Raw genomic sequence first — 72,089 nt, forward strand, 5'->3', positions numbered from 1 at the left:
TAGCCCTCTCCAAAAACTCGAAATAACCTTGAAATTGAGCTCAGGTGCATCCTGTTTCCATTGATCATCCTTGAGATGTTTCTACAACTGTGGTAAATTCAATTGATTGGGCATGATTTGGAAAGGCACACACCTGTCTATATAAGGTCCCACAGTTGACAGTGCATGTCAGAGCAGAAACCAAGCCATGAGGTCGAAGGAAATGTCCATAGAGCTCAGAGACAGGATTGTGTCGAGGCACAGATCTGGGAAAGGGTCCCGAAAAATATTTGCAGTATTGAAGGTCCCCAAGAACACGGTGGGCTCCATCATTCTTAAATGGAAGAAGTTTGGAACCACCAAGACTCTCTCTAGAGCTGGATGTTTGCCAAAAGGCACCTAAAAGGATGCAGACCATGAGAAACAAGATTTTCTGGTGTGATGAAACCAAGATTGAACTCTTTGGCCTGAATGCCAAGCATCACATCTGGAGGAAACCTGGCAGCATCCCTACGGTGAAGCATGGTGGTGGCAGCATCATGCTGTGGGGATTTCTTTAGCAGTAGGGACTGGGAGACTAGTCAGGATAGAAGGAAAGATGAACGGTGCAAAGTGCAGAGAGATCTTTGATGAAAACCTGCTCCAGAGAGATCAGGACCTCTGACTGAGGCGAAGGTTTACCTTTGAATAGGACAACAACTCTAAGCACAAAGCCAAGACAACACAGGTGTGGCTTCGGGGAAAGTGTCTGAATGTCCTTGAGTGGCCCAGCCAGAGCCCAGACTTGAACCCGATCAATCATCTCTGGAGAGTCCTGAAAATAGCTGTGCAGCAATGCTCCCCATCCAACCTGACAGAGCTTGAGAGGATCTGCAGAGAAGAATGGGAGAAATTCCCCAAATATAGGTGTACCAAGCTTATAGCGTCATACCCAAGAAGACTCAAGGCTGTAATTGCTACAAAAGTACTGAGTAAAGGGTCTGAATACTTATGTGAATGTGATATTTCCGTTTTGTATTTGTAATAAGTTTGCAAACATTTCTAAAAACCTGTTTTGATTTTCTCATTATGGGGTACTGTGTGCAGATTGATGAGGGAAAAAAAACAATTTAATACATTTTAGAATAAGGCAGTAACGGAACAAAATGTCCAGCGGTCTGAATACTTTTCAAATGCACTGTATGTCATTCCTTCATGGTGATGTTTGTGATTGAAATCCTCCATCTTCTCTGGTCTTCCTGGTGCTCTGGGCCACTTGTCTCTCGTCCCTGGGAGCTTTTTAAACTGTTTCAATGCAAAACATTGCTGGGGCTTTTAAAACAAAAGCCTAGAGAAACTGACAGATTCCAGCTGAGCAGTGCTTTGGATTTATGGGATAAATCATATTGGTGTTACAGACAGTTGATGTTGTGAAGCTTTGTGTTCTTCACTTGAATGTTTGAGTGTGATCTGCCTTTAATTCAAACCACAAAAATAACATCATAAAATCTACACTGCAGGGATAGTGTTACTTCAAAGTGCAAAAGTCTACGTTCTGGTTGGTTCCCCTTCCTGTTCTCTATTAAAAGCTGATGGTATTGACGCCTCTTGTCAAACAATGTCTGTTTCTTTTTCAACTTCCCTGAGTATGAAGAGAGTAGTGAATAGTGCTGTAACCATCACACCATTCAAGGGCCTCAATGCCACTGTTATGATAGGCGTGTACAAAAATGCATTTGTTCATTCAATTAAACTAGAGTACAGGCCCATCACAGGAAGTATTCACTATTGTAACACATCATAGAAGCACAATACATCCGTCACACTTCCCTGATTGGCTGCTTGCCCAAACAAAAGAGGTTGGCACACTGGTTTGAGGCGTGTGACGGATCACTTTTAAGGTCAGAAGTGTGTGTGTGTGTGTGTGTGTGTGTGTGTGTGTGTGTGTGTGTGTGTGTGTGTGCATGCACATGCGCATGCGCATGTCGTGGGTACTAGAGCATTGCACATACCATAGAGTCATAGAGACTTTGTGGGTGCAGCATGCTGGTTTCGGTAACTGGCTCTTCATCGTTTATGTTGATAAGGCAGCTGTAGTTCTTGATTAACATGCACTGTGGTTTCTGCTGGTGAATCATATGTTCCATTAATTATCTTTAGAGCCAGAAAAACATCCAGGTCACTAATAGATATATGAGTGTCTGGTTGATGACATTTGACTGATTTCTACAGATTCCCTTATCAGGAATGAATATGAATATTTGGTTTCTGGGCCCGTATTCACAAAGCATCTCAGAGTAGGAGTGCTGATCTAGGATCAGGTCTCCCCTGTCAATATAATCCTATTAATTGTCATCTAAAATGCAAAACTGATGCTAGATCAGCACAATGATTCTTCATTCTACAGATCTCACAAATCTCGATAGCATAAATCTAGATCAGTTTGTATTCCCGATGGCCTTCACCTAAAGTAAGTATACATGTATTATTCAATGTGCCTTTGCACTCCAAAATCATATTGGCACCTTACCTTACCACTTCAAGAAGGTATTATACTGTTGTGATGTTATCGAACCATCATGAACATAACTTATTCTGATGCAGGGACCATAAACCCAGATATGTAACAAAGGAGTCTCTATATGTTATATATCACTAACCATATCACTGAGAACATTCCTCGCATCATGAGGGAAGCCTTTCCCATCGGCCAAAACAATGCTTATCTGATTGTCTTATACAAGCTATTTTTGTGAATACCGATTTAAATTGGTGGTGTCAATGAGTCCTAGCCACATCACCCCATATAATTAAGGTGGGAAAGATAAGTTAGTATGCCAACATGAACCTCATGAACCATGTCATAGAAGGATGGATTTTTTTATTCCAACCAGATCCACATACCATAGATTAAAATTCCAATCAAATACCTCATTACAAGTACATAAGCACGTTTTGACTATTGGCCTATTGAAAATAAATGTGTTTTGTTGTGTTTTTATTTATTTTTAAATAGTAATTAGATACTTGTCCATTTCATGAAGGTGTGGTGGAGGTTATAGACCAAGAAAAATGGTGACAAACTATCTGAAGTTTTATTCATCCCTCTCTTTCATTTCCTTTGCCCCCAACTGTCTCGTTATAAAAAAGGTCAGCACACACAGTTAAAATATACAGTGTATAATTTTATAGGTTTTTCACCAACAGGGCTTCTGGTGCAGGCGTCTGGGACCAGTCTGGGACGGGGGCTCGAGACGACAATGCGCAGCGCGCACGTACAGATCAGTTTCAGTCTTTGTCAGTTCTGAATGGGGGCGGAGGAAGTAAACCCATTAGAATCCTATAAAAAGAAAGTATCCGAGATCATAAAATATCAGGCTGCCGCACTAAGCATTCACTTACTGCCAGAGAGACAGACTGGAAGTCGCTTGTCAAGTTTCACCCTGACCTTGTGAGCGTCAGCGTTTTTTTATTCATTGAAGCTCATCATTTTGATTTGATTTTTAGATTGAGCTATTGGTGTTGTTATAAAAGTGGCATTTCTGTCGATGGCAATAACCCGTTTCCTTTTCTGATTCGTTGAAAAGAGAACACTTACCGTTATTGACTTTATTCGCAAGCGGTCAATTTAACACATGGACACAGTGTAACAGAGCGCGCGTTTCTGTGATACCTTTATGCGTAATTGGCTAGGCCCGGGTCGCCCGCTTTATCCTATTCGAATCAGTTATTATTTTTTTGGCAACATTTCTAAACAATTGTTTCCCAAGGATGCTCGTCCTGACTCGGAATAGATTCTGGTGTGTTTTCGTGCTGCTTGTCGCGGCCTTGAGGATGGGAGAGTCGCAGAGAGCAGAGCGCTCCAAGCCAAACTCCATCAAAGCGGCTCTGTTGGGAGAGCCCACGCCGGCCACGAACCGTTCAGCCACCCTCCAACCCGGGATCACCAAGAAAGGCAACATCCTTGCGCAGGTAATCTCATCGTTCTCTTTTGATTTACACACACATTACTGTAGTTATGATTTGATTGTAACAACTTTTGGCGAGGACATTGGTAATAATTGACTGTTTTCATGTTTTGAATCATCGTATTGGTATAAGTATTTTAGATTTCTCCGTTTTGCATTTAAATGGCTGGTTACAACTGTTCCAATACATGCGTTGTTGCTTTACGCAAGCCCCCAAACATTGCGTGTGGTGCCGAACTGAAGCCCCCAAACATTGCGCGTGGTGCCCAACTGAAGCCCCCAAACATTGCGCGTGGTGCCCAACTGAAGCCCCCAAACATTGCGCGTGGTGCCCAACTGAAGCCCCCAAACATTGCGCGTGGTGCCGAACTGAAGCCCCCAAACATTGCGTGTGGTGCCCAACTGCCCATGGACGTTTTTTTGACGAGAACTAAAATAGCGGTATCAGCCCCAATATCATTAAAACTTCTCTCATGTGTGAATCGTTATTGGAAATTACAGGGATTGGACCCCTCATAAACCTTAATTGCATCTCAGACCTTGACGCCACTGTCGGGTCCAACATGCTTCCAAGGCAAATCATTAACATGATCAGTAGAAATGTGAGAGAAAGTAAGTTAACACCGGGGATTATTTTCTGTCTGGATCTTAATGTCATTAAACCGCTCCAGACGCTTTCTGTAATTATTAGACTGAACTGTGGGCTGAGAGTGAAGGATACTCTTACCGACCACTTAATATGCACTCCAAGTGTTATCAGTTCCTGCTGTTTCAACACAGTGTGGAATTAGCCTGGCTGTCTGTATAAGCAGCCAGGCTAAAGTAAAAGCCTCGGGGTAAAGAGCTACACAGTGGTGGAAAAAGTAACCAATTGTCATACTTGACTAAAAGTCAGGATACCTTAATAGAAAATGATTAAAGTAAAAGTGAATGTCACCCAGTAAAATAGTACTTGAGCAAAAGTCTAAAAGTATTTCAATTGAAATATAATTAAGTATCAAAAGTAAATGTAATTGCAAAAATATACTTAAGTAAAAGTATAAATCATTTCAAATTCATTATATTAAGCAAACCAGACGGTGCCACTTAAATGTTTTTAAAGTATGGATAACAAGGGGCACATCCCAATACCTCAACATAATTTACAAACGAAGCATATGTGTTTAGTGAGTCCGCCAGACCAGCAGCAGTAGGGATGACCAGGGATGTTCTCTTGATAAGGCCGTGAATTGGATCAGTTTCCTGTCCTGCTAAGCATTCAAAATGTAACGAGTACTTTTTGGTGTCAGAGAAAAGGTATGGAGTACAAAGTACATTGTTTTCTTTAGGAATGTAGTGGAGTAAAAGTTGTCAAAAATATAAATAGTAAAGTACAGATATCCCCCAAAATACTTAAATAGTACTTTAAAGTATTTTTCTTAAGTACTTTATACCACTGGAGCTACGCTATAGTTTGGTTCATGTGTGAATTATAAAAAAGCATTCTACCTAATTAGTTCTCCAATTGTTTTATTGAAACTGGATCTCAGGTGCCATAGAGTATGTTTAGGTATATAATGTGCTCATACTGTATGTTTAGGTATATAATGTGCTCATACTGTATGTTTAGGTATATAATGTGCTCATACTGTATGTTTAGGTATATAATGTGTTCATACTGTATGTTTAGGTATATAATGTGTTCATACTGTATGTTTAGGTATATAATGTGCTCATACTGTATGTTTAGGTATATAATGTGCTCATACTGTATGTTTAGGTATATAATGTGTTCATACTGTATGTTTAGGTATATAATGTGTTCATACTGTATGTTTAGGTATATAATGTGTTCATATTTTGTAGGTGAAGTTAAATAAATAGGATACATATATAAATAGATACATATATCCCTCCCTCCCTCCCTCCCTCCCTCCCTCCCTCCCTCCCTCCCTCCCTCCCTCCCTCCCTCCCTCCCTCCCTCCCTCCCTCCCTCCCTCCCTCCCTCCCTCCCTCCCTCCCCCTCCCTCCCTCCCTCCCTCCCTCCCTCCCTCCCCTCCCTCCCTCTGTACCCCACCTGCTGTCTCGACCTCTGAATGCTCGGGTATGAAAAGCCAACTGACATTTGCTCCTGAGGTGCTGACCTGTTGCACCCTCTACAACCACTGTGATTATTATTTGACCCTGCTGGTCATCTTTGAACATTTGAAAATCTTGAAGAACAATCTGGCCTTAATGGCCATGTACTCTTATAATCTCCACTTGGCACAGCCTGAAGAGGTGTGGTTCCTCTCTTGGTTTCTTCCAAGGTTCTGGCATTTCTAGGGAGTTTTTCTTAAAGTAAATTAATATGAAAGTTGATCAAATTAGTTTAGATCTTTTTCTTTTCTTTTTTTCCCTTTGTTATCAAATGTAAAAGGCAACACTGTTTGTGTGATTTCTGGCATCTTCTTGAACAGTAGATGGCGCCACATTTCTGTTTTCCCCTGCTATACATTTAAGCCAGCGTTTCACATAAAAAAATAAAAATAATTGATTCTCAGTTGATTCTCTTTGTCTTTTACAATCAAAGTGTTTATACCAGTGTAACTACTGGTTGGCTACAGTTTAGCTTTGGCTTGGACTAGTGTCTGCTGTAGGCTTATATAGGTCTCCAGAATGTCACTTGTAATGATACCAGTGAATGAAGTGGATATGCCTGTCTGTAGCGTGTGTGTGAGTGTGTGTGTGTGTGTGTGTGTGTGTGTATGGGGGGAGAGGGGGGGGGCACTGTAGTGTGGGAGCTACTGCTGAGAGCACTGTTCTGAGATCCTACCACTCAGACAGTGAGGATTAAAGGGAATAGCTTCAGTCTCTTCTGCGTAGTGGGAACCGTTCCAGCCACCAGAGCTGTGCCAGACCTCTGTTTAAATGTCTGCTTACAACTTTGCCATTGCAATAAACTGGAGTGGTTTGGATAGAATGGACCACTGGGGATGAGTGTGTGTATGTGTGGAGACCACCACCGTTCTGTTATAAGAGTGAAATGCCACGGCACATTTCGATGGCTAATGGTTTCAATGGGAGGTGGTGTGTCTCCCCGTCTCTCCTGTCTGCTAGAATGGTTTCCAGCCTCGTTACAGCCAGCACTCAACAACAGCCAGACATGAATCACGGGCCACAGGCAAAATCTATTGACCTGCTGTGTGGCATCTGAAGTGGTTGTTTATGATGTAAATCAAAGATAACGAACCTTGAAGTCTTCACAGGCTTTTAATTGGCAACGTGTGGCATCGATTTGTGATGGTTTATAGGAGCTTTTGTTATAGTGTGGATGATACTGAGCAGTCGACCATGCAAATAGTGGGTCATGGTGATTGCTTAGATTGCGACTGAAGGTCCTCACTAGCTTTTTATGTTAGATTATATACTCATAATGACCAATTTACTCTATAGAGAATGGCCTGACTCTGAAATGAACCTGCCTTGATTTTTTGATTTGCACCAACCGGTGATCCGGTGATCAGGTTGCCTGCTGGTCAGAGACATGGGGTGGGTCAGAGACATGGGGTGGGTCAGAGACATGGGGTAGGTCAGAGACATGGGGTGGGTCAGAGACATGGGGTGGGTCAGAGACATGGGGTAGGTCAGAGACATGGGGTGGGTCAGAGACATGGGGTGGGTCAGAGACATGGGGTGGGTCAGAGACATGGGGTGGGTCAGAGACATGGGGTGGGTCAGAGACATGGGGTGGGTCAGACATGGGGTGGGTCAGAGACATGGGGGTGGGGGTCAGAGACATGGGGTGGGTCAGTCAGAGACATGGGGTGGGTCAGAGACATGGGGGGTCAGGTCAGAGACATGGGGTGGGTCAGAGACATGGGGTAGGTCAGAGACATGCGGTGGGTCAGAGACATGGGGTGGGTCAGAGACATGGGGTGGGTCAGAGACATGGGGCGGGTCAGAGACATGGGGTGGGTCAGAGACATGGGGCATGGGGTCAGAGACATGGGGTGGGTCAGAGACATGGGGTGGGTTACAGACATGGGGTGGGGGATGGGTCAGAGACAGTTACAGACATGGGGTGGGTCAGAGACATGGGGGGTGAGCCAGAAAAATGGGGTGGGTCAGAGACATGGGGTGGGTCAGAGACATGGGGTGGGTCAGAGACATGGGGGTGGGCCAGAGACATGGGGTGGGCCAGAGACATGGGGTGGGTCAGAGACATGGGGTGGGTCAGAGACATGCGGTGGGTCAGAGACATGGGGTGGGTTAGAGACATGGGGTGGGTCAGAGACATGGGGCGGGTCAGAGACATGGGGCGGGTCAGAGACATGGGGTGGGTTACAGACATGGGGTGGGTCAGAGACATTTTTATTTTATTTATTTTACCTTTATTTAACCAGGTAGGCAAGTTGAGAACAAGTTCTCATTTACAATTGCGACCTGGCCAAGATAAAGCAAAGCAGTTCGACAGATACAACGACACAGAGTTACACATGGAGTAAAACAAACATACAGTCAATAATACAGTATAAACAAGTCTATATACAATGTGAGCAAATGAGGTGAGAAGGGAGGTAAAGGCAAAAAAGGCCATGTTGGCAAAGTAAATACAATATAGCAAGTAAAACACTGGAGTGGGTCAGAGACATGCGGTGGGTCAGAGACATGGGGTGGGTCAGAGATATGGGGCGGGTCAGAGACATGGGGCGGGTCAGAGACATGAGGCGGGTCAGAGACATGGGGTGGGTCAGAGACATGCGGTGGGTTACAGACATGGGGTGGGTCAGAGACATGGGGTGGGTTACAGACATGGGGTGGGTCAGAGACATGGGGTGGGCCAGAAAATGGGGTGGGTCAGAGACATGGGGTGGGTCAGAGACATGGGGTGGGTCAGAGACATGGGGTGGGTCAGAGACATGGGGTGGGTCAGAGACATGGGGTGGGTCAGAGACATGGGGCGGGTCAGAGACATGGGGCGGGTCAGAGACATGGGGCGGGTCAGAGACATGCGGTGGGTCAGAGACATGGGGCGGGTCAGAGACATGGGGCGGGTCAGAGACATGGGGCGGGTCAGAGACATGCGGTGGGTCAGAGACATGGGGTGGGTCAGAGACATGGGGTGGGTCAGAGACATGGGGTGGGTCACAGACATGGGGTGGGTCAGAGACATGGGGTGGGTCAGAGACATGGGGTGGGTCAGAGACATGGGGTGGGTCAGAGACATGGGGTGGGTCAGAGACATGGGGTGGGTCAGAGACATGGGGTGGGAGACATGGGGTGGGTCAGAGACATGGGGTGGGTCAGAGACATGGGGTGGGTCAGAGACATGGGGTGGGTCAGAGACATGGGGTGGGTCAGAGACATGGGGTGGGTCAGAGACATGGGGGGGTCAGAGACATGGGGTGGGTCAGAGACATGGGGGGGTGGGTCAGAGACATGGGGTGGGTCAGAGACATGGGGTGGGTCAGAGACATGGGGTGGGTCAGAGACATGGGGTGGGTCAGAGACATGGGGTGGGTCAGAGACATGGGGTGGGTCAGAGACATGGGGTGGGTCAGAGACATGGGGTGGGTCAGAGACATGGGGTGGGTCAGAGACATGGGGTGGGTCAGAGACATGGGGTGGGTCAGAGACATGGGGTGGGTCAGAGACATGGGGTGGGTCAGAGACATGGGGTGGGTCAGAGACATGGGGTGGGTCAGAGACATGGGGTGGGTCAGAGACATGGGGTGGGTCAGAGACATGGGGTGGGTCACAGACATGGGGTGGGTCAGAGACATGGGGTGGGTCAGAGACATGGGGTGGGTCAGAGACATGGGGTGGGTCAGAGACATGGGGTGGGTCAGAGACATGGGGTGGGTCAGAGACATGGGGTGGGTCAGAGACATGGGGTGGGTCAGAGACATGGGGTGGGTCAGAGACATGGGGTGGGTCAGAGACATGGGGTGGGTCAGAGACATGGGGTGGGTCAGAGACATGGGGTGGGTCAGAGACATGGGGTGGGTCAGAGACATGCGGTGGGTCAGAGACATGGGACGGGTCAGAGACATGGGGTGGGTCAGAGACATGCGGTGGGTCAGAAACATGGGGTGGGTCAGAGACATGCGGTGGGTCAGAGAACATGGGGTGGGTCAGAGACATGCGGTGGGTCAGAAACATGGGGTGGGTCAGAGACATGCGGTGGGTCAGAGACATGGGGTGGGTCAGAGACATGGGGTGGGTTACAGACATGGGGTGGGTCAGAGACATGGGGTGGGTCAGAGACATGGGGTGGGTCAGAGACATGCGGTGGGTCAGAGACATGGGGTGGGTCAGAGACATGCAGTGGGTCAGAGACATGGGGTGGGTCAGAGCCATGCGGTGGGTCAGAGACATGGGGTGGGTCAGAGACATGGGGTGGGTCAGAGACATGGGGTGGGTTACAGACATGCGGTGGGTCAGAGACATGGGGTGGGTCAGAGACATGGGGTGGGTCAGAGACATGGGGTGGGTTACAGACATGCGGTGGGTCAGAGACATGGGGTGGGTCAGAGACATGGGGTGGGTCAGAGACATGGGTGGGTTAGAGACATGGGGTGGGTCAGAGACATGGGGTGGGTCAGAGACATGGGGTGGGTTAGAGACATGGGGTGGGTCAGAGACATGTCGGTGGGTCAGAGACATGGGGTGGGTCAGAGACATGGGGTGGGTCAGAGACATGGGGTGGGTCAGAGACATGGGGTGGGTCAGAGACATGGGGTGGGTCAGAGACATGGGGTGGGTCAGAGACATGGGGTGGGTCAGAGCTGCGTGGGGGGCATCAGTGGAAAGCGGTGGTGTGAAACCTCAAATATTATAACCAATCTCTTCTGGCTGAACCTTGTCTTTCTCTACCCTGTAGATTAATGAAGACGTTGGCGTAATGTTGAGGTTGCTATAATTCGTGAGGAAGCGTTGGCAGAACATTACACCTTCCTCCATAGAGGCAGTGGATCAGGACATGAGTGATCGTCCGCTTGGAACACTTCTAAACTTCACAGTTTGAGAGACTATCGCCATAATTCACCATCACATCCATTTAGTCCCTTTCCCACATTTCTCCCTCAGATTCCTCCAACAGCAGACCTCCTCAAAAGAAGGGTGTTCATTGTTATACAGCATTATTCAGGCTGTTGAAATGTATTCCTTCTGGTCCTCCAATCCTCCGACATGAAAGGATATGAGAAAGATTGCAACATAAGCTCTCAATAAATCACCCCCACTGGCTCACTTTCAAAAGTCACAAATTAGAGACGGGGAGTCGGGGAGGGGAGCACGGCGGCCACCCAGAGAAGCCTGCAGGAAACCGGGTGTAATTTGATGTTTAAATTGTCAGATTAGTAAAGTTGGGCTCTATCCAACATGTCAAAGCTATTGGTGGATCTATATAGGAAGTACCATGACAGACTCATTTGTTTTTGTTTCCCTCGGCTGTTGACAAAGTTTTGCACTGACTTTGCCGCTCTCCGCTCTAGCTGACTATAAATGTCACATGAATCACTTTGCGCTCCAACCTCAATGTCAGGTTGTGACTGTCCCAAGTGATTTAATCATTACAATTAAGACAAGCTGCATGAGTGTGTGGCTCCACCCCCTTTTCCCCCCTCACATTGACATGACTTGAGTGAAACCAAACCGAAGTAACACAAAGTAAAAGGCCCTCTTGACTGGGAGATGTTCAGACCCGATGCTCCTGGGTGGCCCCTGGTTCCCAGTAAGTTAGAGAACCGGTACAGATGGATGGTATGGGCAGGGAACGTTCACCACCCTAACCTCTGAACCCACAAGGGGAAGTGGAGGCATGCGTACAGTAACAGTGGTTGGCTGTTCCTACCAGTGCCTGGACATCCATACAGTTTTAAGTAGTCTTAAAACTGTGTTTAATTCAACACAGAGATTATTTTAACAAGCCAGGACCGAATCGCTTAGGCTCCCCCAGTAAAAGTTGAGCGCTAGGTCCCCTCTCTCCCCACCTCTCACCCCGCCAGTACCCCTCCCTACCCCCTCCAGGGTTAAGTAACTGTTTAGTGATCTTAACGATCTGAGAGGGGGAAACAAAGCAGGCCGAGGTGTGAGTGCTTGTTAGCGCTAGGTAGCCGCCGTCAAGGCTCCGTCTCCTCCGTCTCAGGGGTCCAGCGGGTCTCCTGGCTGTCTCTCACCCCTCCAGTCAGGGGGGCCCAGTGGGTCTCCTGGCTGTCTCTCACCCCTCCAGTCAGCAGGCCCTGGGGGGCGAGTGTGGGCCCCAGATGGGCCATAATAGGTATCAGGGGCCCTAGCAGGCCAGCAGAGTATCCTGAGGGGAATTCATTTCACTTACCTCTGTACTTAGACCTGTTAATGAGAGTCAGGAGACACAGAACCCTTCTCTATCCACAGGCTAACACCTCACTGAGCTACACCCAGCTCTGACTGGGGTTTCCGGCTCAGTCATGTGCCCTTCTTTTGATCGCTGGTGTAGGGCCAATATGGTTCTGAGTGTATTTAAAGAGTTAGGACATTGAGGTTTCTGCATTATGATACGTTTCCATGACACTTTAACATTCTACGCTGAGTGTACAAAACATTAAGAACACCTGCTCTTTTTTCCCTTATTAAATCTACTTCAACCAGTGTAGACGAAGGGGAGGAGACAGGTTCATGAAGGATTGTTAAGCATTGAGACAATTGAGGCATGGATTGTGAATGTGTGCCGTTAATGGGAAGACTAAAGATTGAAGTGCCTTTGAACGGGGTATGGTACAGTAGTAGGTGCCAGGCGCGCCAGTTTCAGTCAAAAACAGTGACACAGCTGGGTTTTTAATGTAGAACAGTTTCCAGTGTGCGTCAAGACTGGTCCACCACACAAAGGACATCCATCCAACTTGACACAACTTTGGGAAGCATTGGAGTCAACATGGGCCAGCATCCCTGTGGAACAGCTTTGGACACCTTGTAGAGTCCATGCCCTGACGAATTGAGGCAGCTCTGAGGGCAGGTGTTCCTAAAGTTTTGTATAGTCAGTGTACGGCAGCCATGTTATCTCTCCATTAACATTACATGGGGAATATTTAAACACATTGATGTAACTGAATGTCTGGAATTAGAACAATATAGAAAATGTTCCAAGTTGACCCACAACTCTCTAAATTCAGCACATGGCTCTGGTGTAGCCTATAGGGAGACTCTGTCACCAGAGTCACAGACCGATACAATCCAGGATGTAACCCATCAAAGACCTGTGTTTTCAGTGACGAAAGAGCCAAAGTTGTATTGTTAAGGTTCTTACGATGCGTATGTGTTTTATGCCCCTGTCCCTTTGTTATCTGATACTGTGAGACCGTCTCTCCTTAGAGGGACGAGGACGTTTGTTTACTTGGTGACATAGTTTATTAGACTCAGTGAGGCTCAGTGCTGCTGACCATGATTACCAATCACACTTTCAGGTTTCCATGCTTGATTATCCAAGGTCAAGTTCAATTGCCCTCGAAGTTCTCGTAAGTGTGTGTGTGTGTGTGTGTGTGTGTGTGTGTGTGTATTACTGTTATAACGCCATTCTTTTAATCTTCTTAAGTGAATAGTGAGCAGAGCTCGCCTTTCTAACCAGACGTTTGATGTTTGAACGGTTTGAATATACATTTAGACAGTTGGCTAAGTGACAGAATCTTATGTCACAGTTGCCCTGAAGTACAGTAGCTGCCTCATCTGCCGTGACTAGACTTGAGGTAAATAACACTCCACTAACGTTGTGTTGCGGTCTTATGAACATGTGTTACACTCCTATCATTTTATGATATCAGTCCTTAGGAATGACTGATGCTGGGTAAATACAGGCAAATACAGAGTAAAGGACAGGTTCAAAGACTCATGTATCCTGGAGTAAAACTGGTGTATGCTGGAGATTACTCCCTCCCTCCCTCCCTCCCTCCCTCCCTCCCTTTACCTTCAAAGCCCAAGCCACTTATAACACCACGAGAGCAGCACGAGACAGGACTGGGGAGTCAGGGGCCTTCCCTCATCGCTCTGCGTCTGTCTCCCTCTTTATGGTCTAGCCTGCATGAGAGGTACACAGCCCACTTCCTCTAACAGGGATAGCCTCTTGCTTTCATGTGATATGGTGCGTCTAGGGGAAATAGGGGACCGGGAGTGGCGGCGGCAGCAAAAAAAAGTGGCCAATAAAGTGAGCTAGTGGAGTCGTGATCAAATGAGACGCATCCAAACGAAACCGCCGCCTCCCCTCAGAGGACCGTGGCGTCAATGAGGTGTTTTGAAACATGGCAAGATAAAGTGAGATTATCGGTCATTGGATTTCAAAGGGCTCCTGTGAAATGATGGAGGCTTGATGGAAGAGGTGAGGGAGGAAGGGGAGGATGGTGAGGGGAGGGAGGGAAGGGAGGAGGCCCTTCCTACAGTAGAGTACAGTACAGCTCCACTGTAGTCAATCCTAGACTGCTTAGCCAGGAACCACCTGCTAAAAATCTGAGAGACTGTATAGGGTACTGTAGGGCCAAGATATTTCTCTTCACATTTCAAGATTAAAGGCTGTTTGTCAACATCAGAACAGAGCTACACACTTTCCTGTGGTGTTGATCTCATTGGTCAATGCTTCAGAGCATTGTGGGGTTAACCAAGTCTTATTTCTTCTTCTCTTAGGGCTAGTTAATTGTTCATGGGCAGCAGAGTTGCCAACGACCGGATGCATCCAGTTTTCAGGGATACAACCTAGCTTCCTTTTCCGCTGAAGACCGGATGTGGGAACTTCGCTCAGGCGTTTTCTTTTATGCCTGCTACATTAGGTTATGGGCAGCCACAGGCCTAAACTGATACCACTGAACTTGAGAACATGAACATGATCTGAAACTCTTGGCTATGATGATGTCATTGTGGACATAGGCTAGCATGTCAAATACCCTGTTAGATCTACATTACATTCGCCTCGCTTCCCTGCAGGAGAAATTGGGCACAAGCCCAGTTCAGAAACATGAAGCTCAGGTCAACCTTTTATGTTTGGAAGGACTTGTTTTTCCAAGACTTATCAAGACATTATTATTATTATTATTATTATTGCTTAATGGTTTCAGTTCCAAGAAGGTATTATTGTTTAATGGTTATTAATCCGAATTAATACCTTCTTGGAAATGTCTTTATAAGTCTTGGAAAAGCAAGTCCTTCCAAACATAAAAGGTTGACCTGAGCTTCAATAACAACTGTGGCACCATTTAGGATCTCACCGTGCTGCAACTTATTCTTTTTCTGTTTGCTCTTATTTTCATTGTATTACAGGACGGACGTTTATTAGTTCCTACATGTGTTTTCAATGTGACAAACTCGACATTGCTCACACAAGGTCCAAATACCTCTAAGCCTGTTCAGTTTATTTAAGCACATGGATATTAAATAACATCTGATCTGAAGATATTGAGATATTCGGTTTTTGAGAGCTCGCTCCAACATGTGGTGTACATTTTGATCTAGCAACAAGGCCTGTTATGGTGATGTGACCCTTCTGAATCCTAATCCATGTTCATTATTGTGACTGTAATGATTTTATGTTCTAGTATTCACATGTTTATTATTCAATGCTTTGCAATGGTGGTCAGTTCTGATGCAGATCTGTCAGTTCAGCACCAGCCCGACGTAGAGCAGCCCAAACAAGTTTCTATTACGTCAATCGAACATTGGACGGAGAAAACCTAAATAGGCTGTTTGTGGCAATGTCTGTTCTCATTGTTGTGCATTTTTGGGGTTGGTATTGTGTAGCTCGTACAAAGTGGACACTAATGCATGTTGGCGGGTGGCTGGTGGCTAGCGGCTAGTGTCTGGTGGCTGGTGGCATGTTGCCTGGTGGCTGGTGGCATGTTGCCTGGTGACTGTTGCCTGGTGACTGGTGACTGGTGGCTGGTGGTATGTTGCCTGGTGGCATGTTGCCTGGTGACTGGTGGCTGGTGGCATGTTGCCTGGTGACTGGTGGCTGGTGGCATGTTGCCTGGTGACTGGTGGCTGGTGGCATGTTGCCTGGTGGCTGGTGCCTGGTGACTGGTGGCTGGTGGTATGTTGCCTGGTGGCATGTTGCCTGGTGACTGGTGGCTGGTGGCATGTTGCCTGGTGACTGGTGGCTGGTGGCATGTTGCCTGGTGACTGGTGGCTGGTGGCATGTTGCCTGGTGACTGGTGGCTGGTGGCATGTTGCCTGGTGACTGGTGGCTGGTGGCATGTTGCCTGGTGGCTGGTGGCATGTTGCCTGGTGCCTGGTGGCATGTTGCCTTGTGACTGGTGGCTGGTGGCATGTTGCCTGGTGCCTGGTGGCATGTTGCCTGGTGACTGGTGGCTGGTGGCATGTTGCCTGGTGACTGGTGGCTGGTGGCATGTTGCCTGGTGACTGGTGGCTGGTGGCATGTTGCCTGGTGGCTGGTGGCATGTTGCCTGGTGACTGTTGCCTGGTGACTGGTGACTGGTGGCTGGTGGTATGTTGCCTGGTGGCATGTTGCCTGGTGACTGGTGGCTGGCTGGTGGCATGTTGCCTGGTGACTGGTGGCTGGTGGCATGTTGCCTGGTGACTGGTGGCTGGTGGCATGTTGCCTGGTGACTGGTGGCTGGTGCCTGGTGACTGGTGGCTGGTGGTATGTTGCCTGGTGGCATGTTGCCTGGTGGCTGGTGGCATGTTGCCTGGTGACTGGTGGCTGGTGGCATGTTGCCTGGTGGCATGTTGCCTGGTGCCTGGTGGCTGGTGGCATGTGCCTGGTGGCTGGTGGCATGTTGCCTGGTGGCTGGTGGCATGTTGCCTGGTGGCTGGTGGCATGTTGCCTGGTGACTGTTGCCTGGTGACTGGTGGCTGGTGACTGGTGGCTGGTGGTATGTTGCCTGGTGGCATGTTGCCTGGTGACTGGTGGCTGGTGGCATGTTGCCTGGTGACTGGTGACTGTTGCCTGGTGGCTAGTGACTGTTGCCTGGTGGCTGATGTTGGAGTGGCCCGACCTCAGCAAAAGACTGAAACAGCCTCATCGACCGACTCTGGACCTTGTCCAAGGAGGAGTTGCTTGTGTACAGTACAGTGTCCCCTCTCACTCGACATGTTCAAAACACTCTCACAGCACTATATCATCTGACTATCATATTATTTCATTTGAACTCGTTTGCCCTCATACTCGTGCGACGCTGGGGGACACCAGACGGTACGCCATGTGTAAAATAAAATAACAATCCTGTGGTTGTGTGTATTGCTGCATGCACTTGTTGTGGAAAAAGTGAGCCGGGTCCTTTCATTATGGCCGCCGTGTGGACTGCGGTTGAATGGTTGCTATGTTTATGGACACACTGCGGTTCTACCTCGGTCATCTCGGCTCACCTAAATCAATGTGTTCTGCAGACCCGGTTGGTGGCTGAGGACGGAAGGAAATCACATTGAATTGTTACCATGTTGGCATAGCTTCACCAGACTACGGCCTATGTCTCAGGCACTGTCTGAAATGGCATCCTATTGCCTAAATAGTCCACTTCTGACCAGGTGCCATTTTAGACGTACCCTCAGTGATCTGAGAGAATCAATCTGGGGAATTATGAGATGGAAAAGTAAGAAAAGAACCACGGATGCCAAATACTTGCTTTTCAAATCCCCAGGTACCCAATTAGAACAACGGTTGGTCGCAAAACGGACTCCATAGCCAAGTGGTTCTATTATCCAACGACTGCTTCATCGAACTATTTAGGCTTCTAAAAGCCATCTTGAGATAGAGTGAACCTTGACTTGTGTTTTTCTTGGGTGGGGATACAGTAATGGCTCCATTGTTTAGAGTATCTGAAGATATTCCTGGCCGTAGGCTGGCACGTAGAAGCTGAGCGAGAGGCAGCAGTCCCCCTTCTCTCTCTCTCTCTCTCTCTCTCTAGTCTACGGACTGTTTTCCACCATTGGAAAAAGGTCTGGTTCTTCAGAAGGAATTCATACAGAACACACTCTGCTAATCTGCTTACTGTCCTGAGCAATTTCTGTTGGACTTTTTAAAGCCGTCACATAAAAATGCCATGGGAGACGGGGAAATTAGTGACGGTTAGGAGAAGTAGTGGAGTCTAGGAATGGGGTTTATATGACTGTAAGTGGAACCAAAACCGTTTTCCGTCATGTCTGGTAACCATTACCGACAAAACATTATGTTTTTTATGATGCAATTATAAAAACCGGCAACGTTATGGGTGACAGGTTTGTTGCTAGTTAGCCTGAGTTGAACCGCAGTGTCACTGTTCCCTAACTAATGACTGTACGTAACCTTATTAGTGACCTTAGTCCAATACCTAATGACCTTGTCCAGAGGTTTCAGACCGCTTAGATGTTTGACTAACAGTCACATGCAGGGACCAGGGTTCGAGTCCCCGTCGGGGCCGCCACGCTAATAAACCCCAATATTATGAGTTGATTTATTATTTTTCAGTTCCCAGCCCATATGGGCTAACAAGACACTAATTGATACATACATGTGATCATTATCCATGACTCTGAATGTTTCTGTTTCGACATCTACAGGTGTACCCATGCAGCAGCGATAAGGAGTGCACTGTAGGAAGCTACTGCCACAGCCCTCAGCAAGCACCCTCCCGCTGTCTCACATGCCGACGGAGGAAGAAGCGTTGCCATAGAGACGCCATGTGCTGCCCCAGCAACCGCTGCAGCAACTGTACGTTGTGTTGACAGACCTCTCTTGCTTTTAAAGTCAGCATTTCTGAAGTCGGTGTGAAGTGAACACTTGTCAGCACACTACGTCTCTGTCATATTACAAGAACATTCCTAACAGACAGACTGGATGGGTGTCGGGCGACAGAGAGGGACGTCCATCTAGTCCAGAGGACATTTAAATGGGGAGGCAGGTAGCCTAGTGGTTAGAGCGTTGGGCCAGAAACCCGAAAGGCTGCTAGAGCTGACAAAGTAGAAATCTGTCATTCTGCCCCTGAACAAGGCACTGTTTCTAGGCCGTCATTGTAAATAAGAATTTGTTCTTAACTGACTTGCCTAGTTAAATAAAGGTTAAATAAAAAATGCCGGAGCAATTACATTTAAACCATATTGAACACATGCTTTCTACCCATAGGTCAGCACTGAATGCTCCTCTCTCTCTCCGCTCTGTGTCCTCTGAGAGATGAACTGCAATAGACATGAATGATAACCACATGTGCTAGTCACTGGGTAGCTGTGATCCCTAATAACACAAGTTAAACAACTGTCGTTGACCAACCTGAACAGAAATTCATATAGAAGACGGAATATATGACACTGTATCTATCAAACCCTGGCTTGTCTTTAGCTGTAATGATATCAATCAATCATTATTATGTGGTGGTTATTATTATGTGGATTAACTCACCTCTAACCTCTCTCTCTCCACTGGCCATATCCATGTAGATATCTGTGTCCCTATCTCGGAGAGCATCCTCTCACCTCACATCTCAGCCTTGGACGACCACAACAAGCTCCCCACCAAGGACAGCACTGTCGACTGGAAGAAGAGTGGGAAAGCAGCGCAGGCCAAACACTCTGTTAAAGGTAGCCATTTCACCTACTTGTTATACAGCTGTAAACAAACCAGGGTTTAAAAAGTATTTGAAATCTGCTTAAAATGCGTTGAGTGTTGGATTGAGATTGCCTGGAGAGATGGGTGGGGTTTGTACTTTTGAAACTACTCCATTGGTTCCATTGCACCAGGCAAGCTTAGTCAAGCACAGCTATAGTATTTGAAAGATCTTCGATACCGGTTGAACCCAGGTCTGAAGACCACCTCTCGGCCTGGCCTGGGAGAAGATATACAGTCATATGAAGGGATCTCTGTTTCCTTTTCCGATTTCGCAATCGCATTATCTCTCACTGATCCTGGTCCACGGTGCTGAATCTCTGTTGTCCCTGTTCTCTGTTACTTGTCTGCAGTCACACGGAGTTAAAGAGACGCCAGTCCGCAAACGACCGCTATAATTACCCGCTAGCTCGTATATCAGCTGCGAACCTCAGAGACCACGGCTCAGCATGGGGGCCTGGCTGAGAGAAACCAAACCACAGTGGCCCCTTGCTGTTCCCCACGACACCTACATAAACCAGGCATACAAACACTCTCGCTGACAGCACCACGCTGTCTCATATACATTTGTGAAACCACAGAATGTAGAGTTGGCGAGGTTCGTAGTGGTATTAATAACTGGAGTTATTATTGAGTCCCCTTTTGGCATTCGTTTTATCCTGACTCAACAAGTGAATAGGCCTACACTTCGTATAAGCAGTGTTGTTGTCAATAAAGTTCTACCTCTAATGAGACACCTTAATGGCAGTGCAATAAATGCCCTCTGGAGAAATGAATAGCCGCAATGCTAAAATTCCAGGATAAAAAGGGTGCCGTATTTGAGGTGATTTTGAGTAAACGCTAGGCCTATTCACTTTTTCATTTGCGTCTGACTCTCGTCTTGCTTCGCCTCTGCAACTCAATTGCAGTGAATTTGGAGGGAGAATCGAGAGATCAACACAACATATTAAACATTCCATTCAGGCAGAGCACTGAATGGGAACTTCATGTTGTTGATTGGAACTTCATTTGGAAACAAACCCCTTACAAGAAACGGAGGTTTTGCCAGAGTTACAGGACGGCTGGTTTGTGTCGAGAAAGCCCCTCTGGCACAGGGGAATCTGGGTTGTTTCACAGAAAACTTGCATGACTAAATAACATGGATCATAAATATTTGTCGTACTAATTACATCCTTTGAAAGACTATATAAACCTGCAAAATAAACCTCCTGCCAAGAACATCAAGTTCTACCCGAAGTTGGTTAATTTAGTTGATAAATCTAAGGACATTTCCAGTCCACTACTATACTAACCCTGTAATGTCATTTGGATTGAGATGAAAAGAAAGCCAGAGGTATGTTTGAGCTCTTTCCTATGGAAGTCAAAACAAAGATAATGGGCATTTCCTGTGGTTTAGTAGTAGGGTGATTTTCCCTGTAGAGTGTACTGTACATTTCACATGTAAGAGCATGATAACTCTCTACATATTGATGAATGGCCATGAATTGTCCATGCTCTAAACCAGGGTTTTCCAAACCTGGTTCTGCCACCACCTCTTGGTGCACGTTTTGGTTTTTGCCCCAGCACATCACAGCTCATTCAAATCATCAAAGCTTGATGATGAGTTGGTTATTTGAATCAGCTGTGTAGTGCTAGGGTTTGGAAAACTCTGCTCCAAACCACACATAGATTCAATGTTTTACATGACATAGTCTAGAACAGGGATGGGCAACGTTGATGGTGGTGGGTGCCACAAAAAAAATCTGAATTCATCATGAGGGGCCGTAGTTGCTCCACCCATCAATGAGGGCCCCCTGGGCTCTAATTTGACCTTGATATATAGCTGGCCACTGAGTCCGAGGGCCTTCCCCGCAGACCACCAATTGCCCATCCCTGGCCTAAATAAGGAATGGTAATAGAATCCACAGTAGATTATATAGTATTCTATACTAGTACATGCAGTAAAGGGTCAGAGTATATCAAAACATGCTGAAAAGTAAGAAAAGGTCTATGTTTTGCATGTGCACCCTACATCTTCCCTCATACTAGTCCATGTTAAGACTCCTGTCTCTCCCTCCCTTGACCAGGACACGAGGGCGACCCGTGCCTGCGCTCGTCGGACTGCTCCGTGGGCTACTGCTGCGCTCGCCACTTCTGGACCAAGATCTGCAAGCCGGTGCTGCGGCAGGGCGAGGTGTGCACCAAGCAGAGGAAGAAGGGCTCCCACGGCCTGGAGATATTCCAGCGCTGCGACTGTGCCAAGGGCCTCTCCTGCAAGGTCTGGAAGGACGCCACCTCCTCCTCCAAGTCCAGGCTTCACATGTGCCAGAGGATCTGAAGGGTGAGGCAGGGCTGTCCGCCGAGGCCTTTTTCTTTGTCTTCCTCCGACCTGCTTTCGGGGGAGGAGAACCAGGAGATGACATGAGATGAGAGACTGGGAAAGAGAGATTGAGAGAGAAAATGGAAGATGCTAAGGGCTGGTTGATACCCAGCAAACTAAAGCAAAGAAGGAGGTTCTTCTGAGAGCATTTGGCACCGTTCCATGTATGATCCTTCCTGTTTGGTTGTGTTCCCGCTCAGAACATTCTCACAGAGTTCTGAGACTGTTGCATTCATCGTTAAGTTGTTCAGCGGGTTCTCAAGGACTTTATGCAAACTAACTTCTTTATGTCGAAGGCTCTTCACAAAGTTGGATTATGTGTTTTATGTACAAGTTCCTTACAATGTTGCATATATTTTCACATCACGAAAAGAAAAGACATATCTTTATTACAGCCATCATTAACCAATGGCATAGAAACAGCATCCTCTTCCTATCTATCCTTATGAAGGCAAGACTGCTGTGATGCACCCTTGGTTTACTAGTTATGTTTGTTTTTGGCACATATTTCATGTATGATATTTTCACACTAAGGGAATGACAGAACCCCAGCTAACCGATACAAGCGCTATTGTAATCTCACTATTCTGATTAAATTTAGAGCGTTTACTCCAATAGCGTAACCAATGTGGGAATCTCCAAACGAATTAGTCGCCTACAGTAACAATGACTCTCAAACCAACATGTGGGCTCAACCATGCTCGTAAAGAACAAAAAGCATATATGTTTTGTGTAGATTATGAACATAGATATACAGGTTACTGCCCAAATAAAGGAAACACCAACATAAAGTGTTTCAATGGGTCGTTGAGCCAGAACAGCTTCAGTGCACCTCAGCATAGATTTGACAAGTGTCTGGAACTCTATTGGAGGGATGTGACTCCATTCTTCCACAAGAAATTCCATCATTTGGTGTTTTGTTGATGGTGGTGGAAAATGCTGTCTCAGGCACCGCTCCGGAATCTCGCATTCGTGTTCATTTGGGTTGAGAACTAGCCTGGATTTGTCTCAGTTGAGTCTAAGTGTAGACGTATGCCATCGTAAGGCTATTAAGAGCCTGGAATCCAAACATGTTTAGTTTTCTAGATTTTGATATAATCCAGGCTAGAATCCAAACGTATTCAGTTTGATTGCAGGCTAGAATCCAAAGAGATTCAGTTTGATTGGTTCAACCACAGGACTGGAGGGTCAGTGGTGTAGAACTGATACCAGACCCCAAAGTGCCTCTCGTCCCCAAATGACATCCATATGACTGGAGCTGAGACCACAACCAGGAATTCAATCAGGACATATTGAACACATGGTTTTATCTGTTACTACTACTTATAAATTCTGAAAATATTACCGCAATTGCAAATATGCCCAATAACCTTTTGGTCTTTCCCCCCACATTTGCGATCTGTATTCAATTGATAATGATAATATAATTCACTATACAATACCTATGAAATGTGACCTGCACCTTCTAGAATGTTTTAATCGGTATTATTTCTCATGAGTCTGGGAAAATGCTTACTTTTCACACGTCTTACTGGATGTACAGTGTACCGACCTGCTCATTGTTTTTCATATTAGATGATTTTCAATGTTAAACTTAACCAGTTGTTCACTACAGTACATAGTCAATGCAATAATATGTACCTCCATTTTGTTTTACATTTCTTTTTCAGGCACCATTTCCACCAGTTTTCTAACGTCAATAAGCTCTTATATTGTATATAATGTGGAAACGATTGAAATTGTATTTAAGAATCAATGTATATCATGTACAGATAATAATAAACATTAGAAAGATATTAAGGTAACACCAAAAAGGACGAGGTGAGATGATTAAAAGGGGACATTGCAGCAAGGTTAGTTCAAGTCTGCCGCGGAGGCACTGGTGGTCCTGGGTGGGCTTGGGCCCAATCAGATTGTGCGGTGTTTATAGGCTCTCTACTTGTCAGTGTTCCAAACGGGACATTATTGGTATTTTTACCTAAAGATGCAAACACAATCAGATAGACTTCATAGCAAGCAGTGCACTGGAATGACGTTCATATGAACTGGAATGACATTCACTTTCATGGGATGGGGTGGCCAAAAATAAGTAACTGAAAGCCACACACCCAATAAGCCACGAATATGACCGCATTGAGGCAAATGTCACTGTCCTACTGTTTTCAGCAGATATTTTCTGTGCATTTACAGTGGTGGATGAATAAATAAAGAATGTATTTTGTATTACAAACGACTTGTTACTTGACTATTATCAATAGTTGATACCAGAACACTCTGAACACTGTTTAGTAGGCCTACAAAAAGGTGCTATCTAGAACCTAAAAGGGTTCTTTGGCTGCCCTCGTATGAGAACCCTTTGAAGAACCCTTTTTGGTTTCAGGTAGAATGCTTTTGGTTCCAGGTAGAACTCTTTTGGGTTCCATGTAGAACCCTTTCCACAGAGGGTTCTACATGGAACCCAAAATGGTTTTACCTGGAACCAAAAAGGGTTCTCCTATGGGGACAGCCGAATAAGATTTTTTGAACCCTTATTTCTAAGAGTGTATAGACTACTGCAGTTTCCTAAACCTCCATCTTGTTCCTTATTTGATACAATACAAGCACACCTGATTCAAATGTCCAACTAATCACCAGGCCTTTCATTAGTGGTCCGCTGTAACTCATTTGGTAGAGCATGGCACTTGCAATAGTGGGTTTGATTCCCAGGACCATCCATACATGTCAAATACAGTATATGCAAGCATGACTATAAGTCTCTGGATAAAAACTGCCTGCTTATGGCATATATTATTATTAGTTCATCCTATCACCAGGCTCTTCATTAGTTGAACTGGCTGGGTGTAATCGAGGAGAGGTTTGGGAAACAGTTTGCTACAGTTTACTCCGGTCATTTCAGTAGATGTTCATATCTTCAGAGTCCAACAATAAAGAACTTAGATGGACTAGGTAAGAGGACACTGCCTTCTGGCCACTGATAATTCTCCACTCATGCTTACGAGACAGTGGAAACCTTCCTATGGGTCTCTCATTGGACAAGGCTCAAGCTGTGGCGGCCAAAGACAAGACAATTTTCTTGAAATATTGGCTAAATGAAATGGTATGTTTGTGAGGCTGAAAATAAGAGGCATTTTGCCTCCAGTTTCCTTTCTACAGTTAATAGTCGACGATCTATCATAATCAATTGTCCAATGCAGAATATAAAGCCATGCTGAGTTATTGTGTGTTTGACATGCAAGGAGTAATGCTATGTTCATGTGTTTGTCGGTGGGAAATTGGCGAAACAACTATGAGTTATGGTGCATCTGGCACGTTATCAAGGGAGTGAATGCACAAATACTAACTTCCTCTCTCATTTGGAGACTATAAATATGACAAAACACCAACAAGTCAAGTAGGTCTTCCATTTCTCACTCATTTGCAACAACCATGAAGCTGTGGCCTAAATGTGCTCATTGAGAGTGGCATGATTGGCATTGTCGACTGTCAAATCTTAGGTTTGTCTTTGAAATGAACCAAAACAAACAAACAAAGGAATCTTTCAGTAGGATCATTACTCTTACTTACCACTTCACAAGGCCTGGAAGGCTGGAACAAACCAAACAATCCCTCATTGATTTACTCAAAGCCCCTCCAAAGATCACTATAAAAACCATCAAGTTTGTTCTCAATGGTTGTATATGACTTTATTGAGTCCTGTTTTTGTCTGCAGCCAAATCATTGAGATTTATCGTCCACATTCAGATTTTTTTCCTATCAAAGTCTGGGATTGCACAGCCACATTGAGCAGTCAAAGACCAACATTTGCATTGATAGTGTACAGTGGGCTTATATTCTTGGAGATGTTTCTACTTTTTTAACATGACACACACTGTGTAGAACCTAAATTGAATGTATACTGTAAAGTAGCTATACAGCAGCCTGTATCACTTATTGTCTGTGGCATTCCACACTCGGAAAATACATTTTTCTACATATATATTTTTTTCCTCAGTTATTAAACTATTTTACAGACTAAAATGATACTTTTCGGAAAGTGACCTTTTGTTGGAAATGTGTTTGACAGATGTTCAATAACCTTGAAAAACCATCAATACGTTGCTGAAAATGTTTGAGCTTGTTTTTCACTATTTCCAGGCCAAAGTGAGATCTGTTCTTTTTCAATTCGGCAGATCAACATATGGTGTAATATGACCGGGCATATTCCAATGGAAATGTCAGTACTGATATTGGTATTCAAATGGATTATTACTATACACTATGGGCACTTTTAAAATGAGGCCCTGTCGGCAATGGAGGCCTGGGGGTGTAGACGAGTAGTACAGAAAATCCTCAATTAGTCGGGTAATTTTAGTTAACCTTTTATCACCATCTTTGGAGAGTCTTGCTAACTTGGAGAATCTGCAAATGTTCATGAACATTTTAATTGGGTTATGATGAATCAGTTGTACAACGTCAATCTCAATCACACTCCACACTACCGTTTCCCACCTGGAGAAAAGGAACAGCTATGTGAGGATGCTGTTCATTGACTAAAGCTCAGCGTTCAACACCATAGTGCCCACAAAGCTCATCACTAAGGGACTAAACACCTCCCTCTGCAACTGGATCCTGGACTTCCTGATGGGCCGCCCCCAGGTGGTAAGGGTAGGCAACTACACATCCAACACGCTGATCCTTCGACACTGGGGCCCCTCAGGGGTGGGTGTTTAGTCCTCTCCTGTACTCCCTGTTCACTCATGACTGCGTGGCCAAGCACGACTCCAACACCATCATTAAGTTTGCTGACAACACAACAGTGGTAGACTTGATCACAGACTACGATGAGACAGCCTACAGGGACAAGTTCAGGTACCTGGCAGTGTAGTGCCAGGACAACAACCTCTCCCTCAATGTGAGCAAGACAAAGGAGATGATCGTGGACTACAGGAAAAGGAGGGCCGAACTGGCCCCCATTAACATTGATGGGGCTGTAGTGGAGCAGGTCGAGAGTTTCAAGTTCCTTGGTGTCCACATCACCAACAAACTATCATGGTCCAAACACACCAAGACAGTCGTGAAGAGGGTACGACAACGCCTTTTCCCCCTCAGGAGACTGAAAAGATTTGGCATGGGTCCCCAGATCCACAAAAAGTTCTACAGCTGCATCATCGAGAGCATCCTGACCCGTTGCATCACCGCCTGGTATGGCAACTGCTCGGCATCTGACCGTAAGGCACTACAGAATGTAGTGCGTACAGCCCAGTACATCACTGAGGCCAAGCTTCCTGCCATCCAGGACCTGTATACTAGGCGGTGTCGGTGGAAGGCCCAGAAAATTGTCAAAGACTCCAGTTATCCAAGTCATAGACTGTTCTCTCTGCTACCGCCAAGCTTCTACCCCCAAGCTACAAGACTGCTGAACAATTAATCAAATGGCCACCCAAACTATTTAAATTGACCCCCCCCAGCCCTTGTTTTTACACTGCTGCTACTCGCCGTTTATTATCAATGCATAGTCACATTACTCCTACCTACATGTACAAATTACCTCAACTAACCTGTACCCCCACACATTGACTCGGTACCGGTACCCCTGTATACAGCCTCGTTAATGTTATGTCATTTTATTGTGTTACTTTTTACTTCAGTTTATTTAGTAAATATTTTCTTAACTCTATTTCTTAAACTGCGTTGTTGGTTAGGAGCTTGCATTTCATGGTAAGGTCTACACTTGTATTTTGCGTATGTGACAAATAAAATGAGATTTGACTTGACTTGATTTTATTTAACCTTTATTTAACTAGGCAAGTCAGTTAAGAACAAATTCTTATTTACAATGACGGCCTACCAAAAGGCAAAAGGCCTCCTGTGGGGACGGGGCCCGGGATTAAAAATGAAAAATAAACACAATATAAATATAGGACAAAACACACATCACAACAAGAGAGACAACACTACATACAGAGAGACCTAAGACAACAACATAGCAAGGCAGCAACACATGACAACACAGCATGGTAGCAACACAACATAACAACAACATGGTAGCAACACAACATGATAGCAACACAAAACATGGTATAAACATTATTGGGCACAGACAACAGCACAAAGGGCAAGAAGGTAGAGACAACAATAAATCACACAAAGCAGCCTCAACTATCAGACACAGTGTCCATGATTGGGTCTTTGAATGAAGAGATTGAGATAAAACGGTCCAGTTTTAGTTTGAGTATGTTCCCAACTTAAATGTCTTAAGAGCAGCAAATCAGTTGAACCTCTAGCCGCTGAAGGCATGCTGCTTGGTAATGAAGCAATGTTTCTCCAAAGTTTCTCTAGATGCCATGGACCTTGAAACTATAAACACCTCTCTTTGCAAAAATAAATATATAATCATTTGTTGCCACATTCCATGGAAACTGCACTTTATGAAAAGATTTATATCATTTTCAATATCCAGGCCAGCGCTGGTATGCTATGACCGTTTCATTCTAAGTGGACTAGAATAGTTATACCGTGAAGAGGCAATTAGTAAAGCACACTAAGTACTATTTTCAATCATTTACACTTTTACTTTTATGGATATTTTACAGCCGCCTCGTTTCAGGTGCTGAGATATGCAATAAATCATTTTCTCACTTCTCGTGACAGTACAAAGAGACAATCTGCCATAATTACAGAATAGCGAGCCCTTAACTCCACGGCGGTTAACAAAGTTATGCTTTCGCTCCGTTAACTGACTGTCCAGACGTTATTTAGTTATTCCACATGTGTTTCTGATATAAAATAATGACCCTACCCTACCTATGTTGGGAGAGAGTTCTGTAGGCTAGTCTGAAATATTGGCTGTTCCTTGTAGTGGTTGTCATCTACTCAGACTCAATACTACTCACTCAGGTAGATACAGGGAAGAGGACCATTAGATTGTATGGAGACTTTTGGGCGCCTTGGAAAAGAAGGGTTGGATACTGAGTAGAGCGTTTCTTTAGAGATAGGCCACCCGAACAGTGTGATACTCATATAGACACAGGGAAGATGAGACCAGGAGCACCATGAGAGTGTGAAGACTTCAGGTCTCCCTGGAAAGAGCAGTCGGATACTGAATGCTAATATCCAACTTTTGCTTAGTGGTAGGGCCACCCACAGACTCCACGGTGCCCACCAAGATTAACGAGGCAGCGTCAAGTCTCTGGGTACACAGGTTCCAAAATGTATCAGCAAGAGGAACAAACGAGTCGTCCCCGTAGAAAGTTCTAGTGCTGCCATTGTAGGTTCCAGAAGACTGAAACGCTTGATGATTAATAGAAGGCTTTTATTTGGCACTCGTATTGGCATCCAAGGCCTAGACAGGACGACTTTAGCACTTAGGACTGGTAAGAAATCTGTCTCTTCACAGACAACTGATGAGGGTAATGGGAGAGAAGCAGACTAATGACATACTACAGAATGATTCGTATCCTAGTATTGTCGTCTTTTTTGGGGCCTGTGTTGGATGTCTGTATTGGTAAGAGTAATGGATGTATGACAGGCTTCTTCTAAAGAGTAAGTCATGTGATAAAAAATGTTTTCGGTGCATTTCAAGAATTACAGTACGCTTTATGTGTTCGTCTGACCACGGGGGTTGGTGTCAGGGTTCATACACCTTACATCACTGTACCGACCGCTGACACAGTCACTTCTGTGCTCGCCTGTATAGAAAAGCGTATTGTTAGCTGAAACAAAGATGTGTCAGTGTCTCTCGGTGACTCTCTCCACTTGTTCATTTGGAGTCTTCCAGTCATAACTTGTCAGCAGTAACCACAAGGAATATGTGGTCGGACACTCACAAACACCAAGCCCCTTTTCACAGTGTCTTCTCTCTAAGGTCTTTGTTTTTGTTCATAGAAAATCAAGTCATTTTCCAGGTGGGGAAAAAAGTAATTTGGCCATAAAGTCTTTTTAGAAAAGCCTGATAGACTCATTGTTATAGCAAAAGTGCAGACAATTAATTCTATTCATGTCGAAAGTTATTATTTTCCGTTGCTAAATTGCTAAATCTTTCGCTCAACACCAGCTAAGTGGCAGCCTGTTCATTGGGCATGGCAGTCATTACGATTGGCTGAGACTGAAGGCTTTATCATCCTAAAGCTCACATTTTCCATTACCTCTTGTTGCAGCATACTTTTTACATAATCCATTTTTTTCTCTTGCAAATTGTCAAATCATTTCAATCAGCCTAAAATGACGCTTTGCCCCTGAGTCCAGGAAAAGAGACGTTCTTGCTTCAGCGGTGATCCAAACAGACTGGCTGCCGAGCCTCACTGCCAACTTTCAATTCCTGGCTGGACCCCTGCCTGGTCCAACCACTGCTCTCTGTCTATTCTCAACTTCTCAGTCCCTTTGCCCCGGCGATGATTAAGCAGTTGTATTAGTGCCTAATGGAAATACCTAGAGCCATGCAACAAGTATGTAGTAGCTACATAATAACTCATCTAGAAGACCATGCTCAAGCGCAGACATCACGGGCCTTGGGCTCTGTGATGTGAAGGATCACCCATGAATCCTGTGTGTAGTAACTGTCGGCCAGTCTGATCTACTGTAACATCGGCTTCAGAGAAGAATTGGAAGTATGGCAAAGGGAGACTAGATATAAATGGTGTATAGTTCAGTGCTTTTGTGAGGAGAATCTGGATCTCATGTAAAATGATGCTGAGGCCTTCCTCTGTGTTTGAGTTCCTTATCTCTCGTCGTAGTTGTTTTAGAGTATGGCCCTGTATCCTCCCTACATAGACTAGTATCCTCATTGGGTCCATATGGTCTATATATTTCCTAACTGTCAATAAAAGCCAAGGTTTCCTGATTTAGGCTACCTGCCCACCCACCCATTCTATGGTATAGAAATTCCTGTTTCCAGCCAACCGAATTTCTACAACCACTGATGAAATGTGACCGACTTTATCTATTTGAAGACATTTTAAAGGACAAGCTCTTTTCTTTCATGTTATTCAATTGTTACCATGCACATGCAACAAGATAGCTCAGATGTGCAAGTGCCCGTTAGAATTTTAAAGGACAAGCACTAAAAACACGAATATGAATACAAGGCGCTGTGTCGACACAAAGTCCAGACAGACTCGTTGTAAACGTGACGTAGCCACGTCTGACCGTCCGGCGTATCTTTCAAATCAAAGGTTTCTGGCCTATACGCGGGTTGTTATGCAACGTTATTTATCGTATAGAGAACGCAGAAGAAGGCTCCCCCGGTCTGCAATCATGTCCTAAGTGTATTTTACTGGGTTTTACCTGGAAGACGGATGTGCCTGCTGGAAAGCACTGGAGCTTCATTATAGACGGATGAGAGCAACAGCGAAACACTCATGCCTTGGCAGAACAGATCCTACCCAGGTTGTTACATGGACCCCTACTTTGATCTCTGAGAGATTTGTTATATTTTATTCCTTCATCAGCCCAGTGGAAATCATCTGATGTATAGATTGGGAAGGGCGCGCTGAGTAGCGATAAACTGCAGGAGCAGTTTATGAAAATGAAAATGAACGCTGTTATCGTTTGACTGGTTGAAATAATGGAGTGAGGATGCATGATGGATGATGGAGTTTTATTGCTGTGGCGCCAAAGCACTCACTCTCTCTTTTTCCTTTCTGTTTATCCTGGCGGCCATCTTTGTTTTTCTGCCTCCATGAGAACCAAATTTCCACCATACTGCACAGGTCAAGGTGTGACCGACTAGTGCATGCCAGCAGGCCTATCTAGGCCCGTTACAAAGAGATCTCCTGCATGTCACAAGACTGTTAGCCCTCTGAGCCGAAGCCTGGGCATTAGCTCTGGGTCTTCAGGTCTCGGGCAAGGGTAATCATAAGAGTGTGGTTCACAGAATCACCTCTGTTACAAAGGCCTCTCCTTTGGTTGGGAGGAAAGGCCCATCAATATAGTGCTTGAGGATCGGGCCATCTGCCTGCTGTATTGTACTAGCAGACCTATTAGCAGTGTGACAACAGACTGGAGAATCAAACCCCGGTCTTCAGAGACATGTTCCCCAAAGTTGTTGGTTTCATCACCGTTTCAGTAGACCTAACAGTTGTTTTAGGGCCAGATAACTTACCGTGCCACTCACAGACAGGTGTAAATTAAACACCCCCACCTCAGACACCACACATTCACAGTTTAAACAGAGCCGGGTCTTCAACCCTTAGGCCTTTGGCCTGCAAACGCTATTCTTTGAAAAAATATGATTCGTGGGATGGGTAGGGTCAACCAAAGAACGCTTTATGTTCCCAGGTAGCATCTTATTCCTACCCTTTGCGCTCTCCCTCGGTCTCAGTAGCATCCTGCTAAGCTAACAGATGGTGTTAACCTTTCTCATCCTGTAAAGGGGGTTTTAGCTGGTTCATCCAGACATCCAGTAGCTGTGTTAACACCTCATACCATTGTCAGTAAGATTGATGGGACTCTTGTTATCACATTTCAGATCCTTTATAGACCAGGACCAGGAAGAAGAGATGGATTTCTCGGGACACCTGTATAAATACAGATGATCGAGTTTCTTGCCCATTTATATTGTCCATGTCAGAATCTCTCCATTCTAATTCCATTTACACCTGTTGGGTTTTCATTTCTCTGTCTCTCGTTCGTTCTCTATCGGTCTCTCTCTCTCTCTTTCTACCTCTCTCTTCCTTTCACGATTCTCACTCCTTTGAACATGGCCCATCTGTTTTTTGGTCCGCCTTAGTCGGCCCTTTGCTGGGTGCCAAGCGCTGCGCAGTCGGGAATTTGAGTAAATCTTAACTGATTAGCCATCTCTAATAGACACAGTGATTTTCATTTCAGAAAAAGAGAGCAGAGAGTGCAGCCAAAAGAATGTGTGCGTGAGCTAGAGAATTACTACGGTGTTGTTGTGCTGCCGGTCACATGTCCGCTCCCATAACAAATAGTTTGACACTTTTTGTGAGCCAACGTCATGAAGTCTTGTGGTGAAGGAGTCGTCTCAGACCTTTGATTTATGTGAAGTGGAATGCTTGTCTATCCGAATTGGAATTGACCCCATCCCTAAAGTCAAACAGTATGTGAAGGTACCCCCACAACTGGACACATACATGCTCTTGTAACGTCCTATAAAACGTGTCTACAACTCTGATGTTGTATATTCTGAGAAGGTGATAATCACCCTTTTGGGTATGTGCCAAAGCATGCTCAAGATTTCTCAGAAGGTTTTTTTCTGACGTAGATGGAATGTTCCGTGAACTAACTGAAAACTGAACACTCAAACATTACTGGTAACATTACAAAAACGTTCGCTCTCCCTAGAATTGTTAGCTGGGAGCAGGGGTGAGGGGTGGACAAATAAGCGGCACACGTTGGAAGCCCAGCATGTGAATGCGTTTAGGCAGGAATGCAGGATATGCCATCAAAGATTCACGACCGTGCTTTGATCAGTGTCTGCCCCTGAGTTACTGGCTTGGATCGAAGATTTGTGTGTGGGTTTATTGGTGAGAGTAAATTGAGGACAGCGGACTCCTAGTTCAAAACTGTTAGGGGTTTCACACTGCTATACCTCCTTCATGCCCAGGTATGTCAGAACAGGTTATGGAGTCCTTTTAATGGCGTGGCTGTGTGTGGGTGGGTGTGTGTTGGTGTGTGTGCGTGCGTGCGTGCGTGGGTGAACGTTTTATCAGAGTAGACAGCATTTGGTTGTGCTCACCCTTATGAAAAAATATTGCAGTACACTGCAGTATAACTGTAGTTAGAGTGCATTATAACTGCAGTACACTGCAGTATAAGTACACTGCAGTATAACTGTTAGAGTATAGCAGTGCAGTATAAGTAGTTAGAGTGCATTATAAGTAGTACACTGCAGTATAACAGTACACTGCAGTATAACTGTAGTTAGAGTGCAGTATAACAGCAGTACACTGCAGTATAACTGTAGTTAGAGTGCAGTATAACTGCAGTACACTGCAGTACAGTGCAGTATAACTGTGCAGTATAGAGTGCAGTATAACAGCAGTACACTGCAGTATAACTGTAGTTAGAGTGCAGTATATAAGTTAGAGTGCAGTACACTGCAGTATAACTGTAGTTAGAGTGCATTATAACGGTAGTACACTGCAGTATAACTGTAGTTAGAGTGCAGTATAACGGCAGTACACTGCAGTATAACTGTAGTTAGAGTGCAGTATAACGGCAGTACACTGCAGTATAACTGTAGTTAGAGTGCATTATAACTGCAGTACACTGCAGTATAACTGTAGTTAGAGTACAGTATAACGGCAGTACACTGCAGTATAACTGTAGTTAGAGTGCAGTATAACGGCAGTACACTGCAGTATAACTGTAGTTAGAGTGCAGTATAACGGCAGTACACTGCAGTATAACTGTAGTTAGAGTGCAGTATAACGGCAGTACACTGCAGTATGCAGTACACTGCAGTATAACTGTAGTTAGAGTGCAGTATAACGGCAGTACACTGCAGTATAACTGTAGTTAGAGTTAGCAGTGCAGTATAACTGTAGTTAGAGTGCAGTATAACGGCAGTACACTGCAGTATAACTGCAGTATAACTGTAGTTAGAGTGCAGTATAACAGTATAGCAGTACACTGCAGTATAACTGTAGTTAGAGTGCAGTATAGCAGTACACTGCAGTATAACTGTAGTTAGAGTGCTGCAGTACACTGCAGTATAACTGTAGTTAGAGTGCAGTATAACTGCAGTACACTGCAGTATAACTGTAGTTAGAGTGCAGTATAACAGCAGTACACTGCAGTATAACTGTAGTTAGAGTGCATTATAACTGCAGTACACTGCAGTATAACTGTAGTTAGAGTGCATTATAACTGCAGTACACTGCAGTATAACTGTAGTTAGAGTGCAGTATAACGGCAGTACACTGCAGTATAACTGTAGTTAGAGTGCAGTATAACGGCAGTACACTGCAGTATAACTGTAGTTAGAGTGCATTATAACTGCAGTACACTGCAGTATAACTGTAGTTAGAGTGCATTATAACTGCAGTACACTGCAGTATAACTGTAGTTAGAGTGCATTATAACTGCAGTACACTGCAGTATAACTGTAGTTAGAGTGCATTATAACTGCAGTATGCTGCAAAAACGGTGCCCAAAATAACAGTTTTTTTACTTCCTTAATTTTGCAGTGTAAATGCAGGTAGAGTGCAGTTATCCTGCAATTACTGCATCCAAAATACCACAGTCGCCTGCAGTCACTAAACTTTTACGGCAGTTTCAATTGCAATCTTTTTTTGTAAGGGGAGCAGCAACTGTTCCATGCTACCGTAAGTCACCGTGCTGGCTCTGATATCACGTCTATATGTCCGGATCTATAGAAATACTTCAGCTAAATATGTAGATGTGGATGATGCATGTGTCACCTAGCTTGGTCCCAGACCTGTTTGTGCTGTGAACTGTTGTGTCATGCCAGACATGTTTGACCATAGGAGTTGGCAAGACATTACAAACTGATGCGGGACCAGGATATCACCTACTAGCAGACTTCATTCGACTGGCCCCACAGACTGACCCCTGTCTGACTCACAGGAGCTGGTGGTGAGGTGTGAAACAGGCCTCGTCTCATAATGAACTGCGTACGAGGCCAAGTAGTGTTGTTCCTCCATAATATCCCAACATTAAGTTCATCTGTATTTCGTCTTGGCTCATGACGTTGATACAAAGAGACAAAACCACGCTGTATTGCTCCCCTTCAACTTGTTTGCTGGTGGTGGTTCCAATTCTCCTAAACCCGGGTTTCCATTTTGTTTACATCTTCTACATGTTTCGGGGACCGAAATGTGTCTGCCAGTAAACAAACCACTGCCCGTGTTTGTGTCACGCACCCTTAGAAGTCGAGAGGAGTGACGATTTTGGACGTTCGGGGCTCAAACAAGCGGTTTGTGCGGCGGATGTTTTGGCGTCCATCTTGTTCTCACATTCTCACACAGAGCAGCATCTTCCCAAATGTGTTTCATTAGGGACCTTTCAACAGGACTCAAAACGTTTTGCCACTGTGTCCAACACTGAAACACATGTAGGGAAATGAGGACATAGTGCATCACATGGAGCACTAGGCACCATATTCAAACCCTCCCTAACTTGTATGTGGTTAGAGTACTGTATATAATACTGTGTTGTTTCCAATATCACCCTAATCTCAGATGAGTCAGCATACAGTATGTAGGGATATGATATAGCATTTTTTAAATCATCAACAACATCCATTGCCGTTCTGTGCTCACTTAGATAAGAGCGCTAGCACTTGCCCACATCCTCAGTCAACGGGACTGTGGGAGCTCCATTTGTCAAACAGGCAAACCTGATACGCTGTGTTATTGTGCTACTTTCAACAGCTCCAAACGGTGACACTGCCCCTCCTACTCCCAGGAGGGGGGTCTCAACCACCACCCCACCCCATCATTCCCCCATCCACTGTCATCCCTCATCTGCAAAACGAAGGCTTTGTCAGGATGTCTCACTTTGGCAGTTTAACTTGATAGGGAACCATTGAGGGCTTGTGGGTGGCAAAGGGTACAATTTCCTCCTCGGTAGTGGGAAAAAAAAAAGGAGATTTCCTGGGATGAATCATCCATAGGTCTCTCTGTCACTCTGTCCTCTATCCATATGTCTCCTCTCTGTCTCTCTCTGTTGCTCTGTTTTCTCTATCTCTCTGTCCTCTATCCATGTCTCCTCTCTGTCGCTCTGTTCTCTATATCACTCTGTCCTCTATCCATGTCTCCTCTCTGTCGCTCTGTTCTCTATATCTCTCTGTCCTCTATCCATGTCTCTTCTCTGTCGCTCTGTTCTCTCTGTCCTCTATCCAAAAGTCTCTTTTCTGTCTCTCTGTCACTGTTCTCTATATGTCTCTGTCCTCTATCCATGTCTCCTCTCTGTCTCTCTGTTCTCTCTATCACTCTGTCCTCTATCCATATGTCTCCTCTATGTCGCTCTGTTCTCTATATCACTCTGTCCTCTATCTATAAGTCTCCTTTCTGTCTCTGTCACTCTGTTTTCTATATGTCTCTGTCCTCTATTCATGTTTTCTATATCTGTTTTTCTGTATCTATCCATAATACTCTGTTCTCTATATCACTCTGTCCTCTATCCATGTCTCCTCTCTGTCGCTCTCTTCTCTCTATCTCTCTGTCCTCTATCCATGTCTCCTCTGTTCTCTCTATCTCTCTGTTCTCTATCCATATGCCTCCTCTCTGTCACTCTGTTCTCTCTATCTCTCTGTCCTCTATCCATATGCCTCCTCTCTGTCGATCTATTCTCTCTATCTCTCTGTCCTCTATCCATATGCCTCATCTCTGTCACTCTGTTTGCTCTATCTCTCTCTTCTCTATATAGTGACAGAGGACACCTATGTATAGAAGAGAAAGAACCCTATGTTTACAGTGTAGAGAGATTGAGAGAAGAAAGATGAGATCTAAGAGAACAGAGAGAAAAAGAGAAGAGAGAGAGAGAGATCTAGGAATAGAGGACATCTAGAGCAGACCACAGAGAAACATTAGAGGAAGGTGGGATATATCACATAGCACAGGCAGCAGCACCACCACTACTTTGATTTAACTCTGAGCAGCACAGTCTCTCTGAGCCAGCTGTCTCTGTAAGCAATCAACACAGAGGCAGAAACACATGGCCCAGCCTCGGCTACAAGTCATGCAATCCTCATTCTTTTGGGTTTATTGTTTACATGCCGGCCCAGCGCCGGCCAAACAGCACTTCAGTCAGTGTATGCCTAATTGAGCGGACAATGTGGACATGACCATTTTTCCTAGTAGGGTAGTCTAGTATAATTGTCATGACGAGGGCGGCAGGTAGCCTAGCAGTTTGAGTGTTGGGCCAGTAGCCGAAAGGTCACTAGTTCGAATCTCAGATCCGACAGATTGAACAATCGGTCAATGAGCAAGGCATTTGACCCCAAATTTCTCCAGGGTCGTTGGTGAAAATGGCTGACCCTGTCTGTGACCCCACTCTCTGAGGATGTCTCATTAGGACAAATGTAAGCACCCACCAAATGATTAGTTGGGGCACTCGCAGCATTCTGGTGCTGGAGAAAATGGGAGAGTGGGGGGAATGCTGTAAGTAGTGGAGTGTTCTGGGCTGAGTATTCCGGAGTCTGTTAGTACTCCTTGAGAGCTTGTCCAGTACTCCATTGGTGCGGAGAGACCTTGGGTCATCTGGCAGATAGTGCTCTGTGTGCCACTAGAGGTTGCTTAAGACTAGATGGGTGGTTTTGAGGGTAACAGGTTCTCTCTCTCTTCTCTCCTCCTCCTCCCTCACTTTCCGGTGGGAAGACAGTTCAGGAGAAGTGCACGGCCGCACGTACACTAGAGAGAATTCACAATCACGAAGTCCTCCTTCTTGGTTTGTGCCTGATCATGTATTACAGTGAATGGTGTATTTATAGTTTATCTGACGCCCTTCCAAATGTTTAAAAAAATCTAATCCAAATGTTTCTTTAATTCGCTCTCTGGATGTAATGACCACCCAGATGCAGCCAATACCACATGCTGTGAGTCAGGACACTTGTGTTGAGCTTGTAATTACATGTACTGGACAATGTGTACTGTATCACAAATAAACTGTGCAAATTCTTCGTGAACTTTAGCAAAAGTGCCGACTGCAGCCCTGTTGAATGAATCGAGTGTGTATTGAAAAGGGGATGGAAAAGTCAGGATTTTAGCAATGCTGACTAGAAACGCAGCTGAATTTGATTACAAGTCCATTTGTGACCTCTCTTACCAATGGAAACTGGTTTATAAACGACTCACTTTAGAGACTGCTACTTAATTGCATGGCGTGCGGTGATACACTAGATGTACAAAAGTATGTGGACACCCCTTCGAATCAGTGGATTCGACTATTTCAGCCACACCCGTTGCTGACAGGTGTATAAAATCGAGCACACGGACATGCAATTTCCATAGACAAACATTGGCAGTAATGGCCTTACTGAAGAGCTCAGTGACTTTCAACGTGGCACCGTCACAGGATGCCACCTTTCCAACAAGTCAGTTTGTCAAATTTCTGCCCTGCTAGACCTGCCCGGTCAACAATCAGAGACTGGAATGGTCTAAAGCTCATCGCCATTGGACTCTGAAGCAGTGGAAACGCGTTCTCTGGAGTGATGAATCATACGTCACATTCTGGCAGTCCGACGGACAAATCTGGGTTTGGTGGATGCCAGGAGAACGCTACCTGCCCCAATGCATAGTGCCAACTTTAAAGTTTGGTGGAGGGGGAATAATGGTCTAAGGCTGTTTTTCATGGTTCAGGCCCCTTGGTTCCAGTGAAGAGAAATGTTAACACTACAGCATACAATGACATTCTAGACGATTATGTGTTTCCAACTTTGTGGCAATAGTTTGGGGAAGGCCCTTTCCTGTTTCAGAATGACAATACCCCTCGCACAAAGTGAGAGGCATACAGAAATGGTTTGTCGAGATTGGTGTGGAAGAAGTTGACTGGCCTGCATGGAGCCCAGACCTCAACCCCATCGAACACCTTTGGGATGAATTGGAACGCAGACTTGGAGCCAGGCCTAATCGCCCAACATCAGTACCCGACCTTACTATTGCTCTCTTCCAACATCTAGTGGAAAGCCTTCCCAGAAGAGTGGAGGCTGTTATAGCAGCAAAGAGGGACCAACTCCATATTAATGCTCATGATTTTGGAATGAGATGTTTGACAAGCAGGTGTCCACATACTTTTGGTCATGTAGTGTATCTTGTAGTTTTAGCCAGAACTACACTATGTTATGTCTGTTGATACTGTAGATATCTAAATAGTGGATACTACCTGGTTGAAGGGTGTACATACTTTCTATACTACCTGGTTGAAGGGTGTACATACTTTCTATACTACCTGGTTGAAGGGTGTACATACTTTCTATACTACCTGGTTGAAGGGTGTACATACTTTCTATACTACCTGGTTGAAGGGTGTACATACTTTCTATACTACCTGGATGAAGGGTGTACATACTTTCTGGTTGAAGGGTGTACATACTATACTACCTGGTTGAAGGGTGTACATACTTTCTATACTACCTGGTTGAAGGGTGTACATACTTTCTATACTACCTGGTTGAAGTACATACTTTCTATACTACCTGGTTGTGTACATACTATACTACCTGGTTTTCATACTTTCTATACTACCTGGTTGAAGGGTGTACATACTTTCTATACTACTGGTTGAATACTTTCTATACTACCTGGTTGAAGGGTGTACATACTTTCTATACTACCTGGTTGAAGGGTGTACATACTTTCTATACTACCTGGATGAAGGGTGTACATACTTTCTATACTACCTGGTTGAAGGGTGTACATACTTTCTACACTACCTGGTTGAAGGGTGTACATACCCCGTTGGTATCTCTTTTCATCTTTTAGCACCTGTTCCTCTGTCAGTTGGTGGTGGTAGAGTAAACAGTAAACAGTGCAGTAAAACGTCCTACTTTGTGTAGTATGCAGTTTAATCCTGGCCTCAGTATTGCTGCCTTCTGTTATATTTCTGCCTTTTAGTTATTTACTGTAGTTATTTACTATAGTTGCTGTGTGTACTTTCTAAGAATGAGCTGTTTATAACCGTTCTTCTCCTGCTTTTACCTACCATATGCCCCCCTCTCCTGTTTCCTTTACCAGGCTATTCCCCAACCCACTACCCCTTACATAACACCACAGACTCACACACACTACCACCTCACCCCTCTCTCTCACCCCACCCCCACCGTACTCAGTGGGAACTAAGTGGGATGAATGGGCTACCTGGAAATCTCACTGTTTCAAATGACGGCCGTGTGGAAGTGGAGCTGTGAGCCCTGGTGTTATTATCCTCCTGCCGTTCATTCACAAAAATCTCAGAGACACTAGAGAGGTAGGAAGGGACTGGGAGAGCCCCACCCAGTTACCTACCCCCTCACCCCACCGGCCACCCCTCTCCTCCCTCACAGAGAGACACTAGAGAGGTAGAGAGGGACAGGGAGAGCCCCACCCAGTTACCTACACCCCTCACCCCACCGGCTGCCCCCTCACGCCAGGGACCTCATGGTGACATCATGTCTCTGCCAGAGAGCAGATGCATTGTTGTCTGTGACTGGCTCAAACGTCCTTTTTTTATTTCTCTCTCGCTCTCTTTCCCTCCCCTCTTTTTTCCCTTCTTCCCTCCCTCTGTCCTTTTCCCCTTTTTGTGTGTTTTGTTTTCACAAACAACAAAGGGACGCCAAAGTTTCATCAAGACAGGAGACATCCTTCCTCTCTTTGCCTGTTGAAAAGGGCTGCTCCCTCCCCCCTCCTCTCCGGCCCACCTCTCTCTTCCCCTCCCTCCCACTTCAATGGCCACATCACACACAGCCAGAGTGTTTGCCACAGGATAGCTTTACCTTGGTCTTTCCTTTCTCTTCTTCAGCACCAGTGTGTGTGTGTGTGTGTGTGTGTGTGTGTGTGTGTGTGTGTGTGTGTGTGTGTGTGTGTGTGTGTGTGTGTGTGTGTGTGTGTGTGTGTGTGTGTGTGTGTGTGTGTGTGTGTGTGTGTGTGTGTGTGTGTGTGTGTGTGTGTGTTCCATCACTCATCGGTGGTCTACTGTTTTTCTTTCCTCACAGGCGCTCAAGGTGACGTCCTGCCTCACTTCTCTGTGATTAACTGGAACCAATGGCACCATCTCTGTTCCGCGGGCAGCATCTCAAATGGTACCCTACTCCCTATAACGTGCACTACTTGTGACTGGGCCCATAAGGCTGTTGTCGAAAGTGGTGTACTATATGGGGAATAGGGTGAATTTGCGATACATCCAGGAAATGATTTGTCGCTGGCTGGAATGAATGGTTCAAGCTCTGGAAAGATTTTTCTGAGGAGTTGATTAAAAGATTCTCTCCCTCCTATTTTGGTGGAGTTAATTCATCATTCTTTTTCAGAGAGCTTTCTCTGGGCATCAGCTCAAGAAAAGTCAGATTAAACCATGCAGTACAGTGATATCCCTTGAGGAAGACATCCTCTCTCTCACTCTCTCACACACACACACACACACACACACACACACACACACACACACACACACACACACACACACACACACACACACACACACACACACACACACACACACACACACACACACACACACACACACACACACACACACACACACACACACACACACACACACACACACTCTGTTATGACCTTCAAGATGATATTGATCTTAGATTAGAAATAGCACAATGAATGGAGAAACATATGCCCAGGAAATGATTCTGCATGTATGACTTGGCCTGTGTCTTGATGTTCGGAACATCTGTCTTCTACTAGATACATTTCATCCTTCCTTCTCTCTTTCCCTCCTTTATCCATCGTTCCTGGAGCCTCTGAAACGTCTGCGTTTATCATGTTTCTGGAGAGATACTCATTGGAAGTGGAATTATTGAGATTTGTTTAAACCTACGTACGTCGCTCAAGGGGAAGGATGCTGAATTTTTTTCTGACCGTGTACGATTATATTACGATTATATTATTGTGTTATGTGGAAATCCAGCATCATGAACATCCACTTTCACTTGGATTGACTTCTTTCAGAATGGTCTGATATCTGACCCTTATTGAATGCCTTTGGAACATCAAGATGTGCTGGCTGCCCGAAGGCTCAGTTCCAATGTCCACACAGGCATGCTATTTCCAATGAAGCAACGTATTGGCCCTGCTAATATGGATATTGGAAACGGAGTCTTTATTTACACCTGGTCCGTTGAAACTCCAGCATGCTAACGTTAGGTGGTCATCCCTCAATCTAAAGTCTGGTTGAGATGCACCTCGGGCTACACTGACATCAGCCGCACTGCAGAGGATAGCATATCCTGTATTCAGAGTGTCAATGCAGGATTGCTGGTCTAGGAACAGGTCCCCCATGTCCATGTAATGTCACTCATCATGATCTAAAGGCAAAACTGATCGCACATCAGCCCTATGACACTTATAGATGAATTATAACATCCCACCTGCGCAGCAGCAGCAGAAATGACACCATCTGTTTACCCAGATCAGAGAGAGAGAGGGAAAGAGAGAGTAGGTCTGTGTCCCGTCATGGGTGGTATGATGTAGTCATTGGCAGGTAAAACGATCCTCTATATTGAAAAGCAGATCTTACACTGTCCTGAGAAATTAGCAGTAGCACACTCCCCTAAGACTCGAGGATATGGCAAAACACTTGTTACCATATAAATGATGGTGGCTCGGTGTGAGAGTATCCATGGCAATTGGAACAACAGCTGTAAAACAAACCGGCGAGGGAAGACATTTTCAGGGTGAGTGGGGATGAGAAATCGGAGGCGTACAGAGGGCTGGCGGTGCGTGACCAGGCTAACGAAGTCACACTCTCCAGTCTCCAAGTACCAAACATGTGACCTTCAAAGCATACTCTTTTTTCTGATAGCAGTCACAGACTGTGACAAATAGCAGCTTTTTATTGAAGAAGTGTGCAACTCAAAACCCAACCAGTTTACAGGATGGCAGTCTTTGCCAAGAGTGTCAAGGCTTGTATTGTATTAGTGGCTTGATTAAATGGAGATATTCAATATTATACCCATAGAAATATAATTACTGGAATGGGGTTCTCCATCCAAGTCAATGTCCCATGATCTAATTATTCTTGTTTATAAACTGGGTGTTTCAAGCCCAGTTTATGACAAAAACGGGGTATTTATTTATTTATTTTTACTGCTCTAATTACATTGGTAACCAGTTTATAATAGCAATAAGGCACCTGGGAGGTTTGTGGTATATGGCCAATATACCACTCCTCGTTGAGTCGTGCCTAAGAACAGCCTTTAGCCGTGGTATATTGGCCATATACCACACCCCCCGGGCCTTATTGCTTAAATGACCTCTTCTTCTCTCCTCTAAGTAGGCTGTTGTCTGTAGTGACGACAAAATACAACTGGAAACAAAACAACTCCTTTCATGTGTATTGTTCATAAGAAGATAAATGAACAACAACAGCAAAATGTTTCTGTGCTAGTCGCTCCACAGAAACTCATTAACGAAGATGGCCGCAGATAAATGAACGTCAGGAGAATGAAACCGTAACAGTGTGTAGGCCTCCGGCACAACTCTTATTTCATGTGGCCAAAGATGTAAGCCAGGAGCTCCCTCTGCTTCACTCACTAGGCCTATCAAAGGCCTATAATTAGAGAGACTTGTATTATTACATTAAGAATGACATTTGTTCTTCTTCTCTCCTCCTCTCTTGTTTTCCCCTACAGTAGGCCTAATTTCATAATCCACTCGCCAATGTTGTATGGTGGAGAGGTGGCTGCCTCTTAAAATGAAATAAACCCATAATGATAATGTGTACAGGGTTTAGAGGTTTCAGAGGCCTCAAGTGTACATTTCTGCCCCACCCGAAAGCCCTTGACCACATTGAATGGCAGTTAGATTCTGGTTTCCAACTCTTGGTGGGTGGTGTAGCACTGAACTCTGACTAAGTCCTGATTCAGAGGGGGAATTTTCATTGTAGTGCACTCTTAAGTGTTCTCGACATGCTGCTCACTTCGCTGAGGCCCAACAAAAACACAGTGCTTTTTGCACTTCTCTTGGGCCTTGTTTTAACAACAAGCGAGTGCCACATAGGCATAGCATTTTTTTGGCACAAAACTCAAGATATTCAGCCGAGCACAGATGTGAGTTGTTGGTGGTAGCACTTCATTTGATCCCTCTTTGTCAAAGATTCAGATAGCGAGGGATAGTCATTTAGAATTGCTCTAGAATGGAAACTGATATGCTCAGTTTCAGTTTCAGGTCCGAGACAGTCTATTCATCCAATTCTGCCTTGGATGAGTTGAGTTGCTGGGATACTAGCCTTAGTAACCTGGGTGATGACAATGGTTGAAGTTGACCTCTCTCAACTTTACTTTCATGGTTTCTCCTTCATGTCACGACCTCATTGACCATCAGCTGACGTGATTGGCCACAGGCCCCTTTCAGCCAATTAGAGGCCCCGGTGAATCCAGACTTTTCCCCAGGCCACCGTCGATCACGGACTACTCCCGAGCCAAACATCATCCACCACTCAACCAGCACCAATTATTATATCAGGTCTCCTCTCCAGCCCTTTGTCTGGAGGCCTTAGAGGATGTTGTTTTGTGTTTGTTGGAGAAATGATGGCCTGTGTCCGGTCTGTAAGAAGAGTTACCCCCGGAATAGAAGATAGAGGGAACAACAATGGTTTTTCACAATGCCTTTTGCGCTCCTTTCTTTCCCAATAGCCCCGGCTGCAACCGGACACCTCCTCTATGTTACTTCAGTGCTCATCCAAGCGTCTCCACGGGACGCGACCGCTCACTGTGACAATAAAAATGCTATATTACCATGTGATCTATTCTCCTTACACAATGAATGGACAGCTCAGGTCTATATTGCGCCTGACGAACGTAGTTATTTGAAAGCAGAGCTTTTTGTGTGTCCCACAACCATGGACTGCCCTGTCATTCTTTCCCCAGTGATGTTTCCCCCCTGTCTGTTCCTCAGGACTATCCAGGAATGACCAGTACACCTGAGTCTATTATACTGTCTAGGCCATTTTGCAGATGCTTTTATCCACAGCGACGTACAGTCACACGTGTATACATTTTACACATGGGTGGCCCCGCGAATTGAACCCACAATCCTTGCATTGCAAGCGCCATGCTCTACCAACTGAGCCAAACAGGACCGGGGTTTGATGGTCAGTTGGCTAGTTGACTCAGGTGTGTTAGTGATGCACTAGAACAAAGGATAGCGATGCAGGACAAAAAGGGTGGTGGGGATCCTTGAGTAAAGATTTGAAACCACTGAACACTACTCAGAAACACACATGTTACTGTAGCTATCCTTGTTGGACAGCTGTACAAACACTGCAAAACAACATGACTCACGGGGAATTATAGCTTAATAAAAATGACTCATTATTGCCCTGGGATTCAGAACACTGGACAGCTCATTATCATAGGAGCCTGGCCTTGCTCATTGACCCACTCCTAAACACTTGTTCATGTGTTGGACAGGAACGCCTGTAATAATCAATAATTGGTATAATCTCTTGTTTGTTTAATAACTTGTCCCAAAGTGACTGGAGAACACGCAGTTCCAGTACACTGTCCAGACAAAACAATACAGACGTGAAACTTCAGTCTTAGTACCCAAAATACCCCCTCCCCTTCCCCTCCTCTCTTCTCCCCACCAGCTGAGAGAGGCAGGCAACATTACCCATGCATGGTAAGGCAGGCAGAATAGATTTCAGGACGGATAACCCCAATATGATGGAGATAAACCAGATAAACCATGCACTTATCAGGAGGAGATGATTTACATGTCATCGTCCTCCTTGTTACAAGGAAGAATCTCTTGTATTGACGCTCCGTTATCTGCTCGTTGTCTCTCTTTTCTGTGTCTACTGCTAACCAATCTGAGTCCTGGAACAGATAAAATACCATCACCGGGGGAAGACGGCTGTATACTCTGTATGTGACATTGAGCATATCTCTCGCTCTCTCCCTCTCTTTGGCTCAATGAAGACAGGGCATTGGTGCGGTGACTGACTGACTGGAGATTCAAACAGGGGGGTCACCAAATGGGGATTAAACAGGGGGTCACCCAAATGGGGATTAAACAGGGGGTCACCCAAAATGGGGATTAAACAGGGGGCCACCCAAATGGGGATTAAACAGGGGGTCACCCAAATGGGGATTAAACAGGGGGCCACCCAAATGGGGATTAAACAGGGGGTCACCCAAATGGGGATTAAACAGGGGGCCACCCAAATGGGGATTAGACAGGGGGTCACCCAAATGGGGATTAAACAGGGGGTCACCCAAATGGGGATTAAACAGGGGGCCACCCAAATGGGGATTAAACAGGGGGTCACCCAAATGGGGATTAAACAGGGGGCCACCCAAATGGGGATTAGACAGGGGGTCACCCAAATGGGGATTAAACAGGGGGCCACCCAAATGGGGATTAAACAGGGGGTCACCCAAATGGGGATTAAACAGGGGGTCACCCAAATGGGGATTAGACAGGGGTCACCCAAATGGGGATTAAACAGGGGGTCACCCAAATGGGGATTAAACAGGGGGTCACCCAAATGGGGATTAAACAGGGGGTCACCCAAATGGGGATTAAACAGGGGGCCACCCAAATGGGGATTAAACAGGGGTCACCAAAATTGGGATTAAACAGGGGGTCACCCAAATGGGGATTAAACAGGGGGTCACCCAAATGGGGATTAAACAGGGGGTCACCAAAATGGGGATTAAACAGGGGGTCACCCAAATGGGGATTAAACAGGGGGTCACCAAAATGGGGATTAAACAGGGGGCCACCCAAATGGGGATTAGACAGGGGGTCACCAAAATGGGGATTAAACAGGGGGTCGCACAAATGGGGATTAAACAGGGGGTCACCCAAATGGGGATTAAACAGGGGGTCACCCAAATGGGGATTAAACAGGGGGTCACCCAAATGGGGATTTGGGGGTCTGTAAATATTGATGTATGTGGTGATGAGCCATAAATTGCAGAGTCTAAGTTCTGCTAGTTCTCTCTTGTTGTTTAGGCTGCTGTTACAGTTTTCCTCCTTCAATGGAGGAACTGACTGACTCCATATTTCTGCCCCTTGAAACATTGTCCAGTTTAGTACGAAAGGGGAATACTATACAGTAATATGGAAACCCCCTGGCATATTAACGTTAGTATTAGTGATGATGGGACTGCTAGGGATGATGGTAATTCCATGTGGTAGGTTTCACCCACTAAGTGGACATGGGATAAAGCTCTTGGGGAGTGTAGGTTTCCATCCTGTACTGACCTGCCAAGCCTGGTCATATAGTCAGTGTGTTTTTCCAGAGGCATGTTATTGGGGATCAGACCCCACTGAGGCTGGCTGCTTTACTCTGCTGTTGGCCCCGTCTGCTGCTGACTGACCTGTGTGTGTGTGTGTGTGTGTGTGTGTGTGTGTGTGTGTGTGTGTGTGTGTGTGTGTGTGTGTGTGTGTGGGGGGCGTGTCTAAATATACCTGTGGGGACCAGAAGTCCCCACAAGAATAGTAAACAGACAAAAATGTGACAAACTGGGGACATTTTGTTTGTCCCCACAAGGTCAAATGCTATTTCTAGAGGGTTGAGGTTAGAATTAGGTTTAGGGTTAGAATTAGGTTAAGGGTTAGGGTTAGGAGCTAGGGTTAAGTTTGGGGTTAAGGTTAGGTTTTCGGTTTAAGGTTAGGGTTAAGGTAAGGGTTTGAGTTAGGGTTAGGGGTTAAGGAAAATAGTGTGACTGAATAATGTGTCCCCACAAAGTTAGTTGTACAAGACTGTGTGTGTGTGTGCATGTAACCAGGACACTCACACAAACAACAGACAGAGGAGAGTGAATCAGAGCTCCCTGGAACACCTCAGGTGTGTGTTTGGGGTCTACATTTCAGACCTAGATTTCTCTGTGTGTGTGTGTGTGAGACAGATGATGTCAGTGACTTCTTCATTATTTCCATTGTCTACTGCTTCCTTACACAACTTATTGATGCTTCACTGTCTACTGAAAACGACTCTACTCATTACAGTGAGTTATAGCCGAACGTCATCGTTGTATAGCAAAAATACTTCCATCATTATACTGTAGCCGTAGAGGCACCTACCCAATCTGCTTGTGTTCATGGCATGATAATGAAAACCAATTTAAAGCAGTAAAACATCAGGACCGGCCCTACCTGCCCTCCTCCTCTCCCTGTCCTCCTTCTCCTCTACCTCTTCTTCCTCCTCCATCACAGTGCTAAATCACTCTTAGCTGTGAGTGGTCACAGACTGACTGGGCCTGTAAGGGGAGAACGTCCCTTCCTTACAGCATATTTCTGCCTGGGATCCATAAGGGGTCAAGTCCACACTACTTCAGAGGTTGATTGGGTGCACATGTGGGTTATTGAGTGAGTCAGCGCTGGCAACCCAAAATGTTAAAACCTGGATCAGCAGTTAATGCCGTCTTATAAAGGGGGTTTCCCCTAAACGCCACAGGGCAACTCAGCCAAATCAACAGGCACTCAAACAGCCAGGCACACTATATCTCAATCTGGCAACGCAGGACTGTGGGCACCAATAATGCACCTTCCAACCTCCCCCCTTTGAACCAGCTGCTCCATTGAGCATGCCCTATGTTATTTAAGACAAAGCTGGATTACATGGTGCTGTTCACTAATATCACTTACGCCCGCCCGCATTATCCTAATTGACTGCATGCATGATCGTCTCACAATGACTTTCATTTGAGTCGGACGTTGTCTTTGAGGGGGAAAAAGTCCCTTGATGGAGCTTAGAGACGTAAGCTGATATCGTTTGAGAACGCAGCGCAACAAAAACACAACCGCACAGCACGAAACAAGCGTCTCTCTGTCCAGCCTCGCGCACTGTAAATCAAATATTACATTCACCGATTCATTGGACGTCTGAAATGACTTCGTTTCTGTTCTGTCGTCCATCCACCACCAAAGCCCAGGAATACATCTCGCTAACCAGCGGCATGCTAATAAGCGGTAGTGCCAACGGATGTTAACAAGGGGGCCGTTGAGTTGTACTGTAACCCAAAACACACCACAGGTCCTTAATCTAAACCTTAATCTGTCTTTAAACTCCCTGTGTTGATCCCAGGATCTCACCCTCGTGTCTTGAGTTTCACCTGTAGCGTCTCAGGACACTAGTGTCCTTGTTTGGCTCTAATTACGGTGCTCACCTCAAAGTTTCCCCGGGAACCCCCCACCCCCCACCCCCCACCCAAACAAAGTGCCTAATGCCACATAGGCTGAGACAGTGACTCATTAGGTGTGAAGGAAAATGAAGACACTCCAGCGCTGTCTGACTGTTTGGTTCAGACTCTATAGTAGCCTTAGTGCCTGTCTACCTCCTCAACCCTACAGAATGTTCTCTAGACTCCCCACAAGCCTCATTGGCTGTTGAGAGATACTGAGGTACCAGCCAAAGAAGATGAACTACTCATTGAAGGATATGTCACTTGAGCTATATTCATGGCATTGTCATAGAGAAATGCTCATGGGTTTGTCATTGAGAGATTCTCATGGTTTTGTCCTAGAGACATTCTCATGGTTTTGTCATAGAGAAATGCTCATGGCTTTGTCCTAGAGAGATTCTCATGGTTTTGTCATAGAGAAATGCTCATGGGTTTGTCATAGAGAGATTCTCATGGTTTTGTCATAGAGAAATGCTCATGGGTTTGTCATTGAGAGATTCTCTTGGTTTTGTCATTGAGAGTTTCTCATGGTTTTGTCATAGAGATTCTCATGGCTTTGTCATAGAGAGATTCTCATGGTTTTGTCATAGAGAGATTCTCATGGTTTTGTCATAGAGAGATTCTCATGGTTTTGTCATAGAGAAATTCTCATTGGTTTGTCATAGAGAGATTCTCATGGTTTTACTAGGCATACAGTATATTCGTCGTATCTTCCCAGTCATATTACTTACTTCACCCCTTGCAGCCTGGTCCCTCTCTAGGTTTTACCCTAGGTTCCTGCCTTCTAGAGAGTTCGTCCTAGACCCTGCTCGGCGTTGATTGCTCTCTGTTGTTTTAGGCTGGGTTTCTGTTAAGCACTTTGTGACAACTGCTGATATAAAAAGAGATTAAATACATGTGAGTGATCGATTACTTTGCATATGTTTTGGCCATGGACTGTCTGAGAGGACTGAGGAGACTTTCACTGGAGACTCTTATAGGAGGTGTGTATATTCTCAGCCCTGTGCGTTATCTCCACGTGCCTGTTGGCTGGTGATTGATAAACTCATTGAAGTACCAGAGATGAAACTTTGGACTCGGAGCTTGTCATGGTTTTATAGATAATTGGGAATCCTAATAAAATACTAAATAAATACTAAATACCAAAACCAAAAATCAACACCTAGAAAAACGTAATACAAGCTTATATCTTGTTCTAAATGTAAGGGTGAATGAATGTCTGTAGACCCTGTAATTCTAATCTCAATTTATGTTCTATTTTTTTTCTGTCTAATACCTCTATGGGAATCTGAAACAGACAAGCACAATATGCCAACTCAACCCTTTCTAAAACGCACACACTGCACAATGAATGAGCTCACTGAAGTAGCAGACATGAACCTTGGGACTCGGAGTTTGTCATGGTTTTACAGCAGACAGTGCCCTGGTGTCATCCTGTATGTGTGTTACTTCTCAAAGTTTTCAGCAAACTTCCCTGCAGTCTTCTTTGCAGCTGTCATTGGACATCTCCATAATCTGCTTTAAATTGTGAGCCAGAGTCGCCCCTATTATTCCAGATGAATCATTTCATATTTCAAATATACGATTCAGTCATTCAGTCTCCGTCTGAGAGGAATATGTTTAGTGAGAGAGTGAGGGGATTTTCTCAGTGCACATGTCAAAACACAACTCGGCCCACTTCCCTTTTCATGTTTTGGAAACGGGGCCGTCCGGTAATCAGCAACTATGCTAACCACATCCTCATTTCCTGTTATGATATTTGAGTTTTCCTTCACTCAATTTTGGCTCATTAAGTAATATTTCATCACGTTAAGCATTGACAGGAACATGCTTGCTCCCACCCGTAAAGAAATTAGATCATAAGATTATGAAATACATTTGAGCTAAATTATCAGAGGGACCTAGCCTATTGGTGCTGATTGAGACTTTACCTACACAAACTATACAGTAGGATATATTCACTTCCTGTTCTTCTTCTTCTCTTCCATCACACCCAACACATTTCCATTCCAGATATGTACAGCACTGCAGATATGAAATGAATAGTAATAATCGTAGTCAAGGAAATTAGACGGAGAGACAGCAAACCGTAAAAGTGCAGTAGCATCCTGTAGTAGAATGTAACATCCTTTATCTTTGAGGAAGTCTCCTGTGTAGATCCAATCTATCCCCATTCCCCACTGTGTCTGTCTAGGAATGTTTATTATTAATGGTGTGGCTCTGCCCTCCTGTGGTCGCCATAGCTACTGGATCAACCTCCCTAGTGCCTCATCAGAAGGCTCAGCCCCACAGCAGCTGTCTGTCCGACTGACTGACAGCCAGGTACTACCGTCGCACTGGCAGAACTGTCATCACTGTCTGTAAGTGACATTTAGTCCAGTCAAGGGCCGTGTTGAGTAGTTCTGTGACTCCAATGCATGGGAGGGACACTCACAAATGGTGAAGTTGGGTATTGTCTAGATTGGCGAGAACAACACGGTGCTCTCACTGCTGTTGTTTTCCTGACCCAATGGGGACATAGTGACAATGTCAGTAGTATTGTTCTATTGATGGATTATGCAGTGACCATGTTTTCTACCATCCCCTGAATCAGAAACTAATGAGGTGGATTATTCTGTAGTAAACTGTGTGGCCCAGAAGGAAATTGTCAGAGTTCCTCTTGTTTTCTAGACTTGTTCAAAGTTGTTCAGTTTGTCATTATGAATTTCACAGGGGGATGGTTTTAGGCTACTACATTGTGGCTGCCTGGTTATCTGTGTATTTTTGCCAAATCCACATCACACAGCAGCACTGAGAGAACAAGAACTTTCAGAACCCTGTTCTGTGTTCTACAGAAGACATGCAATGAGGTATTAAATGGATTAAATGTATTTATTTCTGTCAAAAAATGTTTTTTGAAATTATATCAAATGTATATAAGTATTCACACCCCTGAGTTAATACATGTTAGAATCACATTTGGCAGCGATTACAGCTGTGAGTCTTTCTTGGTATGTCTCTAAGAGCTTTACACAGCTGGATTGTGCAACATGATTTTTTTCTAAATTCTTCTAGCTCTGTCAAATTGATTGTTGATCACTGCTAAACAACCATTTTCAGGTCTTGCTGTAGATTTTCAAGTAGATTTAAGTCAAAACTATAACTCAGGAATATTCACGGTCTTCTTGGTAAACAACTCCAGCGTAGATTTGGCCTTATGTTTTAGGTTATTGTCCTGCTGAAAGGTGAATTAATCTCCCAGTACCTGGTAGAAAGCCGACTGAACCTGGTTTTCCTCTAGGATTTTGCCTGTGCTTAGCTCCATTCCATGTATTTTTTATCCTGAAAAACTCACCAGTCCTTAACGATTAAAAGCATACCCATAACATGATGCAGCGACCACTATGCCTGCAAATATGGAGAGTGGTACTCAGAATTGTGTTGTATTGGATTGTTTTGTATTCAGGACAAAAAGTTATTTGCTTTGCCACATTTTTTGCAGTATTACTTTAGCATTATGTTGAAAACAGGATGCATGTTTTGGAATATTTGTATTCTGTACACGTTTCCTTTTCAATCTGTCGATTAGGTTAGTATTGTGTAGTAACTACAATATTGTTGATCCATCCTCAGTCTTCTCCTATCACAGCCGTTAAACTCTGTAACTGTTTTAAACTCACCATTGGCGTCATGGTGAAATCCCTGAGCAGTTTCCTTAATCTCTGGCAACTGAGTTAGGAAGGATATCTGTATCTTTGAGTGACTGGGTGTATTGATACACCGTTCAAAGTGAAATTAATAAATTCACCATGCTCAAAGGGATACTTAATGTCTGCTTTAAAAAATAAATCTACCCATAGGTGCCCTTCTTTGTGAGGCATTGGAAAACCTCCCTGGTCTTTGTGGTTGAATCTGTGCTTGAAATTCACTGCTCGACTGAGGGACCTTACAGATAATTGTATGTGTGGGGTACAGAGATGTAGTAGTCGTAAAAAATAATGTTAAAAACTATTCTTGGACACAGTGAGTCCATGCAACTTATTATGTGATATTTCAGCATTTTCTTTAAAATTATTATTATTTTGTAATCTAAAAACATAATTCCTCTTTGACATTACGGGGTACTGTGTTTAGGCCAGTGATTAAATCTCAATGTAACCATTTTAAATTCAGGCTGTAATATAACAAAATGTGGAAAAAGTGAAGGGGTGTGAATACTTTCGGAAGGCACTGTATGTAGGCTACACATTATTTGCTAAATAATCAGTGCAATAATTTGCTTATTAGTGTTTTGAAACATCAATATAAATCTTTCTCAAAAGGTCAAAATCTTTCCTGCATAGAACCTTAACCAAGGTGAGCACATTTAGCCTATAAATCCAAATGTTGTCACGCAAGGGCTCTTAAAAGAACAATAAACATGGCCACCGAGACAAAAAAAAAGCCATGTTTGCTGTTCGTAACCAGCGTTTTTAAAAGTCCCTGCTGACCCATTATATGGCTAATAGATGACCTTATAGCTTAGAGGAGCTGTGGTAATCTGTGTTGATTGGCTAGCCATCAAACCACACAGAGGAGCATGCAAAGAGCTGCCTGACTTTCAGCTCAAGCCAAAATATGTCCATGGAGAGTGTGTTTTCCCCAGTATGCACTACTTTCTACGTATGCGTTCTCTCTCTCCTTCTCGCTCTCTCTACATTTAATATTGACAAGAGGTAAGTTGTCTTGAATAATTTGTATTCCTCCCCAATAAAGCTTTTCATAGTGTTTGTACTAGTTGGTTTGATAAGATACTGAAGACATACTGAACACATTTGAATGTGTTAACCATTTAATGTGCAGTCAATCAGTGATGCTTAGTACCCTGTCTCATTGCACACTTGTTTGTCACATTTATTGTCCCTTTTGTGACAGTTTGTGTTTTGTCACATAACACTTTAATTACAGCTTAGTATGTGGTTTGGTGTACATATGGATCCTTCATAGGGGCTAGGGATAGAAATGGGTCTGGACCATGGCAGAGGCTAGGGATAGAAATGGGTCTGGACCATGGCAGAGGGATAGAAATGGGTCTGGTCCATGGCAGGGGCTAGGGATAGAAACGGGTCTGGGCCATGGTAGGGGCTAGGGAAAGAAACGGGTCTGGGCCATGGTAGGGGCTAGGGATAGAAACGGGTCTGGGCCATGGTAGGGGCTAGGGATAGAAACGGGTCTGGGCTAGGGATAGAAACGGGTCTGGGCCATGGTAGGGGCTAGGGATAGAAACGGGTCTGGGCCATGGTAGGGGCTAGGGATAGAAACGGGTCTGGGCCATGGTAGGGGCTAGGGATAGAAACGGGTCTGGGCCATGGTAGGGGCTAGGGATAGAAACGGGTCTGGGCCATGGTAGTGGCTAGGGATAGAAACGGGTCTGGGCCATGGTAGTGGCTAGGGATAGAAACGGGTCTGGGCCATGGTAGGGGCTAGGGATAGAAACGGGTCTGGGCCATGGTAGGGGCTAGGGATAGAAACGGGTCTGGGCCATGGTAGGGGCTAGGGATAGAAACGGGTCTGGGCCATGGTAGGGGCTAGGGATAGAAACGGGTCTGGGCCATGGTAGGGGCTAGGGATAGAAACGGGTCTGGGCCATGGTAGGGGCTAGGGATAGAAACGGGTCTGGGCCATGGTAGGGGCTAGGGATAGAAACGGGTCTGGGCCATGGTAGGGGCTAGGGATAGAAACGGGTCTGGGCCATGGTAGGGGCTAGGGATAGAAACGGTTCTGGGGGTCTGGGCCATGGTAGGGGCTAGGGATAGAAACGGGTCTGGGCCATTGTAGGGGCTAGGGATAGAAACGGGTCTGGGCCATGGTAGGGGCTAGGGATAGAAACGGGTCTGGGCCATGGCAGGGGCTAAGGATAGAAACAGGTCTGGGCCATTATAGGATTTAGGGTTAGAAACGGGCCTGGATAATGGCAGGAGCTAGGGATAGAAACGGGTCTGGGCAATGGTAGGGGCTAGGGATAGAAAGGGGTCTGGGCAATGGTAGGGGCTAGGGATACAAAGGGGTCTGGGCCATGGTATAGGATTTAGGGTTAGAAACGGGCCTGGATAATGGCAGGAGCTAGGGATAGAAACGGGTCTGGGCAATGGTAGGGGCTAGGGATAGAAAGGGGTCTGGGCAATGGTAGGGGCTAGGGATACAAAGGGGTCTGGGCCATGGTAGGGGCTAGGAATAGAAACGGGTCTGGACAATGGCAGGGGCTAGGGATAGAAACGGGTCTGGGCCATAGTAGGGGCTAGGGATAGAAACGGGTCTGGGCCATGGTAGGGGCTAGGGATAGAAATGGGTCTGGGCCATGGTAGGGGCTAGGGATAGAAATGGGTCTGGGACATGGTAGGGGCTAGGGATAGAAAGGGGTCTGGGCCATGGTAGGGGCTAGGGATAGAAACGGGTCTGGACAATGGTAGGGGCTAGGGATAGAACGGGTCTGGACAATGGGTCTGGGCAATGGTAGGGGCTAGGGATAGAAAGGGGGTCTGGACAATGCTAGGGTAGGGGCAATGGTAGGGGATGGGGAAACGGGTCTGGACAATGGTAGGGGCTAGGGATAGAAATGGGTCTGGGCCATGGTAGGGGCTGGACAATGGTAGGGGCTAGAAACGGGTCTGGACAATGGTAGGGGCTAGGAATAGAAACGGGTCTGGACAATGGTAGGGGCTAGGAATAGAAACGGGTCTGGACAATGGTAGGGGCTAGGGATAGAAACGGGTCTGGGCAATGGTAGGGGCTAGGAATAGAAACGGGTCTGGACAATGGCAGGGGCTAGGGATAGAAACGGGTCTGGGCCATGGTAGGGGCTAGGAATAGAAACGGGTCTGGACAATGGTAGGGGCTAGGGGTCTGGGCCATGGTAGGGGGAATAGAAACGGGTCTGGGCCATGGATAGGGGTCTGGGCCATGGTAGGGGCTAGGGATAGAAATGGGTCTGGGCCATGATAGGGGCTAGGGATAGAAAGGCGTCTGGACCATGGTAGGGGCTAGGAATAGAAACGGGTCTGGGCCATGGTAGGGGCTAGGGATAGAAACGGGTCTGGGCCATGGTAGGGGCTAGGGATAGAAACGGGTCTGGGCCATGGTAGGGGCTAGGGATAGAAATGGGTCTGGGCCATGGTAGGGGCTAGGGATAGAAATGGGTCTGGGCCATGGTAGGGGCTAGGGATAGAAACGGGTCTGGGCCATCTAGGCAGTCCCTCTCCTCTCTCTGTTGATCCATGTGCTGTGTGTGTTCCCTGTTATTTGTCGCTCATAGCAGTGAGACTGTAAGTGCACAAGTATGCTTTGATGGTCTTTGTTTATACATCAGGCCCCTTTGAATCAGTCGTGTTCCAGACCACCATTGTTGTTAATGAATTAGTTCAGTGTTATGTTCGGATGAGAATTTCGAAACAAATGATTTTCATGCTTTTCCTCGCCTTTGTTCCACTTTTAAAAGTGGGCAACGGGGCAAATACCAAAATACTGATCTGAGTTCTGGTATTATTTGTCTACAAAAAGCTTAATCAAGATTCCACTAGATCACAGTGGAAAATGTGAGAAATTCAACACATTCTTCCTTCGATCCAGAAGACTTTTTAATGCTAGAGCTTTCATCAAAAAGAAACCATTGAAAATAATGAAGATAGAAATGATGATTGGCCCTCCAGATCATAGTGGACTCGTCCAAGGTCCAAGTGACAGCCGAAACATCCCTACTCTGCCCTGCCAGGTTTGGATAGAAGATACTCAGTTAACACATCCAAAGAGAAATGTATAGCATTTCTAACACAAAGTAGACGTGGAGGAGCCCTCAGAACGGTGTAAATTGTGCCGCTCACAGATTCTAGAACTGTTCATGGACCAAGTCCTTCTTACATTTGCCAAAGAAAAGAGGTTATCGCTTTTTACTACTACAGATGAAAATGGAGTATCTCTCCCTTGACAGTTTCAGTTGGCATTTGATCCCTCTCCCTGTGTTGTTGATCGTCAATTGAACACTGAGATCTCTCAAACACAATTTGAACCCAGGTCCACAATCTTCGGTGTCATAGTTAAAACATAATGGCGTTTAGGGTTACTACAATCTGGGGCATGTGACACTGTAGTGTGGTTGTGCGGTGCAACAAGAATGTAGCACGGAGATTATACATTAGGGTTGCATCCCAAATGGCACCCTATTCCATATATAGTGCACCACTTTTGACCACATGCGCTGGTCAAAAGTAGTGCACTATGTAGGGAATAGGGTGCCATTTGGGATGCAATATAAGTCTGGATGAGGTCAGTGTTATACATACTAACAGGGAAAGCAAATGGGCATTGAGTGATTTTCTCACTACATAACACAAGCAAAAGGATAACATGGAATCAAGAGATTATAATTCATTTCAGAAACCAAAACAAGCCATTCATCACATTGACACATTATCCAACAGGTCTTGAAGTAATCAGGAACACATGAACTTACATTCGATTTTCTTCGCATCATATCACATCAAATCACGCAATATTGAAAAGGTAGTCAACTGAACTGGATGAATCAACACTTTTTCATGACACGATGATTGTCACACCTCAACTCGGCCCAACGAACAGTCCGATGGTGTTGAAAAAGGAGAGACAGTCCTCATGCACTTTACCGCTTTTAGGAAGTTTCAGCTTTAAGCCAATGGTTGAGTAACTTGTGCTATCATGGACATGCTAGGTGCTGACATGTTTACAAAGCTAACTGAAGTTTTCCAGTCATAGCTGTCAGGTAGCCTAGCGGTTAAGAGTGTTAGGCCAGTAACCGAAGGGTTGCTAGTCTGTGCCGGCAAAGTGGAAAAATCTGACTCTCTGCCCTTGAGCATGACAGTAAAACCCCAACAACAACTGCTCCCCGGGCGCCGATGACGTGGATGTCGATTAAGGCTGCCCCCTCCACCTCTCTGATTCAGAGGGGTTGGGTTAAATGTGGATGACACATTTCGGTTGAATGCATTCAGTTGTGCAACTGACTAGGTATCCCCTTTCCCTTCCCCATTATAGCTGTCATCATAGCCATCATCATAGCCATCATTATAACCGCCATCAAAGCTGTCATCATAGCCATCATTATAACCGCCATCAAAGCTGTCCTTATAACCATCATCAAAGCTGTCATCAAAGCATCATCATAACCATCATCAAAGCTGTCATCATAGCCATCATCATAACCATCATCAAAGCTGTCCTTATAACCATCATCATAACCATCATCAAAGCTGTCATCATAACCATCATCAAAGCTGTCATCATAACCGCCATCAAAGCTGTCATCATAGACATCATCATAACCGCCATCAAAGCTGTCCTTATAACCATCATCAAAGCTGTCCTTATAACCATCATCAAAGCTGTCATCATAGCCATCATTATAACCGCCATCAAAGCTGTCCTTATAACCATCATTATAACCATCATCAAAGCTGTCATCATAGCCATCATCATAACCGCCATCAAAGCTGTCCTTATAACCATCATAATAACCATCATCAAAGCTGTCATCATAGCCATCATCATAACCGCCATCAAAGCTGTCCTTATAACCATCATTATAACCATCATCAAAGCTGTCATCATAGCCATCATCATAACCGCCATCAAAGCTGTCCTTATAACCATCATAATAACCATCATCAAAGCTGTCCTTATAACCATCATAATAACCATCATCAAAGCTGTCCTTATAACCATCATAATAACCATCATCAAAGCTGTCCTTATAACCATCATCAAAGCTGTCATCATAACCATCATCAAAGCTGTCATCATAGCCATCATCAAAGCTGTCATCAAAGCCGTCAGACATACAGTAAGTGGAGGAATTATATAGCAATGGTTCAGTCTCCATCACCAAGTAAGTTGAGGGTTTGAGTACTGGTGCAGGATGACTTTCTGTAGGAGCAAGGACTGGGTGGAGATGGATATCTATTCAGCAGCTTTAACGGTCAAACCACATTGAACACCAGCAGCCACCGGAACTAGAACTGTCTCACTTCCTGTATCAATAAAGCTTAACCCTACACAATTAAAGCGTTTGCCAATAGGAAAACGGATAATTAGTTACCAGGTAAAGACAGATATTTAGTGTAACACAAATTCCCACCATATCAGCAATGACTATAACTGCCATAAAAATGAAATATTTACTCAGGAAATAATCCCACAACAGCAACACTGCTCTCCAATACACTCAAAAGCTCTCCCCTTCTCCTCTTCGTAACTACTGATATATGAACAGGTTTTTCCCACCACCTATCAAGTCCTTTCAGATCTGTTGCTTTGAGTGAAATGTTGTGGGTGAGACGTGAGATAATGTTTTTGAGGGCATTGGAAACAAAATTGTAGAAGGATGGTTTTGACTTCTGAGATACTGTCAGATTTCCACCATTTCAATTACGCATATGAAATCCTTTCCAAAAAAAACTATTCTCTTTCTCATTTACGCATGACCAACTGATGAGATGTGTCCCATGTCTCAACATTACCCCAGTGGTCTTGGGACACTCATCTAAGTCTAAATGCCCATTCCTACAGGAGAATGAGGGTCATGTTCATTCGGGCAAGTCCATGAGGTCTGTTTCAGTCCGGTTACTATCCAAAATAAATTATTTGACAATATGCATCACATCAGATATGCGAATGACGTCCACACACTAAACAGAGCATCGTATAATAATGAAAACTACAAATGTGGTCGACCATGAACAGTACAACCCAAAAATAGACTGAAGCTGCCAATGGGCTCAAAGGAGGGCAGAGTGAATGGGACATGAAACACAAGGCTATGCTACACTCGGCTTCTTCAGTCTGACTACAGATGCTCAGGCTGTGTGTACATGGACTTGATTACTATCGACGCAAGAGAACAGACCGGCAATGAGGACGTATGAATCAGCCCTGCTAGAACCAGGACCCAGACCATTCTAGAAGCAGGACCCAGACAGACTGGTATGGCCCCTGGCTGAGGAACCCAGTGCACTCTGGTATGTCAGAGAGCTAGAACCTTTGATCCAGTCCTTGTTGTTCGGATTGCCTGAGATTATACTAAGAGATCCTTGATTCAGGTGTTGGTCAGTTAGAAATCAAATGATTTTCCTTTGCTGTCGTGGAAGGCGTGTGTGTTGTAATGTTAGGAGACGGTCTTTCCTGAGGGAAACTCTGTAAATGTTCTGGATATGGCTGGATGGTAATACCAGGAAAATGACACTGGTATCAGGAGCCATCTTTTCAGAACATGTCATCTATATAAAAATGATCCAGTATTGAGTTTAGAATGGGTAACATGTGATTCTGTTAACCATTAGATTCCTTCAAATAAACCGAGGCAATACAAGTGCATGTCATATCATGGGACATGACCTTAGCTGTAGCAGGGGTACCACTGAAAGAGTTTAGTTCAGATTGGTTTGATCCAAAAGCCCAGAGGGAACAAATCTGAAGGGAGGAACAGAATTAAACAACACAGGATACTTTGATCCTGAAAAACCGGGCTGAGCAACAGCCTTGAAGAGTGGGGTGATGACTGTGAGAACAGGAATGGTGGTAGAATGACTGAGTACTAGAGCAATTCCACTTTGTGACGGCACAAACAGTCATTCTGTTACCAAACTTAGCATCATTCTGTTACCATGGAATTGCCCGCTATCCAAAAACCCTGCTGCGTAGCATCTGTGAAATTGATCCGTTTGTTTGTTGGCTTTGCAGAATGACATCCCCATCTCTCCCCTTCGGCTCATAACGAACCAGAGAAATCAAAGCACTAACCAAACTAATAAATCACAAAAGTGACTTTTAGGATGAGTTAAGAATTCTAGAGAGCATTATAAAGGATTTCTAGGATGTAAACACACTTGTATAGTCTTGTACGACAGATGTCAGGCTTTATAAAGAAGAACCAAACAAGAAATCAACTGCTTAGGCCTCCCGGCCCGCCACAGGAGTCGCTGGTGCATGGCTTTCAACCTTCGTCTCTCCCGAGCCCGTACGGGAGTTGTAGCGATGAGACAAGATAGTAATTACTAACAATTGGATACCACGAAATTGGGGAGAAAAGGGGGTAAAAAAAAATAATAAAATAAAGAAAAAAGAAATCAACTGCAATGAGTTAAAGACCAACTGATAACCTTTTTATTGAACATCTTCAAAACATTTCATTTTCCTCCGTTGACATCATCACCATCACCCTTCAGCACCATGGATGAGTAGCAGTTCCACAGGCTGAACAAGGACCTTCGCTAGTTCCACCTATAGAAATACAATGACTGGAGCAGTCATTCACACTTTTTCCAATCCCACTTTTTTCCCACCATTCTAGTTCTACGGCTCCGTCCTCTGCATTCGTCTTCCTTTATTTGATGCCGCTGTTGCTCATGGTCTGAGCTTTGCATACTCCCTTGCCGGCGACCTCGAAGGGGGCTCCCTTGTAGTTGGCCACACACTGGCCGTCTGTCTTCAGGTCCGGCTGCACCGCCTCCCACACCTTCTTCTTGGGGTTCAGCTCCTTGTCTGGCTCACCTGGAAACATAGGAGAGAGAAACAGCTTGTATGGAGCAATGCAGTGGTATTATGCACTAGATTTTTTGAATATCTCATTGTGCATGGCTTGTATCTTTTTATGAATAAAATTGGAGGGGGAACGTGCCTCTTTCGTTTCAATGACATGACGCCTCTAGGGGCAACCACAGTAGATGACAACTCCAATGGCAACACTTTATCTGCCTTGCTAGCTTTTCTGTAGCCTTGTGAAAGACCACTGGTTTGTGCTGCTGGAGTACTTCCTGGGCGTAGTGTCGATTTAAACAAATCTGAACCAGAACTTTTACAGAAGCTGTTACTCTTTTAGCGCTAATTCAAAACGGATACAACATCCATGTTTGTCGGCAACTAATGGAGTTAGGGAGTTCTTCATTACCTCAGCATTGTATTATTGGCAGTGTTTGGATATTACTTGGCATCTGTATGGATTCATAATTGGCACTTCACATTGGATTCATAATGTGCTTCTGTTGGGGTGTGATCTTTTCCTACTCATCATCACAAACATCCTGGGAGACGTGCAAATGTTTTTGTCGAATTTTCCCTCAGTCGCACACAAGTTGTGACGAGGCAGCGTTGACACCCTCTACAGTTTGAACAGGAACCCGGATGCTCATTTGGGCTGGTGAATTTTTGAGCAATTACTGTTATCTATCCACACTGACTTGGTGCTACTGGCTAGCACAGAAATGTCACTATAAAATAGGGGTGCACAATTCTGGAAAGTTTAGCAAAGTTCATAGGAAAATCTCAAATTTTGCAAACAGTACAACTCCCTAAAATCTAGAGAAAAATCTTGAATCCTGGGGGACCAAAGCTGACGTCAAAATAAGAGAGAAGGAATGTCAAAAAGAGGGAATAATAGTCCATCATCCCTCAATGTCAACAACATCCTGTTTGGAAAAGCGTTGGCCATCACCGCCCCGGCTATGTTTTTTAACGACCCAGAGCAGTGTACAGAACAGCTAGAAACCGACGAGACCCCCTTAGCACCCCCTCCTCCTCCTTCCTTCTCTCCTCTCTTCCATTCCGTGTTCGTTCTCTGTGTGCGTAAGGTCGTAAAAAACACGTTTTTTTGGCCGCTGGGAATTGAATGACCGCCACAGCCCTAGTGGGATCGCTCGTTAAACAAACAGCTTTAGGAGGGGCCGGTGAGAGGAGATGAAAGGAGAACCCAGGCTGATGTCAGCGGGCTCCAGTCCTGATGGGGCGTCTGTGTGATGGAAACTCCCAGTTCAGGTACTGTTCCCTACCAACAACTGCGCGACTCAACTCCCTCCCCTCCCAAATCATTTTGTTTTGCCAGCCCCACAGCCATATTTTTGTATTAGCTCCGGTACAAAAACAAATCTAAAATCAGTCACATTGATGGTGGTGGGTTGTCCGCTTCAACGACGGGTGAGGCATGAGGTTGGATATTCTATGACGTGGAAGGCTTATTCTGGGGGACCAAAGCTGACATCAAAATAAGAGGGGGAATGAAACTAAAACCAAGTCCTTCATCCTTTATCCCTCACTGTAAACAACATCCCATTTGGAAAAGCATTTGCCATCACCGCCGGGGCTGTTTTTTTAACGACCCAGAGGTGTGAAACAAAACCGCAGAACCGCTAACCGACAAGACCGCCTTAGCACCCCTGCTCATCACCTCCGCCTCCCTCCATCCCCCTCTCCTCTCTGCCATCCTGTGGTCCTTCTCTGTGCGACCAACCTGAATGTGGCTCTAATTGACGTGCGTACTCGGACAAAAATCCTTGTTTTACGAGGGGGATCCCTCGTTAAACAAACAGCTTGAGGATGGGCCGCTATGAGAGGATAGGGAAGGAGAAGAGAAAGGAGAGAGGATAGGGAAGGAGAAGAGAAAGGAGAGAGGATAGGGAAGGAGAAGAGAAAGGAGAGAGGATAGGGAAGGAGAAGAGAAAGGAGAGAGGATAGAGGGAAAGGAAGAGAGAGAGGGAAGAGAGGAGGAAGGGAAGAGGAAAAGGAAAGGGGGAAGGAGAAGAGAAAGGAGCAGAATAGGGAAGGAGAGGAGAATAGAAAGGAGCAGAATAGAAAGGAGGAGGGAGAGGAGAGAAAGGAGCAGAATAGAAAGGAGAGAATAGAAAGGAGCAGAATAGAAAGGAGAGGGAGAGGAGAATAGAAAGGAGCAGAATAGAAAGGAGAGGGGAGAGGAGAATAGAAAGGAGCAGAATAGAAAGGAGAGGGAGAAAGGGAGAGAGAGGAGAATAGAAAGGAGCAGAATAGAAAGGAGAGGGGAGAGGAGAATAGAAAGGAGCAGAATAGAAAGAGAGGAGAGGGAAGGAGAAGAGAAAGGAGCAGAATAGAAAGGAGAGGGGAGAGGAGAATAGAAAGGAGCAGAATAGAAAGGAGAGGGGAGAGGAGAATAGAAAGGGGACGAGAGATGGAAGGAGAAGAGAGGAGGAGAGAGAAGATGAAAAGGTTGTCTGTGTGATGGACACTCCCTCGTCCATATTCTCCCTCTCTATCGCCACAGCCTCTCTATCTCAGGGAAACTCCCAGTTCAGTTGTTCTCTACCAACAACAGCACGACTCACAACCCCTCTCCTCACCCCTCCTCCATCCCCCCCAAAATGCTTTGTTTTGCCAGCCCCACAACTAGATTTTCTTATTAGCTCCTGACAAGAACAAATCTACAGTCACATTGATGGTGGTGGGTTTCTCCCTTCAACGTCAGGCGAGGCATGAGGTTGGACATTTTATGACGTCCAGGCAGGCTTTCCTCTAGTTCGGGTTTCTGTTCATTTCCCAGGCATGACATTGAACATGGAGTATGGTTAAAAGGCACTGGGATAGTGTATCATCACTCTGTTAAAGATGATGAGTTCCATAAGCTGTGTTTTGTTGGGTGATTTGGTATAAAGAGCTCTTTAATTCTCTACATCTGAATCAAACCAGTCCGAGGTCCTTGAACAAGGCATTTAGTACTCTCCCACCTCCTAAACTCCCTACCCCTGGTTGTGGATTCAGATTTATTAGGATCCCCATTAGCCGACACCAATGGCGGCAGCTAGTCTTACTGGGGTCCGACCACTCAAAAAAGACAAAATACTTTACATGTAATTGTGGGATTGTGGGAAAAGAGGACCTGACTTACACTTTAGTCAGAGGGAGCTGATTTGTTTGTCTATTCCGTTAACAGTCACAGTCCATTTAGCTCGTCACTAAAGAGAACAGAGGAGTAAACGCTGCAATAGGAAAACTCTGTGGTCTTGAGAAGGCTTTGTGATTCCTCTCTTCAAAGATATGAAGGGGGAAAAAACCTTTGTTACCCTTCGCAAGATGGCAAGAGGACAGTTGCTTCTTCACATGTCATTTCATGTACAAATGTAAAGGCAATAACCAATAACCAACCATGTTATTTTGCTCAGGGCAATGGATTCAGTCCTTTTCCCCTTGGTTGGAATCTATTGATGTTCTTTAGAGTTGGGTCATCTGAAGTGGCTTGTTGGTAATAAATGATTCATGACTCGAGCACACTGGCTGTGTCCCATTCCACCAGATGCAGCTAAAGCTGACGTGGCGTTCCACCTTCGTACCACACTCATTGTGTGCTACTTTCATTTTAACCAGTGGAATGGCAAACATCAAGCCTTCAACTACTTTACCACATTTAATTCAGTTACCCACGTGACATGGCCTGGATTTGAACCAACTAGATGAACCAATAATTGGTCTACAAACTACTTATACTGAACAAAAATATAAAAACTCACCATGCAACAATTTCAACTATTTTACTGAGTTAGAGTTCATATAAGGACATCAATCAATTGAAATAAATTCATTAGGCCCTAATTTATGGATTTTACAGCCATGGGAGGGTCTGGGAGGGCATAGGCCCACCCACTTGGGAGCCAGGCCCAGACCATCAGAATTAATTTCCCCCATAAAAACGGCTTTATTACAGACAGAAAAACTCCTCAGTTCATCAGCTGTCAGGGTGGCTGGCCTCAGACGATCCTGCAGGTGAAGAAGCCAGATTTGGAGCTGGCGTGGTTACACGTGGTCTGCGGTTGTGAGACTGGTTGGACATACTGCCACATTTTCTAAAATGACGTTGGAGGCAGCTTATGGTAGAGAAATGAACATAAAATGCCCTGGCAACAGCTCTGGTGGACATTCATGCACTCAGAATGCCAATTGCTCACTCCCTCAAAACTTGAGACATCTGTTGCATTGTGTTGTGTGACAAAACGGCACATTTTATATTTATTGTCCACTGCCTAAGGTGCACCTGTGTAACGATCATGCTGTTTAATCAGCTTCTTGATATGTCACACCTGTCAGGTGGATGGATTATCTTGGCAAAGGAGAACTGCTCACTAAAAGGGATGTAAACAAATTTGAGCACAAAATTGGAGAGAAATAAGCTTTTTGTACATATGGAACATTCTGGGATCTTTTATTTCAGCTCATGAAACATGGGACCATCACTTTACATGGTGCGTTTATATTTTGTTCAGTTTATAAACCTTTGACAATCCCCCCCTTTATAAAGATATATGTGAAGTGTTTGAGGTTAGGATACCCTGTGAAAGTGACGGCTACTTCCGCTTTACTTCAGTTTCCCATGCTTTTTGAATGGCCGTTGCGATTCTATCATCAAGTTCATGAAAACGCAGTCATTTAAGATAGATATAAAATATGATTGAGGATGAATGTACTTCTACCAGATGCCCTTTATGAAGTTTTTGTGCTTGAAGACCATCATGCTACGTTTTTGCACATTGAAGATCATAAAAGAACAAGGCTGTGGGGGCAGTCACTTCCTGGTTACAGCTTATTAGCTTAGTCAAAAGCAGGTCTTGAGCTGTAGAGGGTATGATAAAGTAGCCTGGCTAAACCAGACTGAACACTGTGCTCCCCATTGAGTGCAGCATTCAGTCTAGTTTAACCAGGCTGATGAAGTAGACCCTAGAGGTCAGGGCCCATATCCACAAAGCCTCTCAGAAAAGGAGTGCTGATCTAGGACCTGTCCATACAATCTTCTTCATTATTATCTAAAAGGCAAACGGATCCTAGATCAGTACTCCTACTCTGAGACTCTGTGGATATGGGCCAAGATGGTCAGGGGTGTTATAGTACCTGGAAAGCCCTGGAAGATGACTCTGTCCCCGGGCACGGCACCGCTGGGAGGGTCTAGAATCTCCACCTTGTCTGGGGAGCTGGCACACATCACCATGGCCTGGGACACCACACCTCTCATCTTAGCTGGCTTCAGGTTGCACAGCAGCACCGCCATGCGATTCTGCATCTGGGGGGGGGAGGAATCAGAGAAAGGGAAAAGGTTTACAATTATACTGAGATACAGAGACATTAAATGCATATATTCAACATTCTTCTGACAGACAACAGGACAAAGTATTGAAATAAAGAACACATATTTTACGAGTAGAGAGATTAGGGAGCGCTGCTTTGATTCTGTACAAACCACACAGGGCATTTTACAGTGCGGTCTTCAGAATGAATGGCCTACTTTATGACTTGATTGATTGGTTGAGAAGAGAAAACGGAGTAAAGAAAACACCAATTGGTGTGGTCTCCACTCTCAACCTCTTTGCAGTACTGTGGTTTTCAGAATCCTATTCACACAATTCCCCCATGTCCAATCTTGTCATGTAAAATGACTGCCTCCGGCGGCATATGGTTTGCGTGTATGGTGTGCCTTATTTCAGAAACCAAGAAGAGCGAGGCGAAAAAAATACATTATTCTTTCATGTCTCTGGAGTGACCTCGGAGGTTTACCCAAACTCTGAGAAGGCCAGAAGCCATTTCCAACAAAAGAGAAAAGAATGGAGAGAATACAGTGTCATGGTGCGTGTCACAGCTAGGAAAATAATGAGGTCTTCATTTTGGAAACATCCTTTTAAAAAGTAAATGTTGACATAAATATGCATACATTCCCCTCAGTGTGACACATTGTTTTGACAGCCTTCTTGCAGCAGCTTTTCTCCCTCAAGCTGCCATTTGCTTAGCGGGGAAAGTGTTTGTGTGTGTGTGTGTGTGTGTGTGTTCGGTGTGTGACGCCAGTTTTGTAAATCGGTCGGATGTGCGGACTACAGAAGTAAAGTTTTGTGAGTGTATGTCACAGCTCTACTCTCACCCTGTGATTATGCCATTTCCTCAATTGAGGGGTTGACATTCAAATTCATGTAATGGCAATGAGGCCTGAAATCACTTGTCAAAGGCTAAAACTGAACACAATCCAAACACGCTAGAATTTGAGTTTCCAAAGTTTCCTTATTCTGGCCAACGTACAAGGGACAAACATGCCAGGGCTCTCAAATCAACACGCTGCCAGTGGGCCCTCTACCTCGCTGCCAGTGGGCCCTCTACCTCGCTGCCAGTGGGCCCTCTACCTCGCTGCCAGTGGGCCCTCATGTCGTTCTTCAAACTCCAGTGGTTCCTCTGAAACAGGGAAGGCTCAATGTCTGCCATGGTCTGTCGTCCGTTGACTCTCACACAATGAATGACTGCCAGTGAAAGTGTTTAGCTGTGGGTTTACTTGTCCAAATGTCTTCTTCAAACTCCAGTATGTTCCTTGAAACAGGGAAGGCTCAATGTCTTGTATGCATGGTCTGTCGTCACGTTGACTCTCACACAATGAATGACTTGATGAGAAAGGAAAAGTAAGGATTCTGTTAACTGTGGGTTCTACTTGTCCAAATGCTGCTCGTCAAGCCCCGGTGTGGAAGGAAGAAGGATGCTCGTCAAGCCCCGGTGTGGAAGGAAGAAGGCTGCTCGTCAAGCCCCGGTGTGGAAGGAACAAGGCTGCTCGTCAAGCCCCGGTGTGGAAGGAACAAGGCTGCTCGTCAAGCCCCGGTGTGGAAGGAACAAGGCTGCTCGTCAAGCCCCGGTGTGGAAGGAACAAGGCTGCTCGTCAAGCCCCGGTGTGGAAGGAACAAGGCTGCTCGTCAAGCCCCGGTGTGGAAGGAAGAAGGCTGCTCGTCAAGCCCCGGTGTGGAAGGAACAAGGCTGCTCGTCAAGCCCCCGGTGTGGAAGGAAGAAGGCTGCTCGTCAAGCCCCCGGTGTGGAAGGAACAAGGCTGCTCGTCAAGCCCCCGGTGTGGAAGGAAGAAGGCATTCTCTCTTTAAATGACCAAAATTAAATCTAGACATTACAGGGACATGTGCTTGGACTGTCTTGGAGTCTCTGTGTAATTGACTACGGCTTATGACAAATGTCTCAGTGAAAAAGGTTATTTCAGTGGTGAAGAAACACTTCACAATTCAACAACCTTCAACTACAGAACGTACATTAAAATGCAATAAAAATGATTGTCAAACAAACGTAGGCCCTAGCTTAGTAATGTAGCAGAGAGCTACGGAACTACAAGTCTTACAATAAATGTGTATAAAAATATAATAAAAACGTAATTCCCAATTACTCTTCTCATAGAAGCATAGATATATGACTCCGACAGTGTTTGGGTACAAAGAGTCCAATGTGCTTTCATTTATAGGGATTATACATTGTCTATATTAAGCAGGATGTACAAAGACTCACTATGTTTTGGAGATGAATCAAAAGAGGCAAACCGAGAAAAAAGAGGTTTGATTGTAAAAGAGCAACTGGGGACTTCTGCTAGGTGAATAAGACTGCAAACAAATTACTTTTGCGTCTCAAGAGACAAATCGTAAATTCCGGGGCAATAACTAACTAAAAACCAAGTCTGTGTGCAGAAACCTACGTCGTGGACATTAAAAAGCGTCACGTGAACCCTGACACAGACTACATTGGAGTAGTTACTTTACATGGGCTATTAAACCCAGAACAAGACCCTGGCTAGCCAGAGTTATAGCACCCGTGTGCCCAATAAAAACAGCTCAATTTATTGTAGTGAAAATAAGGCAAAAAAACCCCACAGTAGTGTTAAAACAGCAATCTTTAAAACCAATGTTATTTGACTACCAAAATGTAGAGAGCTTTGTAGTCTACTAGGTCAGCCTCCGAAGTCTTCCTGAATGACCGTTAAGCACCCAGCACCTGTTTAGTACAGTAACAGTCTTACTCTGTATTGTCATGGACAGACTGGGTTCCAGACACACAAAACATTCCAAAGGGGCATTTGTCTGGTACCAACCCGGTGAGTTGGTCTGGTACCAACCCGGTGAGTTGGTCTGGTAACAACCCGGTGAGTTGGTCTGGTAACAACCCGGTGAGTTGGTCTGGTAACAACCCGGTGAGTTGGTCTGGTAACAACCCGGTGAGTTGGTCTGGTAACAACCCGGTGAGTTGGTCTGGTAACAACCCGGTGAGTTGGTCTGGTAACAACCCGGTGAGTTGGTCTGGTAACAACCCGGTGAGTTGGTCTGGTAACAACCCGGTGAGTTGGTCTGGTAACAACCCGGTGAGTTGGTCTGGTAACAACCCGGTGAGTTGGTCTGGTAACAACCCGGTGAGTTGGTCTGGTAACAACCCGGTGAGTTGGTCTGGTAACAACCCGGTGAGTTGGTCTGGTAACAACCCGGTGAGTTGGTCTGGTAACAACCCGGTGAGTTGGTCTGGTAACAACCCGGTGAGTTGGTCTGGTAACAACCCGGTGAGTTGGTCTGGTAACAACCCGGTGAGTTGGTCTGGTAACAACCCGGTGAGTTGTCTGACTGACACAGGCCTTGCGTGAATACTTGACATCATGAGGCTCTTTGGCTGCATTTAGATAGGTAACCCAATTCTCAACTTTCTTTCACAAATTTGTCCTTTGACCAATCACATCAGATCTTTTCACATCGGATCTTATTCAGAGCTGATCTGATTTTTCAGAGCGGATCTGACATTTGGTTTGGCAGTAGCCGGTGTTAGACTGTGTTGGTACTCGGCTGTGCATTCCAGTACCTGATCTATGGGTATGTGCTTGACCAGCCCGCTGACCACCGTCCTGGGGGCTGCCTCTCCCACGTCCACCTGCTCCACATAGAGTGAGTCGGCGTCCGGGTGCTTCTCGGCCGTGACGATGCGTCCCACCCTCATGTCCAGACGCGACACGTCCACCTTAGCCTCCTCCTGGGGGGCCGCAGGCTTCTTCTCTCCCTTCTCTGTGATAGAACACACAGAGAGGAAAGGGTTAAACCACACACACACACACACACACACACACACAATGAACGTGTAGATAAGTCAGTAGTAAAGTAGCTCTTGACAAAGCTATGTTCCTCTGTAGCTGTGTGACTGTGGTCCTCTGTAGCTGTGTGACTGTGGTCCTCTGTAGCTGTGTGTTGCTTGCTACGCCAGGATAGTGGGTCTGATTCCCAGGACCAACCCGTATGTAAAATGTATGCAAGCATGACTAAGTCGCTTCGGATAAAGGCGTCTGTTCAAATGGTATATATTATATAAGCTACAATACAGGCTCTGCCACAGCAGGTATAGTATTCTGGACTGGGTTCAGGGATGGCATACAGACTCCTTGCCTTTATTACATTAAAGGTCCAGCAGAGAATATATTTTTTTCCAGGCATCTAATGCAAGACTTCTTTGAGATTATGTTCAGCCCACTACTATGGCAGTGTTCCCTGGGGACTCATTAGGATCCATTTGAACCTAGTCTGTGTGGAAACTATGCTGAGTGGTTCAGCCATCTTGACTGTTCTGATCCAATTTACCCCAAAGTGAAAACAAATCTGCGCTGCATTTTTGACTGTGATCACCGCAGGCGTTAAATAATAGTACATTTACTTTTCCACAACTCACCAGAATTCTGAGGAGACTTAAAGCAAATACCAATATCAATACCCACTGTTAAAACATAGTCCCCGACACGCTTTGCACGGATACTAGGGTGTTGTAGCGTGCCAGACGCTTCCAATGATATGGGGTGGATAGTATGAAGTGGTCTCGTCTCCTTCATTTCTTTCCTAGATGGTGAGAACCTTCCAGTTGGGAGCTCGACTCCCCTATTGCTCAAACCAGCAACCTACTGGTCTGCTTCTCTAACCTCTGGGCTACCTACTTAAAAACGTATGCAATGATACG

At 45.2% G+C, this 72,089-nt stretch overlaps 2 protein-coding genes across 3 annotated transcripts in view; one reads left to right on the forward strand and one right to left on the reverse strand.

The window, feature by feature from the left end:
- Positions 1–3,321: 3,321 nt before the first annotated feature.
- dkk2 (dickkopf WNT signaling pathway inhibitor 2) lies at positions 3,322–24,022 on the forward strand. The gene is made up of 4 exons (XM_042318918.1): positions 3,322–3,930; positions 18,399–18,549; positions 19,272–19,412; positions 21,504–24,022. Exons 1-4 carry the CDS (start codon positions 3,730–3,732, stop codon positions 21,752–21,754), a joined length of 744 nt encoding a protein of 247 aa, XP_042174852.1. The 5' UTR covers positions 3,322–3,729; the 3' UTR covers positions 21,755–24,022.
- Positions 24,023–61,665: 37,643 nt separating this feature from the next.
- aimp1a (aminoacyl tRNA synthetase complex interacting multifunctional protein 1a) overlaps positions 61,666–72,089 on the reverse strand; it is a 23,547-nt gene continuing 13,123 nt past the window's right edge. For both annotated transcript variants that reach the window (XM_042318917.1, XM_042318916.1), the window contains exons 5-7: positions 70,953–71,152; positions 67,203–67,371; positions 61,666–62,075 (exon numbers count right to left, since the gene is read on the reverse strand). In XM_042318917.1, the coding sequence (XP_042174851.1) occupies positions 61,909–62,075; positions 67,203–67,371; positions 70,953–71,152 (536 nt within the window). In that variant the 3' untranslated portion in view covers positions 61,666–61,908. The remainder of the gene's footprint in view (positions 62,076–67,202; positions 67,372–70,952; positions 71,153–72,089) is intronic.

The sequence above is a fragment of the Oncorhynchus tshawytscha genome, unplaced genomic scaffold, assembly GCF_018296145.1.
Source record: "Oncorhynchus tshawytscha isolate Ot180627B unplaced genomic scaffold, Otsh_v2.0 Un_contig_5990_pilon_pilon, whole genome shotgun sequence".
Lineage (NCBI taxonomy): Eukaryota > Metazoa > Chordata > Actinopteri > Salmoniformes > Salmonidae > Oncorhynchus > Oncorhynchus tshawytscha.

Coding starts and splice junctions, on each gene's coding strand:
- dkk2 (XM_042318918.1), top strand. CDS start 3,730: ATGCTCGTCCTGACTCGGAATAGATTCTGGTGTGTTTTCGTGCTGCTT. Junction 18,550..19,271: donor CAGCAACCGCTGCAGCAACT/GTACGTTGTGTT, acceptor ATATCCATGTAG/ATATCTGTGTCCCTATCTCG. Junction 19,413..21,503: donor GGCCAAACACTCTGTTAAAG/GTAGCCATTTCA, acceptor TCCCTTGACCAG/GACACGAGGGCGACCCGTGC.